Source organism: Cricetulus griseus (assembly GCF_003668045.3).
Source record: "Cricetulus griseus strain 17A/GY chromosome 1 unlocalized genomic scaffold, alternate assembly CriGri-PICRH-1.0 chr1_1, whole genome shotgun sequence".
Lineage (NCBI taxonomy): Eukaryota > Metazoa > Chordata > Mammalia > Rodentia > Cricetidae > Cricetulus > Cricetulus griseus.
The window spans coordinates 134,364,919-134,425,866 of record NW_023276807.1 but is presented as its reverse complement, the minus strand read 5'-3'; the positions used below and the strand labels follow the sequence as shown (position 1 = coordinate 134,425,866).

Below are 60,948 nucleotides of genomic sequence, written 5' to 3'. Positions count from 1 at the left end.
TGGTGGTAAGTACTCTGACCCAATGAGCTATCCCACTGCTGGCCCCTATTTTGTATCTTCAGAGAGCCTAGCTATATGTAGTGAGTTCCAGGTCAACCTGACCTCCACAAAAGACCCTAGCTCAGAAACAAAAACAAAAGGGTAAAAGTACCCTCCCTATTGTTACACAAAGCACATTACAAATTCTCACTATTTTCTACTAAGCTTCATTTTTGGATCAAAAACTACCACAACAAATCCTTTAATCAGAGATTTATTTTTTTTTGTTTCCACATTACAGTTTGCTGTAATTCACAAACTTCCATCTCAGAGAGTTTGGTGACAATGAACTCACCCAGCGTTAGGGCTGCAAGTCCGGCACTCTCCCCTGGCAGAGCAGCCACTGCTCAGTGACTGAGCTCACAGGGTGTTGGGGCTGTGAGTCCGGCACTCTCCCCCAGCAGAGCCACTGTTCATGTGAATGACACTAGCTGTCGCACATCTCATGAGCTGTTTGGGCGGTGACAGCTGCAGCTTTTCACTGAGTCTTCAGTTACTGAACTGAATATGTTTTCCCTTGATACCTTATAGTCATCAGCAAGCTATTTGCTTACATAATGTGTTACAGCCAATATGCTATGTTAAATGCCTGACTTAACGTTCAAGACATCAGATGCACAGTTGGCTCTGATAGCACACAAAACCGCAACACAAGTTTCAGTGTAAGAGATTTACTTCTCTCTCAAAGTAAAAAGTATCCCACAGTTCAGATTTACATAAGTAGTGCCTTCTTTTAAATAAATTAAAAACAAAATGCTATCCTGACTGTAAAATTATAAATATTTCTAGTCCATTTTACAGAATGTTAAAACATTTACAAATGCATTATTTCCCAGTAAATAAACACCATGGCACTGAAGCCAGCTTAAAAAAAAAAAGTCATATATCTAGGATTATGTCTTTAACATTACAAAAATTAAACCAAATAAGGAAAAAAAGTAAAGGAGAAAGAAGAAATTTTACAAAATGGCAACTACTATGATCTAAAAGATGCTGAAATGCCTTCACTCCATTCAGTAACTACGCCATTTCTGGAATGAACATCTGTGGATAATGAAGTTAGGAGAGTGCCTCTCAGTGTTCAGGTCGAAACCACAATATATACAGAAATACTTTCCCAACTGGCCAGGAAAGACAGAACTCAAAACACAGTGACTGTTTAAAAAACACACAACAAGGTTTAGCCAGAATATTCAAGATCAGAAGACTTCGATGGACTAAAGTCTTCAGTGGTAACCTAAGTTACAAGTCCACAGGGAACACTTATTTTACCATGTTAAGAAAGGAAACATGATTTCACGGTTCAATACAGACTGGCTAAAATGAGAAACTGTGGGTGATCTAAGCAGCCAATGTCCCTACAAAAGCATGAAGACATGATTAGAAGAAAGGAGTTTTAGTCCTGTGGCCTCTTCAATTGCTCAGCACATGAAATATCCCATCTAGCTTGAGAAGCACTGGACGGCACTGACTCCCCTTCAGTGGGGAGGAAGATGTCTCTATGTCCCAAGTGACTCATTCATCATATCTATAGGATCTCCAGATCTACGTGCCGAACTTCAGGATTTCGTTTCTGGAAAGAAGAATATCTCCACATTATAACAGCAAAACACCCCCCCCCACACACACACCCTTAAATTCTTTCTGATTGCTAGAGCAACTAAAGACATTTGCTATACTAGTAAGTGGAATCTATGCATAAGAAAAATGAACAGGAAATAATCCCACCTCCCTGAGTCTGTTCATGTGTTAATACAAAGATGCTTTACAAATCTCATATATGCCAATCATGGAAGCACTAGAAACCATAATGCCCCTTTTCATAGTGAAAAGGAAAATTACTGCAAAAAATACCAATCAGAACTAATAAATTTATAACTATCAGAACTAATAAATTTAACTCTTCTTGATATAGTTTAGTAGTCCATAGAGTTTAGGGCAAGCACTGTGCTAAAAAGAAGTGGAGATAAGTTTCTTATCAAAATGTAATTGATAGTGAAGCATCCCAGCTTCAGAATGGTGACTTTAGTTATATAGACTTTCACTGAGATGCATATAGATTCTGGGTCTGTGCAAGTGCTTGTCTGAGTGGCTTACATTAAACCATGAGATTTTTGTTGTTGTTGGGATTTTGTTTTTTTTTTTAAATCATTTATTCTTTTTTAAAGATTTATTTATTTATTTAATGTGGGCTGGTATTTTGCCTATATATACACTATGTGAGGGTGTCAGATCCCCTAAAACTTTAGTTAGATAGCTGTGAGCTACCATGTGGGTACTGGGAATTGAACCCGGGTCTTCTGGAAGAGCAGCCAGTGATCTCAACCTCTGAGACATCTCTTGTTTGTTTGAGACAGGGTCTCTCTACATAGCTCTGGCTCTCCTAGAACTTACTATGTAGACAAGGCTGGTCTCAAACTTACAGAGATCTGCCTTCCTCTGCTGAGAATTCAGGTATATGCCACAATGACTATCTGAAAGTCCTTTACAATGAAGTGATTAAAATACATACATATGTACATAATACATACTTACATACATACATACGAGGCTTTCCTTGACCCTGAGGCTGGACTCAGATTAGCCAGCAGACAAGTAGAATAATACTTCATGTTCTTTAATCAAAATTATTAAGATGCATCACAGACCAAATGCAGAGGCAGATAAGGAAATCTAGCTATCTTCTATTAAGACAGCTACTAGCTTCTAATCCTTTCCACTCAAGGATTTTTGCAAAAAGGTGGAGTAACTGGAGAGACGGCTCAGTAAGTAGATAAGAAAGAGCACTTGCTGCTCTTAGAGAGGACCCAGATTCAGTTCCGAGAAGCCACCCTCACAACTGTTTGTAATTCAAGTTCTAGGGGGTCTGATGCCCTCTTCTGGCCTCTGCAGACACTACACATGTGGTACACAGACTTACACACATAAGCAAAGCACCCATACACATGAAGTAAAAATAAGAAAGTCTTTTTAAAAAATATATGAAATGAAGCAATACTACTAGTAACATGGCGGATAAAGTACAATTACTCTAAACAGAAAGCATAGCGCAGTGTAAGGACATATATAGTACTATATTCCAGTTTTCTACTTTTTGACTAAAACCTCAAGTTTTCCTTTTATTTTTCTCTAGAATTTTTTAAATGTTTTCTATTTAAAGACAAAATACCTATTACTATCTTAGATGCAAAGTAGGAAGAACAGTGATAAAAATACTGAATTTGGAGTTGAACAAGAGGTTCAAACCACTATTCCCTACTTCACTGGCTGAATTATCTAACTTCACTAACCTATCAAATCCTTGCCTGCAAATGTTTTACAAGGTAAAACAGAGTACACATGTACACATGTACATATGTGACACACTTAGTATGGTATCTACATAGAATAAGGACTCCAAAAGCAGCTGCTTTTATCAGAAGACAATTTTGACAATAGTATCTTACTTTTAGCTCCTTCTCAAGCCTGTCCACTTCAGCTCCTAGAGTATCAATAATATTTTCTCCATGTTTAAGCATAAAGGCCTCTAATTGTTCAGGAGTTTTTACTTCTTGAATTTCCTAGAAAGAAAATGAAAGTAGAAACAGAATTTTAAAATTACAGTGGTATATGCATAATTTGTAGCATCATTAAGTTTAATTAAAAATAAAAACTTTACACAAAGGCAATGAATCCCTTGTTTCTAAACAACACAGAAAGAATGCTATGCAGAGTGGGCACTACAAATTAAAGGTAAAGGCAAAGACTGTTCACCAGGTACAACCAGAATGACCTTGAATAACAATAAAAAAAGCTAACCTCTACTTCAGTCTAGTAAGTAAACAATTCAATGTAGATTAAGTCACAGAATTTTTAGAAGACAAAGAAAATGTTTTTTATGATAAAGGGATAACAGAAGGACTTTTTTTTTAAAAAAAAAAAAAACACACAATAAACAACATAGAAGACCCGGCATAGTCCTAGGGATCCCAGTTCTATAGGACTATGCCAGGGGGATAGAGAACTCAAGGTCTCTAGGTGTGGTGGGGCACATCATGATCGCCCTGAGTTGGAAGTCATCCTGGTCTACTTAGCTAGTTCCAGGCCAGCCAGCCGTACATGGTGAGACTCTGTCCTTAAGAAAAAAGAAAAAAGAAAAAGATGCAATAGAAACTTTGCTATCCTGAATGTGGGAGAGAAATGGACACACTCTGGAAGTTAATGTGGAGTTATCTATGGAAGCTAAAGTGTATATTTGGTAGTCTTCATCTACCTTAAGTTTAGCAGTCCATAGCTACTATAAGGAGACTTACATGCATGTATGAAACACCACCAGGCATCACATCTTTTTCTTTCTGAGAAAGGATCTATGGAGCCCAGGATGCCTCAAAATCATAATGCTCCTGTCTCAGCCTATTAAGTGCTGGGATTATAGTTTTGTGCTACCACACCTAGCTTGTAGCATTGTTTCTAACAGTTTAACATGGAAAACAATATAAATGTCCATTTAGTAACAGGATAGTAAATCGTGTCATACCATATTCATAGAATGCAACAGCAGAGACAGAAATGATCCCAAACCATAGAAACTAACAAGGAATCTCAGACATGCTGTTATGCAGCTGTATAGTCATACAATATAAAACCATTTATATATTATACATTTATACCAAACACTGTGGAACATTCAAAATATATCATGCTAAAAACATGCATTTTAAAACTCAGAGTGGAAATTGACAGGTATCAAATTTAGCCTATTGGTTAATTCTGGGGATGAAAAATGAGATTTAGCAAAAAATTACGCTTAAACTGTTTTTGTAATGATTTCTTCCAAGACCTTACACAAACACAGCACATGTTGGATGCCCTAGTGTGAAAATCCAAGCTGTTCTGCAGTCTACAGCTCTGTGAGCACCAACACTGGGGCAGGGATGTAGCTCAGTTGGTGGGAATCTGCATGAAGCCCTGGACTCCACCCCCAGCACACATAAACCAGGCATGGGGGCACATGCCTGCAGTCCTACCACTAGGGAGAAGGAGCAAGAGCTGCAGAAATTCAATTACCCTGCACTGAGGTACACAGTGAAGTCAAGGCCAGCCTAGACTATACCAGACCATGGTGCAAACAAACAAACAAAATGACAACAACAAAGCCAAAACACCAGGCTTTTTGCTTTTGGATTAAGAACACTTAATGTCGGGGCTGGAGAGATGGCTCAGAGGTTTAGAGCACTGGTTGTTCTTCCAGAGGTCCTGAGTTCAATTCCCAGCAATCACATGGTGGCTCACAACCATTCATAATGAGATCTGGTGCCCTCTTCAGGTGTGGAGATATACATGGAAGCAGAATAATGTTGTACACATAATAAATAAATAAAATCTTAAAAACAAAACAAAACAAAACAACAACAACAAAAAAACACTTAATGTGCCGGGAGGTAGTGGTGCACACCTTTAATCCCAGCACTCAGGAAGCAGAGGCAGGTGAATCCCTGTGAGTTCGAGACCAGCCTGTTCTACAAGAGCTAGTTCCAGGACAGCTTCCAAAGCCACAGAGAAACCCTGTCTCGAAAAAAAAACAAAAATACTTAATGTAGCAAATACTAAAAAAATCAAACGGGAAACATTTCAGTTCCTTAGTGTTTTCTATATAGGGTACTCAACTACATAGCAAATGTTAAGACATCACAAAGCCAAGTAGTAATATTTGTTCTGATTACTGTTGGCTTCTATAAATTGTCTCTTAAATTATGGCATTACCCTTTTATCTCTGAGGTTTTGTCGCAACAGTCTAGAAGTTTACTGAAACCACACAGTGCAGACCCTATGTATCTTATTTTTCTTTACATACAAAAATATACCAAAGATAAAGTTGAATCAATTAATTAAGACATAGTAAGATTAACAACAATAAAATACAACTGTAACAATATACTGTAATGTAAGTTGTGTGAACACACCTCTCCTCTACCTGCCCCAGCTCAGTTCCAGTAGAACATACAGATTGAATACGCTGGGGAAAGGGACAATACATGTCCTGGGAACCAACAAACTGCTCAGGAAGGCAATTTAAAATTTATGCTTATCAGTTTTGGATTAAGTTTCTGTTAACTTAATCCACAGAAAATAAAAGAGCAAAATGGGCAGGTATGCTATTATATTCTTAATAAAAAGCATAGATCTGGAATAAAAAATCAGATTCATGTGACTTCCTGTATATGGTTCTGAAACCTTGGGCAAGCTAATTACTCTGTTGTTTAAGTTAGCCTGTATGTTAGAATCTGTTATTTCATCACTATACGGGGTGTTGAGAGCAGATGACATAAAACATGGAACAAGTATTAACAATTTAATGATTACATTTGTTCTTTCGGCTGTCTCTTTTGATTCAACTATAAATAAAAAGTTCTTTATCAGACTTGGGAACTAAGAAGTTCATAGCTGAAGTGATTCTAAGACTATAAAGACAAAAAGTAACTTTAAAACTGTGCACTAGCCAGGCAGTGGTGGTGCACACCTTTAATCCCCACACTCGGGAGGCAGAGGCAGGAGGATCTCTGTAAGTTCGAGGCCAGCCTGATCTACAAAGTGAGTTCCAGGAAAGTTGGGGCTATTACACAGAGAAACCCTGTCTTGAAAAAAAAAACAAAACAAAACAACAAAACAAAACTCACAAACAAACAAACAAATCAAAAACTGTGGGCTACAGAAGAAAATGATGAATACATAAACTTACTTGCAGCATGTGGTCAAAATCCTGCTTTTCCAAGTATGATCGTGTAACAACTCGTCCATCAAAATCAACTTCTGCCTTAAATCTGACTTTCCCTAAGCCCATATCTGTGGCTTTAACATCATGGATTGCCCTGTGATGAAAAACAATACAGGTAAGTCTGAGTGTAACACATCTATACTCTCATGGCAGAGAATTCAGCTTCCCCAACAACACTGCAGACAACTTAACATCAAGCTCATCGCTTTCTAAGATGGACCATCTAGTTTGGTTTCTACACATGATGCCATACAAAAGTGTAATAAATACAGTTTTATAATAATTTACACACATGAGTTACTAATTCTAAAGTGCTTTTCTAAAATACCAAGTTAATCTTATAAACCTTCCCATAGCTTTGGAAGTTGTCCTGGAACACACTCTCTCTCTCTCTCTCTCTCTCTCTCTCTCTCTCTCTCTCTCTCTCTCTCTCTCTCTCTCTCTCACTCTCTCTCTCTTTCTCATTTTTTGAGACAAAGTTTCTCTGTAGCTTTAGAGCCTGTCCTGAACTCATTCTGTAGACTAGGCTGACCTCGAACACACACAGATCTGCCTGCTTCTGCCTCCTGAGTGCTGGGATTAAAGGTGTGAGCCACCACTGCCTATTTCCATCTGCTTTCTTTATAGAACACATAAGAAGTAAAGCCCGTATCCTGAAAACACAGAGTTGTGCTAGAATGCCACCTTAGGAAAGACTCTACATGCTATCACAACACTGGATTCTGATTTCTGAATGATCTCAGACTCACTGAGTCCTAATCCACACAAAGAAGCTTTATCTACTTCCCTGGGATAACACAAGAATAAAGGACTCAATGGCTACAAAGTTTCAGACACTCAAGTTAAAAATAAAATCTGTCCAGATGGGCAAGATGTTATCTCATTTATTCATTTGTTTGCATTCTGTCCTTACAAAGTGCTGTGATGTGTCTGTTTTTGTTTAATACTTAGGGAATGGCTAATTCTATTCTGATGTAGCTGTTCCTTATGTCCTTGTGCTAACTGCAGATAGAAAGCTCTTTGTGTCAAGGAGCCTGTGAGATGTTCCTGCATCAATGCCTCCTCTATCCTGTGTGATCCCCTCTCCTCAAATTCGACCCACATCTAGCCCAGAGAATACAGCGAAGTGATGAGATGCCATTTCCCTCATCAGGCAGGTTGTCTGTCGCTATTTTCTTGTTCACATTCAGTGAGTGCCCATCAGCTTACATGTTTTGACTAAGCACACTGCCATGTTGGAGAGACTCAATGTGGCAAAGGACCATCATCAAAAAACTAGCAAGCAGCTCCTTTCCCAGGACATAAGTCAATCAACACCTTGACTATTGTCTGTGAGAAAGACTGAAGCAGGGCCTGAATCCCTGACCACAGCTACTATCTGATAATAAACGTTGCTTAAACCACTAAGCTTCGGGCTAGATGTCATACTGCAATAGGTAACTAATATACTGTTCAAAAACAAGCAAAAAAAGCAACTGCACAAACTCTGATTCATAGTTTCCAATGACATAATTCACATATCTTCATTCTCGGAGACAATTCACATTTGTTTGAGTTCTTTTACTAGCTTTTAATTAGAATAATGCACAATGCACCAAAATAAACAAAAATGGACAGAAATAAAGTAGAAACAGGTAAGTCAATCACAGCCATGTGGTGGGAAATGAATTAATTAGTTAACAGAAAGAAATCTGAAAAAGTTGCAAATATTTAGAAACTGACATGCCCCTAAATACACACACACACACCCTAATAGGGAAATCAGTACGTTGAAGAGACAACTGTACTCTCGTGCCAACTACAGTATGAAGATATGAAATCAACCTTAGAATTTATAAATAGGTGAACAAAGAAATGGTAGTACATATAAACAATGGGATATTATTTTGCTATGAAAAGAAATTACTTAAATCATGAGTGAATTTGGAGGATATTATGTTAAGTACAATAAGATGGACACTGAATGATGAACATTTCATGTTATGGAAGCTAAAAATACTGATCTTGTAGAAGTATCAGGGAAGGAAGCAGACTGAGAGGGGAAGGAGAGGGAGATGGAGAGAGACTGTGGTAAATGACTACAGGGACGAGTGGGATGAAAAATGAACCTCTGTATTCCACAGCACAGTATGCACATTACTTACGAGTGGCAAAACGTAATTGTATACTTAAACAAGCAAGCAACTACTTTGGGATTTCAAATGTTCTCAATCCAAAGAGATAAATTTTTATGGCAATGAATGTATCAACTCCTGGATCTGATCATCACATGCTACAAAATTTAGTAAAGTATCATAAATACATATAATCATTATATGTTAATTAAAAATAAAAATAAAGTTTTAAACAAGCAAAATGAGAAAATGCTTTGAGAGGAGAGAAAATGCTACAGGAGAACAATGCCTGGATATAGAGAAAGCAGAGGCTGAGAGACAACTTCTATCTGTGAATGTCTGCATGAAAAAGATAACAAATGGTTAGAAAACTTACCCTCCTACCTAAAGACAATGGGAACAGAGCAAACTAAATGGAAGGCAACCAGAAGGAAGGGAACAATAATGATTAAAGAGGAAATGAAGGGGAAGGGAGATGGAAAAACAAAGTAAGTCAATCAAATAAAAATCTAGTTTGAAAACCAAACTGACAAATATTTATTATTTTTAAATAGTGTTTGTGGGGGCAGGTGGAGGCTTAAGCTAATACAATCAGAAATAAAAGATGTGGCATTACCAACCTTAAGGAAAAACATTTTAAAGGAATCATGACAAAACCCCACATATTATACATGTAAAGGAAAGGTTTCTAGAAAACACAAACTTCTAACGTAGCTCAGTAAGAAACATCACCTGAAGTCATTTGCCCGGGAGATGCAAGGCCCAGGGTTTGTAACACAAGGAAAAAAATGTGTAACAGTCTGTAACAAGTAAGGGAATTTATAAAAAACAAAACAAAACAAAACAAGAGTAACAACAACAAAAAACAAAACCTGCTTAATATAGAAAAGCTCATGTCCAGATGGCTTTACTGATAAATTTTATCAAAAAATTTTAAAAGAAATTACTACACCTGATTTTTGTCAAAGAAGCTAAAGTTATACAATGGAAAAAAGAAAGCATCTTCAACAAATGGTGCTGGCATAACTGGATGCTGGCATGTAGAAGACTGCAGATAGATCCCTATCTATCGCCATGCACAAAACTTAAGTCCAAATGGATCAAAGACTTCAACATAAGTCCAGCCACACTGAACCTCTTAAAAGAGAAAGTGGGAAATACCCTTGAATGAATTGGTATAGGAGACCACTTCCTGAACATAACACCTGTAGCACAGACACTGAGATCGACAATTAATAAATGGGACCTCCTGAAACTGAGAAGCTTCTGTAAGGCAAAGGGCACAGTCAACAAGACAAAACAATAGCCCACAGAATGGGAAAAAATCTTCACCAACCCCCACTTCTTCAGAGGGCTGATTTCCAAAATATACAATGAACTCAAGAAGCTAGTCACCAAAACACCAAATAATCCAATTAAAAGGTGGGGTACAGAACTAAATAGAGAATTTTCAGTAGAGGAATCTAAAATGGCTGATAGGCACTTAAGAAAGTGCTCAACCTCCTTAGCCATCAGGGAACTGCAACTCAAAAGAACTCTGAGATACCATCTTACTCCTACCAGAATGGCTAAAATCCAAAACACCAATGACAGTCTGTGCTGGAGTGGACATGGAGAAAGAAGAACATTCCTCCATTGCTGATAGGAGTGCAAACTTGTACGACCACTTTGGAAATTGGTATAGCGGTTTCTCAGGAAAATGGGAACATTCTACCTCAAGATGCAGCAATTAGACTCGTGGGCATATACCCAAAGAATGCACATTCATACAATAAGGACATATGTTCAACTATGTTCACAGCAGTGTTGTTTGTCATAGCCAGAACCTGGAAGCAACTTAGATGCCCCTCAACTGAAGAATGGATAGAGAAAATGTGGTGCATTTACACAATAGAGTACTACTGAGCGTGGTGGTGGTGGTGGGGGGGGAGGAGTGGAACTTTAAAATTCACAGGTAAATGGATGGAACTGGAAGAAAACATCTTGAGCGAGGTAACCCAATCACAGAAAGACAAGCACAGTATGTACTCACTCCTATATATGCATACTAGACTTAGAGCAAAGGACTGCCAGCCTACAATCCACACCACCAGAGAAACTAGGAAACAAGTAGGACCCCAAGAGAAAACATACGGTCCCCCGAAGAAGGGGGAAAGGGACAAGAAACCCTGAAGGCAAGGGAATGGGGGGATTGATATGTAAAATATAGGGATTGATATGTGAAATATATTAAAATTTTTAAAAATTAAAAAAAGAAATTACTGACAGGGCCTGGAGAGATGGCTCAGTGTTAAGAAAACTGGCTGCTCTTCCATAGGACCCAGGTTCAATTCCCAGCACCATTTGCCAACTCAGTCATCTGTAACTGCAGTGCCAGAGGAAGCCTTCTTCTCACCTCCATGGACACAAGCCACTCATGTAGTGTACAGATAAACATGTGGACAAAATATCATGGCCCCCCACACACACACATAAAAATAAAATAAAAAAAGAATGAATATCAATTCTTCACACATTCTCCATAAAACAGAAGGGAGACTTCCCAACTCACTCTATAAAGTTAATATTGTAGAAAGATAGTATGAACAGGACTCATTTCACATGAAATATTCAACTTCAAATTCTGATCTGACTAATTACTTGCAAACTTAAATGTATAGATTTTAGTATATGTCAATCACTAATGTTTTACTAATTCAGGCATACAGAAAAATTTTAAATTTCAGGAATTTCAATTATGACATTGCATGCAGTCACACTGACGTATAATCCCTCATCACAGAAGTGGAAGGTGGGGCGGGGCCTTCGCAAGTAGATTAGTGCCACCTCTGGAGAACACGGATTTCTTGCTCTTAGAATTTCATTCATTCCAGGAGCCAGGTGTCACGAAGCACACCTCCCCCATTTTCCCTGTTCTATATGTACCCCCACTTTCCACCGTGAGTTCAAGCAGCATTTAAGACTCCTGTATTACAACTGTGACCTAAATAAATCTTTTTTCTTTACAAATTACCTGCTCTCTGGTATCCTGTTATAGCAACAGAAACAATCTAAAACCAAAACAGGGAACAAACTAAATACCTTCTATTTTAAGTTTGAACAAACAATCATACTTATTAGTTTTTCATCACTGTAGCCAAACATCAAAGATAACAACTGAGGAGGGAAGACTGTGTCTTGGTACAGGGCATTGGAAGCTTCAAGGCAGACTGGATCCCTTGCTTTGGGTCTGGGGCAATCAGAGAGAGTGAGTCTGTATGCAGGAGCTAGTCACTTTGTTGCAGCCAGTAAGCAGAGAGGGACAGAAGAGACCAGGTCCAAAGGACATCCCCTGTCATGACCTACTTCCTCCAATAAGCTCCTAACAGCACATTCAGCTCTGAGCTCATGAACAGATTAACTGATGACCCAATCACTTCTCAGTAGCCCTACCTCTTAAGACCAAACCTTCAACACATGAGTTCTTGGTGGGGGGTAGGGGGTGGGGGTAGGGGGATGTTATATCTGAATTAAAGCAATGTATATATAGATAGTGGAAATTTGTTTTTTCTTGGTCATTGTTGGCATCCTGCTAGGGACTGAATCCTAGGGTCTCAGCATGCTCGGCAAATGCTCTACCATTGAGCAACAGTCCCAGCACCAAAAGTAAGGCTTCCACTTTGTTATTAAGCACACTGCTACTGAACACCACTCTGCTGATGATCACTTAGGTCTCCAATTCTTTAGTTTTATACCACTTAAAAGAAGAGGTCTGGTGGTTACAGCTCATCAGTACAGCATTTGCCTCACATGTGTAAAGTCCTAGTTTCAACAGCTGTCTCCTCCACTACCACCACCACCACCACCAACAACAACAACAAGGTAAAAAGTGTCTGGGCAGGGGAAGTTTTTTTAAAATTCAAACACTATCTTCAAAAGATACACAAATGCTATTTACTTGGGTAATCATTTCCCCGTGAATGAAAGTTCTTTTGCATTTAATACACTCAAACTGTAACTGTGACACAAATATAAAGTAGCATTGTTAAGTGGATCATCATTAAAAAGGCAGGCAGGTGCACTCAACTATGTCTGTCTTCAGTACAGCATCTATGACTTATCCATGAGGTATACAGGTTGAAAGGGAAACGTACAAGGGGTTTCCTACATAAGCTTTCTTCCCTGGACGAACAGGTCACTGTGTTGAATTTGCGTGAGACATTCACAGAGCATCACTAGACAAGGCCTACCTTACTGAGGGGTCGCTCTCCAGGAGTTCAGTAAGCCGTTGTACTTGCTCCGGTTGTATGGATCGGCCTAGGAGTGCTTCTGTGTTAGTGTAGATCAGGAAGGCTGAGACCACACCTAGTAAGGTGCCCACACCCAAGGAACCCAGGGAATCATACAATGGATTGCCTGAAAGAATTACAGAAGAAACCAAAACATTTACTATCATTCCAGTGAACCTTAGAGAGCAAACAACCAAGGTATTGAAATCCACTCCTGTTCCTTTGGTTACCTCTTTAATGGCTGCTAATATATAGTATTTTGCTTCAACCAGTCTTATTTCAATAAATATGATTATAGCCAGTTTCATATAAATACACAAGTAAAAAAATAGTATGGAATTAATAGATAATATTTATTGTCTTAAAATTATTCAATGATATGACCAAATCCCCATATATTAGAGAATTAAATGAAGAAAATCACATGTAATTTAAGAAATATTTACCTGTCACAGAGGTAAGGCCCATGCAGGTGGCTGCTATTATTACTCCTAGGACAGCTGCAGTGTCCTCCAATAGTATAACATTTGTACTGGGATCACGACTTTCCATGACTTAATCATTGCAGCAACAGACAAGAAAAGAAAACTTCTGAAATCTCAATTTGGCACTATCAGAAGCCATTTCAATAAGTACCCTTTTAAAATCAATCTGTTAATTAACAAGAATATATGAGAGACTGTATTTTTCTATTTATTTATTTATTATGTATATAGTGTTCTGCCTGCATGTATGCCTGCACACCAGGAGGTCAATTTATTTATTTATTATGTATATAATGTCCTGCCTGAATGTATGCCTGCACACCAGAAGAGGGCACCAGATCTCACTAGAGATGATTGAAAACCACCATGTGGTTGCCGGGAACTAAATTCAGGACCTCTGGAAGAGCAGGCAGTGCTCTTAACCTCTGAGCCATCCTTCCACCCCCTAAAAATCCTATTTATTACCTTAAATGTTAATAATAACTGAGTAAAACTACCTTTCCAAATGATACAGGTATATGCAGAAACAGTACAGTTCACCTAAGTCCAGATAGAAAACATCCCTATGCTCAAAAATGCTTTTTAACATAGCTGATTAGTCTTTAGAGAGCCACATACAGAAGGCAGTGAGACATGTTTTATAACATTTGTTAGTAACAAAGCAACAGCACTAAATATTTTCAGAAGAATAAAAAGAAAAAAAAATACTTGGTTCTAAACTACATACCATACTTATAAAATGATGTTCCTTTGGCCTGAGCGCTCCTTCGAAGTTCATTTATGGCAACAAGAAGTGTTGCTGAAAGAGAAACATCCTATCAGCAAAGAAGAAACTTCCTGTCTCCAAACTCCAAAGACAACATTTCAAAAGATAAAGAGAGAAACACAACATGTGAATACCAGAGTTGGCAATAAGAAAGGCTCTATGTCAACAGTCACCATCAAGATCTAATTAACCATTACAACAAAATGAATCTCCTATTTTAAACCATAACAGCTAACCACAAATACTACAGCAATGGCAGCCTTTGTCAATTGAGCAGCCAGTGTCGGGCGGCACTCACTGGGCATTGTCACTTCTAATCCTCCCAATCTTTGGAGGCCTATCAACTAAGGAATACCCCATAGAGGTACAATCACAATCCACCATCAGAAATCATATTAATTTTAAAAATGGGGTAAGACCTCTGCAATCTTAAAAAGACTGGAGTTCCGATCTCAGACTTCATGTAACAACCAGGCATCCAGCAAACACCTGTAACTCCAGCTCTGAGGGATCTTGTGCTTTCTTCTGGCCTTTGCATGCTCATAGATGTGGGAACCCACACACATACATGCACATACACTCACACTTGCACAGACCCATACATATAAATAAATGGAGGTTTTTAAGAGATGGGTGAAAGGAATACCAAGTATAGAAAATAATCTTTCAGAGATGAAGAGCACTGAATTAGGTAGTTTATGTTGATATTAGAAACTGCTACAATATATTTGAAGCTATATTTCAGAAATTATTCTTATTGTACCAAGACAGATTTTTTTCTGATTGCCACTAATAAAAAACAATTTAAAAAGTCAGTACCATTATGTTTTAGATTTCCAATGGTCTGAGCAACATAGGGTACTCATGAACACAACCTATTTCTCCTGGCCTCATCCATATAGCAACAACCACAGAACTTTTCTACCTTGAAAAACAGACAAAGCTTAGGCTCCTAACTCCACAGTACTAATACAACTTGGCAAACTATAATGAATGGGTTGTTAAATATACTAAACTGAAAATAATTTGTAACACTACATACCTCCTTCAGACACCAAAGATCCTGCTAAAATACAATATGCCTGGAAAATAAGAATTAAGACACATAATGAACCAAGTATTTCACAAAACAATTACAGCTACTCATATGTAAAATTTGTAATATACAATAAAATTGAAATATAAGTTCTAATTCAAGCTAGATACTAAGGATTTTGTTGGGAAACAACTCAAAGGAGGACAAACAAATAGAGACATAAGCCAGGTATAGTCGAGCATGCTCTTAATCCCAGCACTCAGGAGCCAGAGGCAGGCAGATCTCCAGGTCAGTCTGGTCTACAGCCAGGGATATGCAGAGAAACCCTGTCTCAATGCCCCCATCCTGAAAAAAAATTTTTAACTAGACATTAAAAGACATTAAAAAATTCCCATTTTTTAAAAGAAAGATAAAATGCCCAAAGTCAAGGACTCTGAAGCAATGCCTGTTAATCAAGTTTAGTCTATTGAACCCATTATTTATAAAGTGCCTCATTCCAACAGAGTCCTACCCAGCTGATATGTTAGACACTTTAAACACAATTAACAATGCACCTCAGCATGTTTGATTTCAGAGACTGCTACAGCCCTGTCAAGTGATGCTAATCAAATTAGATGACACTAGGACAATGAGGTTGTGGCTAAACATGTTCAGAGGCAACTTTTGTCCATTTAACTGCACAAAATGTACTATGTTTAAAAACAAAGTTAGCAACTAGCCTCAAAAATGTAAATATAGGTTGGGTAGTGGTGGCACATGCCTTTAATCCCAGAACTCAAGAGGCAGAGGCAAGTGGATCTCTGTGAGTTTGAGGCCAGCCTGGTCTATAGAGCAAGTTCCAGGACAGGCTCCAAAGAAACCCTGTTTCAAAAAAAACAAAAAACAAAAAATAAAAAACAAACAAACAAACAAAAAAGTAAATAGGGGGTAGACATGGTGGCATTTGCCTGTAATCCCAGCATAGGGAGTGGAAGGAAAGTTCAAGAACTATCTGGGTGCCAAAACAAAAAACACTTTGTCTTAATAACTAAAAATAAAAAATAAAAATAAGCGTAGTTTAACTAGCTTGTTATTACATAGAAATGTATGGGGTAATAGAATGTTAAAATAAGACTGATTAGGTACTATTCTATGACCAAAACAAAAAAAATGTTATAAGTTTACTCACATTCCAGAATGTTCTAATACCAGAATGAAGCATATAATCTCTACCCACCAGGCCACACTGTGGTATTACGCCTAGAACTATTGAAGACAAGCTGAAGAGTAAGGAGGCCAAAGGTGAACATTTCTATGATGGATGTGTTGAGTTGCTGAGATTGCTCAGTAGGTTGAGTAAGTGCCCCAGGGAGTGTGAAGTTTATAGCCAACTGTGTCTGATGCACCTGTCAACAATAATCTGCAGGCAAGGCAGATTATTGGGACTGTCAGGAGAGACGAAAAACAAAAACAAAACAAAACAAAACAAAACAAAACAAAAAAACCCAGCCCCACAGAAAGTAAACTGTTTCACGTACAGATCTTAACCATGGGGCCCTGAGTTGGAGTCTTCAGAAATATCTAAACGACATTTTTGCAAAATGCCTAGAAGCTGAGAGGAACAGTAGATGACCAGTCTGTGTCTATCAGAAGCTGAGGAGGGTAGTAGATGACCAGTCTGTGTCTTACAGTAGTTGAAGGGGGAGGTAGACTACCTGGAGCCAAAGCAGCAAAGCAGCCTACTCTCCAAGACATGCCGTGTAAGGCAAGGTATTAAAGACATACAAAGGCCAAAGCAGACCAGTGTGAGTACTTATTGTTCCCTACCCAGTGTTGGGTCTACCGAGCAGAACAACTCTGGTGTAACAACACTGATAGTGACCATCCTCCTCCCTGTTCCAAAGGGCAGGCCCCCTACCAGATGGAGGCCTCAGAAGAAACACAAAACAAACAAACAAACCTCCTTTTTACTTTGCTTTAACATTAAATGCAGTTCCAGCTTATGACAAGTGACTGGAAATTTTAATTACTGATATAAGACCATTCCTGGTGCTAAAAGTGAATAGAGTTCTATTTTTTCTTCAATAGCATCTCTAGAAAATCTGTAGAACTGCCCAAGATTCAATCAAAGAGGATGTGCTTACTAATTTTATCTATGGAGATCCTCCTGTTTAACATCACTAAATTAGGGACTGGAGAAATAGTTCAGCAATTAAGAGCACTGGCTGCTCTACCAGAGGACCTGGGTTGGATTCCCAGCACCCCAAGGCAGCTCATAGCCTTTTGTAACTCCAGTCCCAAGGGAGTCAGCATCCTCTTTTGACCCTTATCTGCATCAGTCATACAAGTGCTGCACAGACATACATGTAGGCAAAACACTCATATACAAAAAAATTTAAAGAATAGTTTAAAATCACCCCATCTGTGTATTCAGACACCATAAATACTCATATGTAAAACAAAACCATAAATAAATAACCTCTGTGACATAGCCAAGAGGCACATTATTCCTATTCTCTAATACAATACAACAAAGTCACAATACTCCATATATGAAAGTGGGGAAAAAAGAGGATCACCCATAGAAGGGATTCCATTGGTTGAGGATGAAGCAATCCCATGATTCCATGGTACCAAGAGAGTCCTGCGCCCATCATGAAAATACCAACACCACTAATCAATGAAGAAATATAGCGCATATTTGAAAAGCCATACCTGGAAGATAAAAAGATCATATAGTTTGCAAAAATGTACACTAACTTTCAAAATGTGTTTAATAAGTCAATGAGAAATAAAAAACATTCTTAGACTATTAAAATGGTATAATTTTATACATTAAACACTGTTAAGGGCGAAGTTCAAATTTTATTTTTGAAAAAAATCACAATATACAATGTGAGGAAAATGCAAGATCTTTGAAAATATATAAAAATAAAGTTAATATTACTTAATTTGTGTATTTTCTAATCTCCATTTCAGATAGTCTACTTTGATTTATCAGAACTACTTTATAATTATATTCCAGAGATGTCAGGAAAATTAATCTTTTTATAATTTATTTGTATTTTATATACATTGGTGTTTGCCTGCATGTATATCTGTGTGAGGGTGTCAGATCTTGGAGTTATAAATAGTTGTGAGTTTCCATGTAGGTTCTGGGAATTGAACCCGGGTCCTCTGGAAGAACATTCAATGCTCCCAACGCCTTGCCATCTCTCTAGCCCCAAAATTAATCTTTAAAAAAAAAAAAAAAAAAAACAAAACAGATGAAGATGTTTAACAAACAGGGCAATACTTCAATTTCCTTGGACTATAGTTTCTCATTGAATATTGTGGTTCTATGATGTGTATTACCTATAATTTCTTTGCTTAATACTGAACAATATAACATGAAACTCACTGCTGGTTCTGAACAGTTTAAGAGACAGCTGAACCAATAACTTCAGTTTTCTGAATGTTTTCATGCAGAAATTAGTATTTTTTTAAAACACTAATTATTTTTCTCATCATCTTTGGTCAGAATGAACCATTAATTTGTACTACTTTAAGTACCAATACAACACTATTAGGACACTTGGAAATTATGACATACTATGAGAAATAGAACCATTTATTCACAAAAATGTTTCCTAAGCCCAAACACTACTGCACTTTCTGGTAGATACACATTCAAACAAGGATTCTTAACTTGAAAGAGTTAATGGAATTCTCTTTGTGTGAAGATGTAGTCTAGCCATAGAGAATACTAGTTCACTGATGTGACAATGTTTTACAATTTGACTTAGAAAATTTTATTTTTTTCTAAGTTTTCTCCAAAGTAACATCAACTATACACCAATTTAAATTAATGAATAAATTAAGTTGCATTGCTTTCATTTTATGTATTTTCAAGGCTGTAGAGTCTGTTCCCCACCTTCCCTCGTTGTTTTACTTTTCAAGGCAGGATTTCTGTGTGTTGCCCTGGTTGTCTTGGAACTCATTCTGTAGACCAGGCTGGCCTTGAATTCACAGAGATCTGCCTGCCCCTACCTTTGCCTCCTGAGTTCTGGGATTAAAGGCGTGCATTACCATGCCTGGCTTGCACTACAGGTTCTTAGTGAAAACTTGAATTATGTAGATCTGCACCGCCTACTCTAGTAAATCACTAGTCCCATGTGACTATTCATATCTAAATGTCCTTAAAATAATATTATCCAAAATTTAGTTATTATACTTGGTAGTATTAAAATGAGCTATTGAAAATAAGAAGCAATCTTCAGAACATAAAATTTAAAATTTTTACCCTCTTATTTAAATTTTTTGGTGTAGAAAATCAGTAAGGAAAACATTTTTTCAAGAGACAGTAAAACACAGATGTGTAACATTTGCTCTATATGCTAGAAAAGTCTAGCATATAGAATATTAAAATGTGTTATTATTAAAACAGTAGTGCCATGCTCTCAAGTTAGAGAAGGTACAAAGCACTAAGATGGACACTTTCACAGAAATAAAGGTTTTCTGCCTTAACACTGATCAAACTGTATTAAGGAAGGTAGTTAAAATAACAATGAATATGGAGCTCAACCATTTTGGTGGCTGTTAATAGATGTAACAAAAATAAATATCCACATCAGGTAACTGACATACTCAAAGTAATATATTCTAAAAAACATACTGACTTTACAAATATCTAATTTTGAAATGTTATCAAAAATTTTTCAGGCACAATAAAAGCATTAAAGTAAGAAAGAGTTAAGTATGAAGTACACATTTTGAAAAAGTTAGTATCAAAACTTTAGCCAATTAAGTTTAAACTGAAATATACTTCCTTGAAACAAAATAAAATAGAACTCTAAGATAAATGTTTTGTTATTATCAAATATAGAGAAGTTCTCCAGGCTATATTACAAAGCATAAAAATGATTTCAACTCCATTTTCAAATTATGCCTTGACTTTACTTTGACCCCTACACTTCAGACAATAGAAAGGAAATGACCAAATCTTGAACAGTCTGATGCTATATAAGGTTTGACTCCTGAAACTCATTGGTTCTTATTTCAACGACTGATGGAAAATTCAAATCAGAGGTAGTGTCCTTACGGGTGAGAAGGGTCTGGTGTTTGAATAGACTTGCTGATGCCCAGTGCTAGCAAACCCTATGGAGAAGAACAAACAGTAAGTAGTCATTACCAAGATGGAGAATACATGAGTAAGACAACTTGGAAAATGTAGAGAATAATAATAAAGAAATCATATATGCACATCAATGGCCAAGCAATCAGTTTAGAAAAATAAATCCTAGTACAGAAAAATAAAGATAAACTCAAGGGGATTCAAAACAACATTGTTTATGAGGATAAAAACTTGAAAGATAGCTGGATCCAGGGGCACATGCTTAAACTTCTAGCACTTGAAGCAAGAGAATCAATTTTGAGTCATCTCAGGCTGCAAACTGAGACCCATCTCAAAAACAAAAACAAAAACAAAAAACAGAGCCATACCAAACTACACCAAGACAATAACTACAAAGGAATCTAAAATCTCATCAATAGGGAAATTCAGTGCAAATGATCAACCATAATAAATGACTTATATAGCACTTTATAAAGCAAGCCAGGTTTCTGTATTGACATGGGAAAAGCCCCCAGAAGAGACGAGGTCTTGAATATATGCCTTCTGAGCTTCTACATTTCAAAACTCTGTCACAAACAACACAGGCACAACTCTACTGGCATTGTAATATAGATCACTATCTTATCTGCATCACATTCTCCCCCACTCCACTTCTCTCTCCTTTGAGGTCCTAGGGATCAAACCTTGGCCGCACATAGAATTAGCAAGCGCTCACAACTGAGCTGTGCCCCAGCCCTGCTTTAGATCTTTTCAAAACTCTCAGCAAGTTTATAGCTTTCAGTGTAAAAGTTTTGTGCACCTTTTGCTAGATATACTCTTAATGTTTTGTGATACTACTATAAATGGAAATTTTTAAATGTCATTCTGTTTTTCCTGGAGTGAAATGCACTGATTTGTATCCATTTGTCCTCTATATCTACTCGTTTTTGCTATTAAGCCAATTTTACATTCTGAGAGCAACATTTACTTTACTATACTATGATTTTATATATTGCTTGATCTCATTTGGTTATATTTTAAAGAATTTCTGGGGCTGGAGAGATGGCTCTGTGGTTAAAAGCACTAGCTGTTCTTCCAGAGGACCCAGGTTCAATTCCTAGCTCCCACATGGCAGCTTACAACTGTCTGTTACTTTTCAGTTCCAGAGGAATCTGATACCTTCACACCAATGCACATAAAATAAAGTTAAATAAATTAAAAAAAAATTTCTGCTGGGTGGTGGTGGTGCTTGCCTTTAATCCCTGCACTCAAGAGGCAGAGGCAGGTGGACCTCTATGAGTTCGAGGCCAGTCAGGTCTATAGAGTGAATTCCAAAACAAAAGCTACACCAAGAAACCCTGTCTCAAAAAAAGAAAAGAAAAGAAAAGAAAAAAGAAGAAAAAAAAAGGATTTCTATGTATGTCCCTGAAGGACACTGATGGGTGTGTATGTTTTCTTCATGCAATGGCCCTATAAGTTTTGGTATCAGGGCTATGCTATGTCTATAGAGTTGAAAGTCATTGCTCTCCCTATCTCTCAGTCTGTGCATTAACACTGTTACAAGGTGTAAGCCAAATCAACCCTTTCCTCCCCAACTTGTTTTTGATCATGGTGTTTCTTCATAGCAACAATAACCTTAAGTAGGACAATGTTTTAGAGAATAGACACTAAGAATTATCTCTAACTATTAATCTTGTTTCATAATTCTTTGTCCCAGTGTCTTTAAGCTCACTAGGCTCTTAGACACTGTTTTCACATGTTCATTTCTTCTCTGCCCATGCAACTGACAGGTTATTAAGTATTTACTGATGACTACGTAGGTGAAGTGTTTCCCATCCAAGCATGAGCACTGGAGTTAGGATCCCCAGAACCTAAATGCTGGGTTGGTAATGATGGCCATTCTGTAATCCTGGCCCTTGGAAGGCAGACAGGAGATCTCTGGAGTAAGATGGCTAGCTAAATTCTGTGTTCAAATAAGAGACTGGCCTTAATATATAAGATGGAGAGCAACTGAGGAAAACATCTGTCAACCTCCGGCCTCCTCACATGAGCCCTCACACATATCTCATACACGAACCACAAAAAACAAACAATCAATCAAGCAAACCTAAGGCAAAGATTGCTAGCACTAGTAGCCACTACCTACCTTCTCCCTTTACTTTTACAGAGGGTTTTTAATCTACCTGACAGTGAGAGGCATCCTTCGGTTTAGTTTGTAAATACTATGGTTCTGCTTGTTCTTCATTTTATTATTCCTTTGAACTTTAACTTAAATGTTCTTTTTGGCTGGGCAGTTCTGGGTACAAAGTCAGGGCCTCTCACTTGCCAATCACATACTTTATTACTGAGCTAAAGCAGCAGGCTTAAATATCCATTCTTATATCTTTCACTAAAAATTCTCTCATATTTGTTCCAACATAAATCAAGTATAAATAAATACTGAAAGGATACCATATTCTTTAAAATGAGACACAAATACATAAATAAAATTTATACTTTTTTTTTTTTCACAAAGGCTTGGGTTTTTAGTACTCACAATTTGAGCCAAAGAGACTTTAAAGAAAATAGCCTTGAATCTTCATTTGCAAAGTCAAGGTAAATAATTCAAACTACCAGTCTAATGTATGTTAAAAAAATTACACAGCACTCTATCTTTATTCAAAAAATGTATTGGCTCTCACAGTAATGAAGACTTCATATTTAGTCAGTCATGGTGGCACATGCCTTTAATCCCAGCACTCTGGAGGCAAATGCAGGCAAATCTCGAGTTTTGGGCCAGGCCTGGTCTACATAGTGAGTTCCATGACAGCCATGGCTACATTTAGAAACTCACTTTAAGAATCTCTTCTACAGGAGCTGGAGAGTCAGCTCAGTTGTTAAGAGCACTTGTTCTTGAAAAGGACCCAGGCTCAATTTCCAGCACCCACATCGAGGCTCTCCACTTCCTCAGGCACCATGTATACATGTGGTGCACAGATGTACATGGAAGCACAACTGTCATACACATAAAATAATAAAAATAAATCTAAAATAAACAAAAGAATCACTTCTATAAAAGTCTGTGGCCAAACACATAATAAATGATAAATTTATACTTCCTATGTCATTGTTGGTAGTTCTGAAAGCATAAAAATGTACTTAAAAATATTATGATCACATTTCTTTTTGGAGCGAGGTTATCATATAGGCTGGCCTTCTACTTACTATGTAGTTAAAGATGACACTATAGAAAATTTACTTACATATTTATGTCATATTTTAAAGATTATGGTATAATTCCTGATCTACCCCACCTCCATATGCTGGAGTAAGAGGCATAGACCCCACAGCCAGCCTACCATCATTATTTCTGTATGCTGCTGTGTCCTTCATTATTAATCAAGTTAGTTTCAGAATCACTTAAGGAAACTTAAAGTTTCTTTCTTTTTTTGAGACAGGGTCTCCCTATGTAGCTCTGGCTGTCCTGGAACTCACTCTATAGATAAGGCTGTCATCAAATTCATAGTTCCGCCTGCCTTTGCCTCCTGAGTGCTGGGAATAAAGGGGTGAATGCCACTAAGCTTGGCAGAAGTTAATTTTTCAATGTTCAAGTTTCTTATATAAAATAGATAGTATTATCAAGTAACCTACAAATATCCTCTCACATTTTAAAGCATGTCTCTATTACTTCTCATACCTAGTGGAATATAAATAGTACACACATTATTGTTAAATTCTGTTGTTAAGAATAGTAATGGGGCAAGGGGGGGGGGCTGAAGAAATGGTTCAGCCATGAAGAGCACTGGCTGCTCTTGCAGAGGATCTAGCTTTCATTCTCAGCATGCACATGGTAGCTCTGCAACTCCAGTCCCTGGGTCTGATACCCTCTTGTGGCATTAGACATCCATATGGTGCACAGACATACATGCAGACATAACATCCACACACATAAAATACACAAATTTTAAAAGTAGAAAGAAGGGGGAAAAAAGAATAGTGGTAAGGGCAAAAGTGTGTATAGTACAGAGGAGCCCCCACCCCCATCCCATCTGGCTGGCTGAGTGACTGGAACTCATTAGACTAGGCTGGGTTCACACTCACAGAGCTCCACCTGACCCTCCCTTGAGTGCCAGGACTAAGGATATGCCTCCATGACTATCTCTTTCCCATATTTTTAATCCACAGCTGGTTTTGAGGATATGGAAGCACAGATGCAGAACCCACATATACAAAAGCCACTGTTTTTAAATGCTCAAATAAAAAAGCTGCATTTCCCCAAAAGCCAACTGCAGAGTACTTTTAACAGATCACTTTCTGACTAAAGCCTGTTTAGTTTTAGATTAATGAAGCATTTTCTCCTCACCTGGTTGCAAGTGTCAGATAATGAGTGTATAGCTTCTGAGAACATGCTTGCTGAACCCGTGTAAATCCAAGCCAGGAATTTAAAGAAGCAGTTTAAGCCATTACTAGAGAAAAAGAAACAATTTAACATGTTTGAATTAAAGCTTTCCATCAAAAGTTTATTTAACTGACTTTATACTAGATTCTATTAAAAGTAAATTAAAAAGAACTTTCTACAGTTCAGGTATAAATATAAAAGTACACATTATGATACCATTAAGAGTATAAGAGCCGATACTATATGTTAAAGACTTTGTCTTCCTAATACTATGTATGTTTTTCCCAAGGTAACCTTAAGTATCACTATTGTTTTAATTATCATCTGGAGACTAATAATTCACAACTCTAAATCTCTAGCCTAGCTCTCCCCTCTGAGCTTGAGACAGATACACAGTAACAATAATACTTATCAAGTACATATTACGTATTAGGTGATATGCTGATTAGTTTATATGCTATATACTTTCCTCACAGGGAAGGCTATAATTATTATCTCTACTCTACTGGCAGATAGAACTAATCCTGTTGACCATCTATCTCCTCATGGACTCCCTTATAGACACTTTAAACTAAAAACCAAAGATCATTTTCTCTCTTCTTGTCCTGCCCCCATTTCTGGTACCCTGTCAGAGCAACATTTACCCATTGTCTAAGCAGAAACCTGGACACCTTCTTGACAAAAGTTCTAAGTATTCTAACTAGATAGCATCATCTTTAGTCCTTACTGAAAATTCTTTCCTCTAGTCTAGGGCCCACTAATCCTCCAAGGATTGTGTATTATATATTTCCAAATCCTCTTATAATTTCTGATATATATTTTTAAGATGTTGAAAAAAGCCACTGATTTACAAAATTAATACTTTTATATAGCTTGTCTTAATTAGAGTTTCTATTGCTGCAATAAAACACCATGACCAAAATGGGGAGAAAAGGTTTTATTCTGCTTACACTTCCACATGGCTATTTATCACCAAAGGAAGTCAGAATAGGAACTCAAACAGGGCAGGAACCTGGAGGCAGGAGCTGATGCAGAAGCCATGGAGGGTTACAGCTTACTGGCTTGCTTCCCCTGCTTACTCAGCCTGGTTTCTTATAGAACCCAGATCACCATCCCAGAGATGGCGCCACCCATCATGGGCTGGGCCCTCCCCCAGTGATCACTAATTGAGAAAATGCCTTACAGCTGGATGTCATAGAGGCATTTCCTCAACTTAGGCTCCTTCCTTTCTGATGACTCTAACTTGTGTCAAGTTGACACACAAAACCAGCTAGTACATAGCCTAAAATTAACTAGCAAAATGGATAAAAGGTAAACAAAATAGGAATCAAAAAGCCAGAGGGAAAAAAAGTAGACAATTATGAAAACATTGTTTCTTCCAAAGTTATATGAGAGAAAATACAAACACAGATATATACTTCTTAGCTGTGACCTGAGCTGGCCTGGGCAACACTGGCCAATGTAACTCAAAAAAAAAAAAAAAAAAAAAGACTCTGATAAACTCCATTTAGTATTTTTAGGGAGAAACTTAGATCCACATCAAAAATACACAAACCCCAGAACAAATGTTTATACGCTTCCCTACCACTTCACCGGCCATGACATAGCTCAACTTCCTCCTAAAATAAAAGCTATATGTCAGCTCCTTGCATCTAGCCACATTCAAGGACACACATATTAAAAGGTATATATTTCTAATTTAAAAGCTCTGTTTTCAAAAACTCACATGCAGATAGCAACCATCACCACTTTTCCCGGTCCTTTAAGAAACACTGACATAGCTCTGGATCGTGGCTGTAAGACAAGAACAGAGATTTCCAAAGTCTCTCAGGGACGCACAGCAGGAAGTGGCTCTGACACAGCACAAGATTTATCCTCTTCCAAAACCTATAAACGAGGTTTACTTTTAAATTCTTTTCATCCAAACTTTCTCTTTAAAGGGGGTGTAGTACTATCCTTGCAGAGAACACAAGTTTGGTTCCCAGCACCTATGTTTGGTGGATCACAACAGCCTGTGACTCCAGCTCCAGGTGATCCAGCCTGTGACAGCTCTTCTGTCTTTGAGGGCACCCACATCACATGCACATACCTGGCATACACATATATGCAATTAAATAAAATACATTTTAAAGTATATAGCATTTGTTCCTAGAATTCCCGGCCTGCCAAGTTTTAGAAAAGATCTGAAATGGCCACAGAGAAACTAGCACTAAAAGGATAAAATGTTTTGATCTGAAATTCACATGCTCTAAAATTTTCCCTTTCTCTTCTCTCTCTCTCTCTCTCTCTCTCTCTCTCTCTCTCTCTCTCTCTCTCTCTCTCTCTCTCTCTCTCTCTTTTCGAGACAGGGTTTCTCTGTGACTTTGGAGTCTGTCCTGGAACTAGCTCTCGTCTTGAACTCACAGAGATTTGCCTCTGCCTCCCAAGTGCTGGGATTAAAGGCGTATGCCACCAATGCCCAGCTAAAATTTTCCATTTCTTAACCAACTTCTTCACTTTAAAGAAGGAACAGTGAAAGGTAACAAGTTTGCTGTTCTGGTTTAACTGACTGTTCTCTCAACACCTTCAGTGAAAATTGTTTAACTGCCTAACAGACCAACAAGTAGAGAAACATTCAGGAGAAATATCTTCCTGAGAAATCTTACTCTACTGTTACTATAATACACACTTCCTTGTTGTTTCTTCTCACTCTGTTTTCTTCCCCCAGGAATGTGATCAAAGTCTAGCCCGTTCCTTCCCATACCAACAAAGCATCCCCTTTTCTACACAAAGCTTTCTTGATCACCCACAGAATCAATCCACTATAAATGTATTACTGTACATTAAACTTATATTTATCTTAATGTCATTTATTCACTATGCTTATTGTGCAGCTACTGTATATCGGCACAATTCTAGGTGCTAGGATCCTTCACTTTAGTAGCTGAAGCAGAAAAAAAAATCTGTAAAGAAATGCCTAGCATCCGATAGTGAGGAGTATCACAAAGAAAACTGAGATACAGTGGTAGTGGGTGTGTGTGTGTGTGTTATTTTAGCTATAATAGTCAGGGAAAGAGGCTTAATGACAAGGAAGCAATCATGAAAAATCTAGAAGCATGTTTGAGGAAGTTTGTAGCAAGTCCAAAGACACTGAAATAGAAATGAGCTTAGTTGAAATCAAGGACAAAGTAGTACAAACATGTAGGGCCACTGTGCTGAAGCTCAGGAAGCAAGAGAAATGGCAGGAGTTGAGGAAGAAGGAAAGGGAATAGACAGAAAGGGAGGGAGGTAGTAAGTGAGTGCACATAGGGCCATAAGTCACAGAATTTTGTAGACTATATTTTGAATTCAACACTAACGGCAAAAAGAAACCACTGGACAATTTTAAGCAGAGATAACACAGTCTAACATAGAGAAAATGCAATAAGGGGAGAAATTAACTAAAAGGGTATCGAGGTAAGAGATGCTAATAATTTAGGTTAGGCTAAGGCTTCAATAAAGGACATGGTAATCTATTTAGGAATCTATTTTGGAGAAAATGACAGTGAGCCCTACTAATGAATTTAAAGTATAAAAGCGCCCATAAAGAATCTAATGGGGGTGGTGGTGGCAGGATGGCTTAGTGGTTAAGAGCACTGACTCTCTTTCAGAGGACCCCAAGTTCAAGTCCCAATACCCACATGGCAGCTCACAACTGTCTGTAACTCTAGTTCCAGGGGACCTGACGCCTATGGCAAAACACTAATGTACATAAAAAAGGAAGGAAAGAGAGAGGGAGGGAGGGAGGGAGGGAGGAGGGAGGGAGGGAGGGAGGGAGGGAGGGAGGGAGGGAGGGAGGGAGGGAGGGAGGATCTAATGGGAGCTGAGATGACTCAATGTTAAAAATCTTACTATGTATGCTGGCTAGTTTTATGTCTACTTGATACAAACTATCTGAGAGGAGGAAGCCTCAATTAAGAAAATGTCAAAAAAAAGAAAAAAATTGGGAGCTGGAGAGATAGCTTAGCGGTTAAGAGCACTGACTGTTCTTCCAGAGGTCCTGAGTTCAATTCCCAGCAACCACATGGTGGCTCACAACCACCTTGAATGAGATCTGGTGCCCTCTGCTGGCATGCAGGCAGAAGACTGTATACATAATAAATAAATAAAATCTTAAAAAGAAAGAAAGAAAGAAAGAAAAAAAGAGTAAGAAAATGTCTCCATAAGATTAGGCTGTAGGCAAGCCTGAATGGCATTTTCTTAATTAGCGATTGATGGGTTGAAGGGCAGCCCACTGTAGGTGGTGCCATCCCTGGGCTGGTGGTCCTGGATTCTATGTAAAATCAGGATGCTAGGCGGTGGTGGCACACACCTTTGATCCCAGCACTTGGGAGGCAGAGGTAGGTGGATTTCTGAATTAGAGGCCAGTCTAGTCTACAGAGTGAATTCCAAGTCAAGACAGCCAGGGCTACACAGAGAAGCCCTGTCTCAAAACACCCCCACCCCCCCAAAAAAAGGAAGGAAGGAAGAAAAGAAAGAAAAAAAGAAAAGCAGGCTAAGCAAGCCAGGAAGCAGCAGCCCTCCATGGCCTCTGAATCAGCTCCTGCCTCCAGGTTCCTGCCCTGTTCCTGGTTCCTGCCCTGTTCCTGCTCTAACTTCCTTCAATGATAGATGATGGAAGTTTAAACCAAATAAACCCTTTCCTCCCCAACTTACTTTTTTGGTTATGGTGTTCTGTTGATGACTAACACTGACTAAGACACTATCCTGATGGGGGAAGTGCTTCTGTGTATGTGTTTGTCTCACTTGATGATAAATAAAGTTCTGTTTGGCCAATGAGGTAGCAAGTTAGATGGGACTAGGAGTCAAAGAGGATTCTGGGAAATGTAGTAGAGAAGTGGTGATCCAGGCAGGAAATGACATAGCAGGGAGACTCATATTTAAGCAAGGACAACCAGGAAGTACCCCTTTTCCCCTTTGCATCCTCCAGCAGCGCCATGTGAGCCATCGGCAAGAGAGGGCGCAAACGGAAGGCATCCTCTATAAGATAAGTCTTATAAAATATATAGACATAATAATTAAGACTGAGCTAGCAGATGAAAATCCTAGTCTTTGGCAAGCAGTATTTGTACCTAATGTAAATCTGTGTATTATTTTGTTCATCCACACAGCGGGCAGAACTCAGGCAGTTGGCGGAAACTGCCCACGTGGCAGCAGGACTCAGGCGGCTTTTGGCAGAAAGATTTATCATAACACTATACAAGCATGAAGACTGAATTTGGACCTCTAACATCCATGTTCATACAGTGTGCATCTGTAATACAAACATTGGGAAGCAGAGACAAAAAGGGATCCTGAGGGCTTCCTGGAAAATTAGTCTGGCATAATCAGTGAACTCTGGGTTCATTGGGAGACCCCCATCTTTTAAAGAGCGGAATGACAAAACAATAAGTATTGAAGCTGTATCTCCATATCAATTTTTTACAGATTTGGAATTTTCACAATTAAGCAGGTTTTACATTATTACAAGTATTGACAGCAAGTTAGATGACTGAGTTCCCCAGGCGGTAGAAGGAAGGACAGACTCCTGAGCACTGTCCTCTGACCTCCATAGAAGCATATGCACAGCATATGCACCCATGCATACTATATATACATATATTCACTTTTTAAAAATACCAAAGACATGCTGGGCAGTGGTGGTGCACACCTTTAATCCCAGCACTTGGGAGGCAGACGTAGGTGGATCTCTGTGAATTTGAGACCAGCCAGGTCTACAAGAGCTAGTTCCACGACAGCTTCCAAAGCCACAGAGAAACCCTGTCTCGAAAATCCAAAAAAGAAAAAAAACCACAGACATCAGAGCAGAAAGCTGCATACACTTCTCAAAGCAGCACTGGTACACTGCAAAGCAATACTGTGGCTGTGGACTAACTTATTCAAGGTACTTCCAAGATTCTGAAGGATTATCCTAAGAAATTCACAAAGTCAGGATCCTGAGGAAAGGCATAAGAAAGCAGAACCAATTAAAGGGAAAATGAATTAAAGGGGCATTGCAAAATTAAATTATCAGAGAGTGAGCTACTGCTCTGATGAGAGAATGTTTTTGGTAAACCAAGGTCATCGTGACTTTATCTGCTGTTATTAGAGTTCTCGTGAGACAAAAGTAGTATAACAGGAAAAGTGTCTGCATCCAAAGCAAAAAAAAAAAAAAAGCAAGCAGGACTGACCATTTGAACAGATATAAGAGGCAAATGTCACCAACCTAAGTTATTCTACACTGTAAGGAGGTAACAGTCACCTTGCAACACCAGGAGAAATTCTAGTTCCCAAGACATGAGAGGATTGAACCTTCAGACCTCATCTTCAGTGCCACATTCAGAAAGGCTCAGAGGGAAACAAGAATCAAAATGAATGGGATGCCTTCATGTGCAAAAGTAGAGAGCTAGCAGCCTCAATGTGACTCAGAACTAGGAGTAGGAGTGAAGACAAAGGCAATTAAGGAGCTTTTATATACATCCATATGTCTGTGTATATATGTTTTATGTATGTATCTATGTATATGCATATGCATGAGAGAGACAAGATATGAAAGACAGAAAATCCTTCTAAAAAGTAAGCAAACAAGCTCCTTTATCTATATATGCTTAAGAATCCTAGGATACTCATGTCACAATTTTAATTTCCAGAAAACTAAACAAATGAATAGATGATAGTTCAGTTAATTAAAGGGTGCTCAAGAAAAATGTTGAATTATGATCAAAGGCTTGCTAGAATTTCTTGGATTATGATCACAGACATTTCACAATGTATTGATTTGTCAAATAACATGTATGTATAATTAAGAAGACATCCTTACCTTTGTGTTGCCCAAGAAATCACCATATTCTCTTAATATTCTTTGGTTTCTAAACAGCCCTACAGGAATCAGAAGATAAATCTAGGTCATATACAGTCTTACTAACCAGTCTATATTAACACAACTATTCTTTTAAAGACTGTGTTACATGGTTGAGGGTGTAGCTCAGTCAGTAGAGTGAGAACCATGTATGCCAGAGTTAGCACACACCTGTAATCCTAGCATCCATGGTATGGAAACAGGAGAATCGGGAGTTTTAAGTCATTCTCGGCAACATAACAAATTTGAGGCTAGCTTGGGTTATGTGAGACCCTGACGATCCCTCTCATCTGAAGGAATGTATCCTAGAGGTTTCTTCCCATGGATATGGAAAAATAGGATTGCACTGGTATTTATGAAGAACAAGATGCACAAGTATATGCATACCTTCCCATTTACATTATGTTAAAATGTGTGTGTACAAGCTGCTGGAGAGATGGCAGAGCAGTTAAAAGAGCTTGCTGCTTAATCGTGAGAATCACTTGGATCCCAGCACTCTCACCCATGTCGGGTAGTTCATAATGCCTATAACTCCAACAAAAGGATGTGGATACCTTCTTCAGGACTCTGAGGGCACCTGCACACATGTATGCATACACTCACAAAGACATGCACACATACAAATACATAAAGTAAATCTTTTAAAAGTGTGACTGTAAAATTTAAAATGTGTTGGAAACATTCTGAAAGGAATATCTATTAGTAACAGTTATCTCTAGGAAGGAAAATAAAAGCATTACAGAAAAAGAAAGAAAACACCACTCTATATTTCTGTATTTGTTTGGGAGTGTTGGGAAACCAAACTGCACCCCCCCCAAGTCAGGGTTTCTCTGTGTAGCTTTGTAGACCAGGCTAGCCTCAATCTCACGGAGATCCACCTGCCTCTGCCTCCCGAATGCTGGGATTAAAGCCATGCACCACCACCGCCCAACAAAATTGTATTTTTTTGAGTCGTAAATACATACAATACTTTTGGCATCAATAAATACATTTGTATAATTCAAAGCATGCAAAAACAAATCTTACAGTGCCTCAAACCGGAACTCTAACCACTGAACTCAGGTCTCTTAGAGTTTTGCTTGTGTCTGTAGTTGAAGGACACTTTCTTATGCATGCTGGACTTCAATAAATATTTGCTGAATGAATGAATGCGGTGGCTGAATCAAAACTTTCTATAACAAATCACTAACTACCACTTTCATAATGGTAATCTTGAAATCAGATCTAAAGTGTTTCTAGTATTATTCCCCAGAAACTACAAAAAGTGTTTTTTCACTTCCTCTTATCAGCTTAGAAAGTTATCAAGAAAAAAACAGATTCTGGTTTTTAAAATAATTCCCACAGTGAAAACTGGTACTTGCTGGAGCGATAGAATCAAGCCACAAAGTGCAAGCACTAGAGACTTCCTGGTTATCAGGGGCACAGTTCTCAGCTATATGTTAGTCTGCAACACTGCCAGCCTTAAATTAAAAATACTTACGTTCTCTGTATTCTATTTCTGCTTCTTTACGCAATTTTTTCTCCCTGGCAAGAGCTTCAAGGCTTCCCCAAACTTCCAAAGCTCTGTGTATACATACACACACAAAATCACCACCAAGTAGCACTTTAAATTACTTATTGTAATTGTACTTAAATGTACAAGTACTGTAATTATGTAAGAAGCTTATTTTAAAAAAGCATAAGGTTTTCTCAGACCCCCCCCCCCAAAAAAAGCACTTAACCCTGGGTCACATCTAAGGAATTCAAATAAGGAATAAATAAAATTCGCTCATCTGCGAATGTGCTTATAATTGAGGACACATTTACTTAACTAGTACATATAAGAACAGGTTGTGGATAAAAAAGAAAGCATCATTTTAGAAACATGTCACTTGGAAGATTCTGTTTAAACATTTTTATAACCCAGCATTTTTATAAGTCCAGCATGCACTCTGCTGTAAAGGAATTATGCTCTTACTTTGCTTCCACATCCGACCTCAAGAACACAGTAAAGGACTCAGTATCATCGTGGGGACTTCGTCGTCTGATTTTTCGAAGTTGTTCTAAATCACTGGAGAAATAAATGTGTTGAAATTATTCAGATGATGCCTATAACTTATAGGTTAAGGTTAAGTAGCCAACTACAGTGACCCCTATCTTGAAAGAAGGGCTCTGTACAGCTTCTAAACATCAGTGTAAAAATGGCATTTTTAATACAAAAAAGTAGTCTGTAGACAGAAAAAAAAAGATAATTACTGAAGAAAGAACACCATACTACATAGATTCCACTCCCATACATATAACCCTGAATGCACAGGGTCTCATCAGAAACTTGGCAGTTATACCTGATCACTACTTGGTTGGGAGTTGCAACTTCCTCATTGATACTTGTACTATGGGCATTTTAAAATATGTAAAAATTAGAATATACATGAGTATTGTTCTTCTATTTAAGAATTTAAATTAATTCTTAAATTAATTTAAGCAAGTTGGCTCAGCAGGTAAAGGCCTTTGCTGGCAAGTCTAATGGCCTAAGTTGGGTCCCTTAGACACACATTGTAGGAAAGAATCAGCTCCAACAAGTTTTCCTGATCTCCACAGATGCACACAGCATATGCACCCACGCACATACACAAGCACAATTAAATTTCCACAAGTTAGAAATGTCTAAGTCATATTTGTAATCACTTTTCTTTCTCTTCAATTCTGAAAGGTTTATATCCCTATCAAGTCACTATTAAAGTTATTTTATATTTAATCACTGGTTGTCTTGTAGAAATTTTATGATAGCAATGAACAATTATCTTCATCCTAATTTTGAAAATTAATAAAAAAGGTAAAGGGCCATATTATTTGCACAGAGTACTACATTTAAAGAAATTACTGTACCTGGATTTAAGACAGAATTCATTTATTGCTCTTACTCCAGTGATGAAATTATTCTTAGTGTATTTTGATCCATACTCCCTTTTCTTAAGGACTGCTTTGACTAAACCAAAAACAAAAAAATACGTAAGTACACACATTGAAAGCCCTACTGGAATGGAAAGTGAATACTTGTTGAATTCCACAGACATTTGTGATTTCTCCTGATGTATAAGATGGTATTGAGGAAAAAGAAATGTCTCCCCCAGTATAGAAAACTAGGATGGATCATAAATCTAGTGTTTATCTCTATAACTCATCTCTAATTGATACTAAAATACCAACCTTTTATCTAGTAGACACCTTGTATCAGTACTGTTCTATCTAAAGCATTAAAGTAGTTTTGGGTCTATGTGCAAATGAAGTTTCAACAAAAATTAAAGAAAAATTCAGTGTTTTACAAACTGTGGAGTGAAACCAGCATTCATGACAAGTCAAAGCAGAAAGTAGTAAGGGATACTGAATACAGAATAGGAACTTTTATAAAAAAAAAACCTTAAGGTCACTCGATAATTTCACACAAGGCTGAAGAGAACTAAGAAATTACAAGTCAAAAATTATAAGATGTTTACAAATTATAGGAAAATATTGCCTTCTATGAAACTACTAACTGTATCAAACTGCCAGACATAAAAATATGATACTAATTTGGTACAGATTATAGTTTGTGAGTTAAAAAACTACATAACACCTTTCAATATTAATAAAGCATATAAGCAGAGTGGTGGGAGCACATGCCTTTAGTCCCAGCAGAGGGAGGCAAAGGCAAACAGATCTCTGTGAGTTTGAGGCCAGCCTGGTCTACAAAGCAAGTTCCAGAACAGCCAGGACTGTTACACAGAGAAACCCTGTCTTGAAAAACAAACAAAAAACCCCAAAACAACATAAAAAAATAAAGAATATAGAATAAGATTTTCTGTCCCATAACATAAATAACCAAACATTTGAACAAGATTAAGACAACAAAAGTTTATGTTCTGTGTTAACTGTCACCTAGTCTCTCCGTATCAGACACTGCTCTCTCTCAATCCTTGTTTTCTATTTTACTTCCAAATTGAAAGTGCAAAATTAAGTCTAAAATGACTCACTTATGTGGGGAAAAAAAATCCTCTGAAAACAATAATACATCACCACTAAAGTGAACAATACATCTTACTAAAAACATTTCAAGAATGAAGTGCTAAAAGCCAAAAGTATATGAAGTATATGAAGGCATTCCAATTACTTTATGCCTGCATCTCAAGTCTCTAGAACTAAAAATCTGGGTATGAGCTATCCTAGAACTGAAAGGAAAATTACATCTCTCCTTAAAAGGATTCATTCTTTAAAAAAAAAAAAAAAAATCCTTCAAAATAGCTAGTAATTCCTGTTGGTCTATCCCAGTCCAGATTGTGGATGATGGTTGCAGTGGTCACTGCTAACCTAGTACTAACTTGTGTGTGTGTGTGTGTGTGTGTGTGTATGTGTGTATGTGTCTCTGTGTGTGTGTGTGTCTTTGTGTGTGTCTGTGTATGTTTGAGAGAGAGAGAGAGAGAGAGAGAGTGTGTGTGTCTCTGTGTGTGTCTGTGTATGTTTGAGAGAGAGTGTGTGTGTGTGTGTCTCTGTGTGTGTCTGTGTATGTTTGAGAGACAGAGAGAGAGAGAGAGAGAGAGAGAGAGAGAGAGAGAGAGAGTGTCTGTGTGTGTCTGTGTGTGTCTGTGTATGTTTGAGAGAGAGAGAGACAGAGACAGAGACAGAGAGAGAGACAGTGTGTGTGTGTGTTGGGACCCTGCCCCAGGCTTTGATTGCTATCGCAGTACAAAATTGTGTGTGTTTGTTTGAGAGAGAGAGAATGTGTATGCATGTGTATTTTGAGACCCTTTCCCAGCATCTGACAGTCTGCAATCACAGGCAAGTCACACGAACACAGTCCAAATGTTGATTCCTCTTGATTACTTAACTATCGAATTTATAATCTTCAAAGCCACCCTGATGAGGGAGTTTTATTTTTTCACCATCTTATAAAAGTAAGCTGAATGTCAGAGGGTTAAGTCACCTTCTATTAGACAGCTAGGAATTGTGAGAGCCAAAACTGAGCCTATTTCGTCCGACACCAGTGTTCCACATCGCACAGACCTACTGACTTCATGAATTAACAGTCAAACTCCACCTGAATTTAAACAAACTATAACTGAAGGTACTGGCCTCTTGTTCTCTAATAACATTGCTTTTCTAAAAATAATAAAGTTTGGTTCTTTAGACTTTTAAGCTATTTGTTAACAAATGCAAGATAAACTTCAGCATAAAGTAGAATATAAATGGAATAAAAACTGATGGCCAAACTATTTAAAATAAAAGCAAAACGTAACTACGTTCTTAGAATAATGTTAAAGACCTCCACATAAATTTGTATATTTATATATACCCACATACTAAAACAGCAAATAAAATATATTTACCTCTTACTTGGAGAGGATCTTGTTTAAGTGGGGCTTTGAGTTCTGCGCCTATATTTTCTGCTGTAAAGTTTATTAAAACAAGTTTACTTTGAAGTTTTCCAACAAAACTGTAAATAATTAGTTAATCTAATCAAGCAATATATAACACTGATGATAATGTCACAAACTATTTTAATTCATTCTATAAAACATGAGTGTTAAATTTCATAAAAGCCATTTATCCCTGCACTAATAAACTACAGGAGAAAAGGCATGGACTCATTTTAAGGATTAAGACAAAGCATTTAATAAAACTAAGCATCCACACACACACCAAAGCCTTTCAGAAAACTGACAAAAGGACTTGTTTTAAAGGGTAAAACAAACCCATGACATACTCTTTCTTACAGTGAAAGTGCAGGTACATTTAAAACGGGAAAACAAAGGTACAAGGAATCCTTCTACTGCTTTAGAGACAACATTTAGTAAAAAAAAAAAATGTCTATTAAGTCATATTAGGTAAGTGCAGCTCCATCACACCCCCAAAAGCCACTAATAAAGGTAAAAGATAAAAATAAACTGGAATGTACCTCTCACAAATATTCATAAATATAAATTCAAATACCAGTGCCTTACAATGCCCTTTGTAGAAACACAGACTACTGTTATATTAAAGATAGATCTCCTTTCTTTTTATGAAGCAGGGTCTCACTACAGAGCCCAGAATGGGCTCAAATCCACAATGCTCTTGCCTCAGCCTCTTGAGTGAGGAAATTACAAGAGCTCACCATCAGCCCAACAAGAAAATTTGTAAGCAGGATATAAACAACATAAAGGGAAAAATCAGTAAATTAAAACTCAGAAAATCTACTCAACAAAAGATAGTATTGGGGGGGGGGGAGGCGGACAGGGCTGGAGAAATGGCTCAGCAATTATGAGGACTAGCTGCTCTTCAGAGTGGGTGGCTCACAACTGCCCATAGCTCCAGTGTGTGCCGTAGTATCACTCTGAAAACCACCAAACCATACAAATACACTTCTTCTGGCCCCCACAAGTACCTGTACATTTACACACACAAATAAAACAGTAAATCTTTTCCAAAGGAGGAAGGAAAAGTCTCAATTTGGGAGAAATTATTTCCAACAAATAGAGTTACAAGGATTAGTATCAAGACTACTTTAAAACTTCCTCCAGTCGGGCGGTGGTGGCGCACACCTTTAATCCCAGCACTTGGGAGGCAGAGGCAGGCAAATCTCTGAGTTCGAGACCAACCTGGTCTACAAGAGCTAGTTCCAGGACAGCCTCCAAAGCCACAAAGAATCCCTGTCTTGAAAAACAACAACAACAAAAAAGAAACAAACAAAATTTCCTCCAGATCAATAAGAAAAAGCTCATTAAAATAAACATTAGAACAAATATGCATAGAAAAACAATTATGCACTACCATTATAAATATATGAAAAGGCGATTATTTCATTAAGTGAATCCAAATGAAACCAAATAATTCCATTTTACAACCGTTGTGCTAGAGAAAATGAAAAACAACAACACCCAATTTGGTAAAGGTGTGGAAGGATGGGAATATGGATGCTGGTGGGAACAGGCACATGTACCTATCAAACTATGACCCAGTAATTCTTTCAGGTCAATAGAGCAAAAAAATCCTTGTACAAGGGCAGCAGAGGAATGGAATGTGGTATTCACAGTAACTCTCCGTTCTGTTTTAAAAACTGCAAAAAACAAAAAGCCCACCAGCAAAAGAACAAACTTACATTCATTGGTCATTTTGTATGCAATGGTGACAAACATAATATATGGCTATCTTTCTTTAGGTTCCCACTGTGAGCCCAACATTACTGCTGTATCAACTTCTTTAATTCACATAACAAACAGTTCAACAGTATATGCTATATTATCACTTTGAAAATCACCAAACCATACAATACACCAATAATCAGGATAAATCTAACAAAAAACAAAACAAAACTTAATGAAAACACAAACAAAACCCCAAAGAATACACAGAAAGCTGCCACAATGAAGTTCAAAAACAGACTGAACTAAGTAATTTAGAATGCTAAACTATTCCCTTCACTTCCCTGAGTCCTCTGCAAGGGCAGCACTGAGTACTTCCTCATCTAGCCTTTTTTTAATTTAAATTAATTTAATTTAAATTAGAAACAATCTTATCAGCTAGCTTTTAAACCCAAGGTACAAAAGCAAAAAATGCAAGATAATGACTTGGAAACACATGGCAAATGCAAATCAGAGATGGATGTTATCAAGGAGAAGTTCTTAGGCTGATTAGTAAATTCCAACATTCTAATTTTATTTTCTAACTTTAATATTACAATGTATAAATATATAAAACATATATTTAATATATGTATTTAAAGACTATATCTTTAAATTATGTAGTTAAAAGATAAATATAAATGCATAAATATAAAATACATTTTGCAATGAAAACCTCATTCACCCTTAAAACATTTTTCTTTATTTTAACTTATGACTTTATTCAATAAGAGAATTCCAAATTTTAATCATAGATCAATTGTAGACAATATCTACTCAACATTCAACTGGTGCTATGCATTATCCAATGTACTTATGTGGCCTACTATATTAGTTCCCACAAAATCACTTTGGCATAGGTATTATTACAAAGAAACTGAAACAGAGAGAGGTTATAATGTTCTCCAATGTCACACAACTACAATTTCCTTTTTATGAGCAAACAGGCAAAGGGGTCATGTAACTGCACAGCTGATATTTAGACACAGAAAGTCAGGATCAAAACCTAGATGAGCTGTTAATCGTTTTCCTACACTACCTTTATGTTTACAACAATACCTGATTCAGAAGTAGGCATCTGTGTATTTTACAAGGGGCTCACAATGAACACCGCATAATCAGTGACATGAAAGCCATGCGAACCTCTTGTGGAAAAATGAGGATGGGGCAATGGAAGAGGCAAGCATAGAGACAGAATACCATGTGGGTTTTCAGCAGAAGCTGAGGGAGAACAGAATCAAAGAAGGGAAGCTGCTGGTACAGTTAGAAGATAAATCACAAGAACAACTCCAGAAGCAGATGACAGAGAGAGAGGACCAGAATACAAAGGAAGTCTGTGTTTCCCACCTCTTAGCAACATGCACATGTTTAAATGATATGCCACAGCATTAAATACAACCATTTGATTGTGGTGTTTCTTCCCAGTTGCTGTCCTTTTTTCTTGGCTTTTATTTTGCATTTCATATTTCCTGCCATCTGTTAGAGTTGATCAATTTTCTGTATGTTCCTCCCATCCCACCTTCCAACTTCTGATTTGGAATTTATAAACTTGTATTTCTATTCTCTATTGTAGTACACATAGAACAAACATTTCCTGTAAATATTTTAGCCATCAGCAAAGTCAGTTGGTATCTCCACTATCCTCTACAACAAGAAAAAATCTTATATACCACTCTCAATTAAAGTTTTAATACTAAATACCAAAAGAACATGTGCTATTTCTATTACTAATGCTTAACTTTATCAATACAATTTGTCCATTTCTTGCTCTTCACTATCTTTCCTATCATATCCTGATTTCCCTAAGTTTGTTTTGCAACTTAGGGAAATGTCTAATTTAACAATGTTCTTTAGTTCTGAGTGGGCTGGTTTGTAACATCCACTTTTATGCATAATAGTGAGCTTATTTCCACCTTTAAATCAGCATGAAATTGCAGAATAATGTTCAGTTTTCTTCTTGTGATTTCAAAGGTATCAGTCCCAATGAGCCTTGATTTTCTGCATACTGTTGACATAAAATATTTTATTTCAAATGAGCAACAACTAGACGCCGGCCTCCTGGTTTCCCTGTTGGGCAGCTCTTAGGTTGAACTGTTGCTTGGTATGGTTTTCCACTCTGGTTTCTCTAAACGTCTCAATGGATTCTCTTTCTTATCCTGCTAAATGGTACTCCAAATGTACTTGTTGCAGGATACACGACCACACTATGAAAACTGAGTTTGTGTTTGTGATAATTAAAATAAAATCAACCTTGGTTCAGGGGGCAGAGCCAGCAACTTGTTAACCAGAAACATCCATAGAGTCCAGAGGAGCCAGGAATATGGAGAGAGATTCACAGGAAGGAAAGGGCGGAACTTGCATCTCCTGCTGGATCTCTGGCCGAAAAGGAAGGTCAGCTGATTTTTCACCCCAGTATCTGACACCCGAATCTTTGTTGATAAACAGAACGAAAGAGACTTAGTTAAAATCTACATATTGTGGCCACTTAAGAACCAGAGCTGTTGCCGGGCATTGGTGGCACATGCTTTTAATCCCAGCATTCAGGAGGCAGAGGTAGGCAGATCTCTGTGAGTTCGAGGCCAGCCTGGTCTACAGAGCAAGTGCCAGTATAGGCCCCAAAGCTACACAGAGAAACCCTGTCTCAAAAAACCAAAAAAAAAAAAAAAAAAAAAAGCCAGAGCTGTGGGACCAGAAGTCCCTCCAGGTGGCAGCCTGAGTGGCAGCCAGGGCATTGACTTCAGAGCTGTGGGGCAGCAGATGGTAATTAAAATATCGCTAGATTGATGTGCACCCGCTACGGTAACAGAAAAACATCATTCGGAGCCTAACATGGAAGCAAAGTATACCCACATAAGGCTTGAGAAAGCTGGGGGAAAAAAGTTTCAAACTAGGAGCTGGACATGGCTTCCTGGTATAAATGCAGTCGCTCAGGCAGTCAGGGTGCTTGTGGTATAAAGAGGCTTGGATCCTTTAAGAGGCCCTGCTGTGCAGTCAAGCACTTGAGCAGCCAGAGTGCTACTTGGCTAGGTAGAAAGCCTGCTACAGAGTGGGCCCAGAAACTTCGCAAAGCTGGAGCTGCTAAACGCCACTCGAACTCGCGGCTGAGGTTCGCGGCTGAGGTTCGGTTCTCATGGAAGGGCAAATAGCAGCTGCAGCCCAGACCAGTAGTGTAAGACTGCTGAACCAACCAGGGGGTAGAGCCAGCTGCCAGCACCACGTGCTAAGTGGAGCTGCACTGCAGATGGCCTGGCCCCATTAAAGCTACAGGCATGCAAAAAGTCAGGTCCAAACCGAAGGGGGGCAGGCAAGGAGGGACCCTCTGTGCTTAGGTGCTGATGAAAAAAGAGAAAATGGGTATAGACTGTCATAGGAAAAAATAGATTAAAAGAATAAGCCATGTGAGGATGGGGAATACATAGGGCACCTGCATGGTGCTTTGTTGACTTTGAATTTTTTGAATGCTGATGAACGAGGGCAAACACTGCTTAGAGACATTGGATTGTAGGAAAACAAAACTGCTAAATTAAACCAGCTTATATATTTTAAAGATGCCTTAAATTCAGAGTGTAAGTCAGGAAATGTGTTGTACTAGGGAAGAGAGTATGCTTTTTTCCCACAGGAAATGAAAAGCTATGAATTTTTTTAAAGATCAGATTTGACTGGGGGGAGACCTGAAAACTGTGGCTGCAGACATGAAGAAAGAAACCAAGAAAAACCACAAGATATATGCTGACCCCTCTACATGGGAACAGTTCTGAGACTGGATGAGACATGATAAATCTGTTGACTAAAGAGTCCTCATGGCTTATTATTACATGCCATCCTTTCATATGGCATGGATGAAGATTTATATTATGGCTTGGTTATGCAAACCAAATAGACTAATAAAGTTGACAGATGTCTTTTACCTGCTCAAACAGAAAACAGAAAATCTTTAACTGACTTGTGCATGCCATACATTACACACTTGTGTTAATGCAGATACGTATATTCCCTTTATACAAAGAAGTTTGTGTGTTTTCAGAAAAAAAAAAAAAAAAAAAAAGACCAGACACCAATGAAGACAAGTAGCCCAGGTGATCCAGCCTCTCAGAATGCCTCTGCTGCAGTTTCCTTAAATGCTACATCCAGAACAACTTCAAAGCTGCTAGCTGAGATGGTCCAGCCTCATAGACTACTCCAGCCAGGACTTCATATATACTCTACACTTTCATATTACTCAGAGACTGAACAAAAAATAACAGTTAGTGCTCCCAGGATTTGATCATTATCCCAATTGTCTCAGGGTCCCCTAGAGATGCTGCTGCTCCCAGACAATAGGAAGTAATTTTAAGAACACAATGCCCCACAAGAGGTGGGGTGGGTAGTTTTTAGCATTCAGTGGTTATGTTTGTCATTGTTTAGGGGGGTTGGTTGCAAGTTGTAACAGGTCATGGTCAGGGAAGAAACTAAGCAAAGAGGGTAAGATTCGGGATCTCTTTCTGAAAAGAAAAAAGGGGGGATATAGGAAGGATAGGATAAAAGGGTACATTATTGAATCTACTTTTAAACTAAAAAGCAACTTTTAGTCTCATTTACATTGGTATGGATTTTTGTATACTGATGCAAATTCATGGTTATTTTTGTTTTAACAAAAAATGTGTGTGTGTGTGTGTGTGTGTGTGTGTGTGTGTGTGTGTGTGTGTTTCTGCTCTTGTTTCAGGATTGTACGTATGCAACTCATTTAAAAAATGTAAATTTCTAGTCCTCAAAAGCTAATAAACTATTTAGAATAATTAAGGATGTGGGTTAGTATTTAGTCATCTATAACAATCAAACTTGTAGTCATGTTAGTCCTGTTTTCAAGGCAAAACACAGACATATTTTACATAGATAGGTGGTCTCCAAACGCTTCACAGACCTGCAGAATATGTCATTTAAAATGTTTTAATAACATAAGGCTTTTCATGTCTGTGAAGTATGTTACTCCTGGCAGCACCAATCTACTTCAAAGTAGATGATGGGAATCAAAGAACCTCCATATGGAGTTTGCTTTCAATGTGGCAAAGTTAGCCACTGGGCAAGAAACTGTCCTTGCCTCAACTGCTGACAGTATGCAGTCCAGATTGGACAAGCAGGATACAAAAGAAAGTGACTGCCTTCAAAATTCCTGCTTCACAGAAAAGTCTGTTAGATATTCTAGGCCCTTAGGCTGAAGATGGATGCCCCAATGTTGCAGAGGAACCTTGGGTGACTGTCCAGATAGCCAGCTGTCTCTGTCATTTCTATAGTTTTGGAATTTGTTTGCTCTGTACTTCCTGTTTACTCAGGTAACAATCCTTCTCAGGTCTCTGATGGGGACTGAACACTAGATAGTTAAACTGTTTTCTTTGTTACCAAATTCAGAAAAGTAACTTACAAAAAAGAGATGTAAAGTGTATAAGGTTTGGAGACATAAAAGCTTAAGTTCTCTAAGAAAATGTTTTTAGATATAAAAAGATACTTTTAGGCTGGTAATACAAGTTATGATAGAAAGTGGTTTAGGTATAAAACTATAGATAATAGAGTATTTTCTTCAAATTTGCAAATACAAATGAACTGGACATTGTGAATATAATTCATACCTGATAATTCTTCTTATTGCATATAGTTCTACTGTGTTAGAGTTAAAACCTTTCCATTTTATTTAGACAAAAGGGGGAAATGTTATAGGATAATCTTTTTATACACTGTGAGGATGTGTCTCTGCCTAAAGTACCTTCTGATTGGTTTAGTAAAGAGCTGAATGGCCAATAGTTAGGCAGGAGAGTAGAGGTGGGACTTCCAGGAAGAGAAAGTCAGAAAGAATCTGAGACATGCAGAATTAAGTCAGTAAGATGAAGAGGGAGTCTGTACAGTATGAAGAAGAGGTAATGAGCTAACTGGCAGAATGCAGATTAATATAAACAGGTTAATTGAAGTTATAAGAGTTGGTTGGGAAGAAGTCAAAGCTAAGGCCAAGCATTTATAATTAATAAGAAGTTTCCATGTCATTATTTGGGAACTGGTGGTCCAAAGAAAGACCAACTACATGTACTGGATTTTTCTGGCGTTAGTTTTTTGTTTTTTTGTTTTTTTTTTTTTTTGAGACAGACTCATCATGTAGCCCTGGATGTCCTGGAACTTACTATGCAGACCAGGCTGCACTTGAACTCACAGAGATCCTACCTCTGTCTCCTATGTACTGTGATTAACATATGTGCCAAAATTTCCAACTGGTTCAGAGTATATTTGTAATTGAGGAATCTTGTTTTCTCTCAAATTCTGAAGACTATTCTCAAAGAAAAAAAAAGTATGCGTGGGATACCTGTGTGTGGTATATGTGCACATTTTATTTTTTTAAAGATTTTATTTATTTATTATGTATAATACATTCTGCTTCCATGTATATCTACACACTAGAAGAGGGCACCAGATCTCATAACGAATGGTTGTGAGCCATCATGTGGTTGCTGGGAGTTGAACTCAGGACTTCTGGAAGAGCAGTTGGTGGCGTTCTTAACCTCTGAGCCATCTCTCCAGCCCCATATGTGCACATTTTAATCTGACAGTAGGCACAAGAATAGACATGCACCATGTGGAAATCTGAAGACAACTTCCACCCTCTTGTTGTTTGCTACTACCTGCACCAGGCCTACTACATGCTCCAGGCAAGCTGGCCTGTGAGCTGGGATTCTCCCATCTCCACCTCCCATTTTACTGTAAGCATGCTAGGATCACAGATGCTCTACTGCATCTATCTTTATGTGGGTTCTGGGGATGTGCACTCCAGTCCTCACACTTGATGGGAAGCACTTTATCCACGGATTAATTTCCTCAGCCCTCCATTATCTCTATAAATGGCAGTATTTTTCTGTCTTCTCTCTCTTAAATGCCTATGAAATATAAGCTAGAGTTTCATTCTGTTTTGTTTTGTTTTGAGACAGCATCTGATCTGGTACAGTATAGGCTGGTCTCAGACTATAACAATTTTGCCTAAACTATAATCTGTGAAAAGCTTCAGAAACACCACTTTACCCCCACAATGATCATTTAATCAAAGCACATAAAATAAGTTGCTCTCAGATGGAAACTTGTGAATGTTCTCATTATGAACTGTCTAGATGTTACTATATATACTATATATATATATATATATATATATATAGTTATGAAGCACAAACAAGGTTAGTAAATGGCTCAAACACATGCATGAATACTTATTTTACATACCATAACCATCTTAATAAACTCATATTACTTGCTGGTATAGAATCTTCATAATTTCCACAAATAATCAGATACTCTATCCATGAATACCTCTAGACGTTTGTTTTAAGCTCAAAGTCTGGCTGTTTGCCATACATCTGCTGTCATTGGTAAAATTAAAACTAATTTTACTAAAATTCAAACCATCTGAATGCTCCTTAAAAATTTAAGGATGTCTTAGCAAGCCTCTGCTCCTTAATGAGCTGCTCCTGACTTCACCATGTGATTTGAATAATTCAAAAGTCAATCTCAAACTCTTAAGTATATAAATTATCTTTCAATCAAGCAATTACTTGTTATCTATCTGATAGCTAACAAGGTCTAATTTGGCCTAGGCAAATCTTGAAAAAGAGCCCAAAATAAAACTGTCAAAAAACAATGTATTTATACCATAAGACAATTAAACTCAAATTTTTATTACAGTCCTCAAAGGGGGAGGGGGGAGACAACTAATGGATGCCATTTTAAAGATTCTGTACAGTGGAACCAACATTCAATATTTTTTTCTGAGTTTATGTTTACCTACAAAAACCACTATATAATATATTTTACCCTTAATTATGTCATCTCATCAACCGTTTTTTCCTTTACTGTGTTCCATATAGTCCAACAATGGTTGTCTGTCCACCACCAGAAGGTTCAAGAATCCACAGCTGTTCAGTCCATGAGGCAGGATGTCTCAGCAGGTCTTCAGTATATGCCAGAATTCCGAAGAAGTATGCTCTAATACCAGTGAAGGGATGGATTTCTTCCTTCTTCCATGTCCTTTACAAAGGCCGCCAGCAGAAGGTGTGGCCCACATTAAAGGTGGATCTTCCCACCTCAAAAGGTGACCTTCCAACTGCTGGGCAGTGGTGGCACATGCCTTTAATTCCGGCACTTGGAAGGCAGATACCCAAGTTAGAGCCAGCCTTGTCTACAGAGTGAGTTCCAGGATAGCCAGGGCTCTACAGAGAAACCCTGTCTCAAAAAAACAATACATACATACATACATACATACATACATACATACATACATACATACACACACACACACACACAAGGTGCATCTTCCCACATCAAAGATCCTGATTAGAAGTGGATCTCCCCACTTTTCATAATTTAATTATGAAAAACAAACAAACAACCCCTCACAGGCATGCACAGCTATTTGGGTTTTAGTTAATTTCAGATATAGTCAAGTTGACAAACAAGAATAGCAATAACAATAAAGGACTTAAAAATAAAAAAAAAACAACTATTTAGATGAACCAAAACTTGCACAACAAACTTCATGCCATAATCACAGAGACCAAATTTTGTGATAAAACAATAAAATATAAAGTCCTAGCAAGTTTAAAAAAGGAAACACCATTAGGAATGAAAAAAGAAAAAAATAACCATATATGTAACCGAGTAAACAAAGCTTACAAACTTTATACAAATAAACGAGAGAGTGCGCAAGAGAGAGAGCGAGAGAGAGCGAGAGAGAGAGAGAGAGAGAGAGAGAGAGAGAGAGAGAGCAGTTGTGTGGAAGTCAAGATAACTTCAAAAATTGGTCCTCACCTTCCACCCTGGAACATTCTTGTTTGCTGCACCCTCCTACACACACCCACACCAGTCCAGACAGTTTTACATTCTTTCAATCTAGAGGGAATCTTAGAAAGCTTCTAGCAAATTTACACATACCTGCTTCCTTAGGTGGTGAGACTTTTTCGGCTCTTGGAGCTTGTGATCCCTGCCCTCCATTGTGGACATCTGTAGAGTACAACCTGACTCTATTTAGAGTACAAACATGTGGGTGACTATTGGGAACCATGTATGTGAAGCTTCCAAATGTCATTAAATTCTTCCATCCTAACAAGAAAAAAAAAAAATCACTTTAACTTCAAAACAACTCTTAAGCATACAGTTAACAACCAAATGCTTGACTTGAGGCATTTCCTTTGTAATGTAAGAATCAAATATTACAACTTTTTCCTAACTTATAGTGATAGGAAACTTATAGGAAACACTTATATTCAATTATCCCAAAAGGTGGTATGTTGTACATAGCAGATACTCTCTTATTTTGTATGCTGGCTGCATTAAAAAAAAAAAAAAAAGCTGGCATAATGTACACAATAGCAGACTCTTCGTGAGGGATGGTCATGAGCGCTTCCTGCTCAAAATTATCCCATGTCTTCTTTCAGGGAGCTGGAGATTTAGTCCTCTCATGTCATAATCAATAAATGCAACCTATTAGTAGTGGCCCTGTTGTTTCTGATTTTTAACCAGAAAATTAGGTCACTATTTGGTAACTGCCCCAGTACATGAGAATTGTAACTGAGAGAAGAGCAGGAGCACTGGAGCTGTTGCGTCTTGGTTGACAGTGGCTTTAAAGGGACACCACAATTGCCTCAAGTGACAGAAAAATGAACCTCTACTCTCCTGACCTTTGCTTTTATGTATTACTGTGTATACTCAAAATTCCAGCTATTTAGATAAAATTTGTAATTTCTAAGGTTTTATGTGGAACCAACCATGTCATCAGAGATAATCCAGTGAGCACTGAAGAGCTGACACGGATGGAGGACACAGCTCAGAAACAAGACTTTACCTTCCATCCTCAGCGCAATGGGGGTGGAGGGGTACAATGTCTAACTGCTGAAAACTGAATTTCCAAAACAATGGTTTTGATGGGAACTCCTTGATGTCAATTTATTCTTTTGTCTAATTGGCAAATTGATATGATTCCAATGTAGTTTTGGTTATAAGAATCTATTTCTGCTGGCCGTTGGTGGTGCATGCCTTTAATCCCAGCACTCGGGAGGCAAAGGCAGGTGGATCTCTGTGAGTTGAGACCAGCCTGGTCTACAAGAGCTAGCTCCAGGACAGCCTCCAAAGCCACAGAGAAACCCTGTCTCGAAAAACCAGGAAAAAAAAAAAAAAGAATCTATTTCTAAAAGCCAAGTAAGGAAAGTAACAATAGAGGATTCCTGCACATTGAGACATGTAACCTACCAAACACATCTTCTTCACTGTGGCCACTGGTATTTTACAGACAGAATAGGAAGTCTAAGGAAATAGTAAGGGGAATTAAGGGCATGAGAGCAGGGAATGGTGGCACATGCCATTTATCCCAACACTTGGCGAGGCAGCGACAGGTAGATCTCTGAGTTAAAGGCCATCTCAAATATGTTAAAACAACAAATTGTCTAAGCTTATTTAGGACCAAATGTTTGTAACCTCCAGTTCTAGTGCACTTCTTATCCCTAAATCTTAACAGTGAATCTCAGAGAGAGACAGAAACAGAGAGACTCAGAGAGACAGGGGCCCCAGTAGACTAGGTGGCGCAATAGAGAAAAGTACTAAGAACCAACCCAAGTGTTGTCTTCTGACCTCCACAAGTGTGCCACATGTGTGCTCTTATGCCTCCACATACACATCAGACACAGCCACACAACAACAACAATAAGTAATTCTCTAAAAAACTTCTTGCCCAGTTGTCACAAACATGATTTTTCATTTCTATGTGAACAGACCCATATTGTGCCTGAGATCTCTTTTAAGCATTTATACAATGCTTATGACTATACAATGTCATTTTTTCCAATTTGCATTCTTTAAATACTGAATAAACTAAGTTGTTTGTCTGAATTTCTGCCCTGGTAGTTTTCCAGTCCGGGCTTTACTGATTGAATTCACATGGTGGTGTTTAACCTATCCTATGTCCTACAAGTCAGCGCACGTGACAGCTTTTTCTGAATTCAGCTGCATGTGTAGAACGCCTTAGAAGTAGTGATGAAGCGTTTTTGTGCTGAGATTTTAGCTCAGTGGTAGAGCACTGGGCCCTGACCAGCACAGAAAAAAATTCACCCAGTATCTAGTAGTCCTTTTATTTATGACAATGCCTACTGCTATTCAATGCTAGATCCATTTATTCATTAGGTGGCCTTAAAATTGTAGCATTCCCATTTTATTACTTCCCACTCAGTTAGAATATCTTTACACAAAGAAAATCCCCACTCTGTGGTTACTCAGTAATACAGTTTAAGTCAGACTCAGTGCTTAATTCTTCCCTTTTATGCACCAATTCCCAAATTAGTAAATGCACTGCCTAACATGTTACAGAGGCAGCATGGTTTTAGCTTGCACATTTCATTCAATTCCAGATTTTAATATGAATTGCTGCATGTTTAAGTCACTGACCTAAGTAATGCTCAAATGGTCTTATTTCTGGCCAGTAGAGGTCTCTTCAAATCCTTCTAAAACTATATTGTTAACTTGGACAGCTCCCTTGCTAGTTGTTTGGAAACATCCTTAATTTTTAATTTCAATAAAATATCAGGTATTAATTAACAGCTTTCTGTATATTTCTGGCAATAATACACTACTGAAAACTTCTTATAGGGCAAAACTACACAGGTTCACATCTGACTCAATAAAATCAATATAAAACCTAACACGGAAGCAGAAAATATAATCACCATTATGGGATGAATTGCTGAATACATTAATTCCAGCTGGCAGAAATATAGTAAAACTTATTTCCCAATCTTAATACCCTTTCTTTAAGGTGATATCTAAAATTAGTTACATATGGAACACCAGTCTTTAGTCTGGCACTTACTGTTCTGTTCTACCTGAATAGGGTTTTCTCGTTGCTGCATACCTAAGGGCTGTTTTCTTCTAAGATGTAGAACTTCTGGGATCTTACAGGTGTAGTCGCAACAATCAGGGGCCTAGTTACAAGTTTTGCTTTTCTTACTGTTCCAGCTTCTTGGGCCCCTATTAGCCACTGCTACTATTCACTGCTTGCTCTGTCTCCAGTCTAGTTTGTCATCTACTACTTACTTACTTTGGCTTTCACTTTGAGACTAAGAATAATAATAAAATAAAAAAAAAAAAACCTAACCTATTTTCTTCCCTGCAAACTGACAATTCAGTCTATTATGTATGTAACACCTGCAATAAAAACCAACAAAAGGACATCCTGTAGTCTAGGTTAATTTCTAGCTAATTTTAGGGCTTGAGTCAAGATTGTAGCCTGTCTTCTACATATCAGTCTCCTTACCTAAGAGACTATTGCAGTAGTTTCTTCCTTCCAAATTATAAAGCAATGACATGTTAAAAAACTAACAATTGCATGGCTGGAGAGATGTCTCATTGGTTAAGAATATTAGCTTTTCTTACAAAGGATCTGGGATCGATTCTTAGTACCTACATGGTAGCTCACAACCAACTGTAGCTCCAGACCCAGAGGATTCAACACCCTTCTCTGGCATCCTCAGGAATGAGGTACACATGCAGTAATTACACAGACATACATATAAGCTTAAAAAAAAAAAAAAGACACATAAAAATAACTTTTTAAAAATTAAGCAGTTGGGCTGACTGACATTTAATCAATGAAGTGCTTCCCTTCCAAGCTTGGTAACCTGACTTCAATCATCAGTACATACATAAAAAGCTGGACATCAACTGGAGAGATAGATCTAAACAGATCCCGAGGACCCACTGCCAGTCTACTCACTCGGTGAGCTCCAGGCCATGAGACATTGTTTCTAAAATAAACAAGCAAGCAAACAAACAAACAACAAAACTAAGGTGGATGGTAATCGAAGAATGACAACCAAGGCTGTCCTCTGGTCTCCACAACTGTACACGTGCATCTAAGTGAACACACACACACACACACACACACACACACACACACACACACACAGCCAAACTCCTGAGGGTTTTGTGTTTTTGTTTTGTTTTGTTTCTGAGACAGAGCTTCTCTGTGTAACAGCAGCTGTCCTCAAACTCACAGAGATCTGCCTGCCTCTGCCTCCCAATTGCTGGGACTAAAGGTGTGTGCTACCACACCTGGCTCTTTAGAAATTTAATTAAAAATTCCCATCTTACAATGTTGCATGAAAAGGGGAGACTAACTCAATATGATTTCAGTCATTAAAAATGTACTTGATAGCCAGGCATGGTGGTATACACCTTTAATCCCAGCACTTGTAAAGGCAGAGTCAGGAGGATCTCTGTGAGTTCCAGCCGGGTCTACATAGTGAGTTCCAGGACAGCCAGAGCTATGCAGAGATCCCATCTCAAACAAACAAACAAACAAAACCAGTGTAAAACAAAAAGAAATAAAAGCACAAGTATCAATAACCTACCTGGAGCTTCATTAAGATCTTAACGAAGACTAAATAGATAGCGTGGTGGTTAAGAGAACTTCTAGAGGACCCATGTTCAATTCCCAGTATTCAGATGGCAGCTAACAATCTTTTACAATTCCAATTCCAGTGGATGCAATACCCTCTTGGGACTTCCATGAGCATTGAACACATGTAATGCACAGACAAACATGCAGGCAAAACACTCAGAAACATAAGAACTTTAAAATAGTCAATTTACTAACTATTATTAACATCTTATTAACAGGACTGTCACAATTTGTGACAGTCTGTGCAATAGTAACACCCAGTAGTCCCAGTTTACTTGTATCCTTTCTGGTAGCCAACATGGCAGGAAAGCCCTGCTTACTCATTTAGCAAGCAAAGGCGTGAGCAAGACAAGAGTAGCCCAGCCCAGGAGAATATGACTGATAGGGCTTTAACGCATGGTACAAAAAAAGCCACCCCCACCCCACCCCTGCCTTTTTCTTTTCTTTTTTAAGAAGGCAAGAAGGGTACACACTGACAACTCCCTGCACAACATCTTGGATTGTATCTCTACTATCATGCTTAATGATTTCAGCATTTGTAAGAAAAAGCAGAAACAGTCTGCAGTACCAAGACTAGGGACAGAGACAGAAAGATCAAAAGTTCCAGGTCAGCCTATGCCAAATGTTGAGACCTTGTTTCAAAAAGATGAGGTGGGGATAAAAATCAATAAAATCATATCTAACATAATATAAATACTGTAACTATAAATAAATTTCCAATTTATTAGTATAGTAATGAACTGAAATACATCGCTCAATATGTATTTATTTACATAAATCATTAAGTGCAATTGTTAGATCATAGGGCACAAATCTCTTAAAGTTCCTTTTATTGAGAGAACAACTACCTCCTAAAATAATATTCAGTTCTGCTGCAAATCAGTACAAGAGAGTTCCTGCATCTTCCATAAAGGTATATCATATCTTCAGTAAGAAAATCTTAAGGGGCTGAAGAAATGGCTCAGTAGCTAACTACTGCAAATGCCAGTAATTCAAGCTCTAAGTGATTCAATGCTCTCTGCTGGCTTCCATGTGCACACAAGCACACATACCCACACATAGGTGTGCATATACTTACACACACACTAAAATATTTAGACGAAGAGAAAACTTAGTCAATGCAAGACAGGCAGTGAGCAGTAAAACCCTTTAAATATTCATAACTATACTTTTTAATGTCTGCCAAACATTTCTGCACTTCTACATGCTATTTAGCCTTCATTCATTCCCTTTGCTCATTTTTGTATTATTATATACAGCAGTCTGTAAAACTTCCTTATAAATTAGAAATACTAACTATACTATCCAATAGATTTACTAAGTATGGTCAGTCCAAACTGATGGGCTTTAAGTGTGAAATATAAACTGGATTCTGAAGAAAACACAAAACAGGAAACAGCTCGATTTTTTTTAAATTATATGTCAGAATATTTTAATACACTAGGTAAAGTATATTAATCTATTTTTACTTTTTAAAATGTGGCTAACAGAAGCTGGAGGGATGGCTCGGAGGTTAAGAGCACTGGCTGCTCTTCCAGAGGACCCAGGCTCAATTCCCAGCACCCGCATAGCAGCTCACAAATGTCTGTAATTCCAGTTCCTGGGGATCCTGCACCCTCACACAGACATATGTGTAGGCAAAACATCAATGCACATAAAATAAAAATAAATAATTTTTTTTAAAAATGTGGCAACCAAACAATGCAAAACTACATTATGTGGCTCAACTCTTGAATACAGTCTTTTTTTCTTTGCCTTCAGATGTTTCTCAACTTTTAAGTATTTACATCAGTCAGTGGTTTCCTCCTCTATTCTTTTTTGTTGTTTTGTTTAGTTTTTTGAGACAGGGTTTCTCTGTGTAGCCATGGTTATCCTGGAACTCATTCTGTAGATCCAGGCTGGACTCAAACACAGAGATCCGCCTGCCCCTGCTGGGACTACACAACTGCACCACCATGCCTGGCCTCTCTGTTTGTCCTTTAGAAGCCTTAACTAGACAGGTAAGCATTCTAGAAGTAGAAGTTAAGCTTTAATTCTTCTGAAAGAAAATCATCTCTTTTGGCTCCCAGCTCTGCCCTCCTAAAACAAAATAAAACAAACCCAAAAGATGAGATTCAAATAGTTTTCTGGTAATATGCATCCAACTGAAATAGCACACTTTCTTCAAATGATCATTAAATTTAACCATAGTTATGACTGCTCTCTCAAATACTGTAACAAAACTTCCACAAAGGTAACATTTTTAATCTAAAAGGGTTTTAAGTGTGAAAACATTCAAATTGTTTGTAGTAGTAAACATCCTGCCTAAAGAACTTTGACAAGTCACCTTTACATGGTGAGAGAGGTAATTATTATCTGTGTTGCACAGATGAGGCAGAGCATAACATTTTTGGCCTGGTGACAGCAACACAAGAACTACAAAGTACACTACTTCAACTCGTTTGACCAACACTGAAAGGGCAGTTTGGACCACATTTAACAGCCACTATATGAATCTCAGTGTAACATCCCCAATTTTACTTGGGGTTTCAGAACAGAGTATATACGCAGACGACTAATTCTGTTCTAAAGACAATTGGGCATATGCCAATATGGGAAAACTGTACAGTTTTCTGCCACTAACAAAACCCTAAAAAAAGAGTTATTGTGATAAATTCATTTGCAATCTTGGGAGCCAGCTTTTATATTTACTACAAGTAAGATATGAATATACTCTGTCTTATTTGTACAGCACAGGCATCTGTTACCGCTTTTTACCACTCGAAAGCCTGAATGGCGACAGCTTTTGACTTCCAAAGTTTTTAAAGCCTGAATGTTTGAGAAACGTTTCTGTAAACACTCTTTGCAACAACAGCACGGGAGTATCTCACTCAACCTAAGAGGCAGGTAAAACTGCGGCGGCGAACTTAAGGGACCCTCCAAGTTGCTGGAATCCTCCATTTCCCACGGCCTGTTTGGGTCATCGTGGGTCACGGCGATACGCGCTAAGCCCTCTGGTCTGCTCCGCCTCGGGGTGTCCCCACGCCCGCTGGCCCCCGCGGGGCCTCTGCAGACGATGCTCTCGGGGACACCTGTGGGGACCGTGCGTGACCGGCAGGCTCTGGACTGGGGAAGTGCAAGCTGGTCAACTGCCGAGGCCAGGAGCGGCCTCCGCCGGTCACTCACCCTGGCTGCAGCCGCGGGCCACTGCCCGGCCGCCACCGAGCCTGCACAGCGTCGCCCAGCTGCACCTGTGCGCCGCGACGGCGGCGGCCAAGCCCGGAAACATCCTGGCGGGGCAGAGGCCCCTACTCGGACACCGCCCCCTGCCTCCGCGCCGCCGGCCGCGCCAACTGACTCCATAGACCGGACCCCAGCGGACACGACTGTGTGCGCCGCCGGCGGCGGCTTCCGCGACCCGGAAGTCCTGACGCTGCGGCGCCACGGCGGAAGTGACGGAATGCGCCGAGCTGGGGGGGGGGGCGGAGCGGCCAGCGGCGGAGACCAGGTCCTTTTCAACCTGTGATTGGCGTCTGGGAATCCGTGTCCGGTGGTTTGAAGGATTAAACAGTCTTCCGAAGCACTGTCCGAGGCGGGGTGGGACGTGGGAGGAGAAGGCAGGGTGTAAGCTTCTGTCCCCCCGTGCACTTTGAACCCTCGGCACCGCGCTGGCCAACACCGCGATCGCCTTGCCTCTCACTCAACCTTAGAGGCGTCTGTAAAAAAAAGCTATTACATGTTCATGATACTATGTGTACACGAACATGGAGCAATTTTGAAACAACCTGGTCCCAGAGAGAAAGATAATACTATTCGCCTATTGCAACTATTCCCGTATCAGGTTCATTCGGGTCTTGGCTGAAGCCTGAGAGACCGTCTTTATTATTCTCCAAGTCGTTGTCCTCTTTGCTTTTCTTCAAACTACCCACTACTGAAACCGGGCGTGATGGTGTACGCCTTTAATTCCAGCAGCCGGGAGACAGAGGCGAGCGATCTCTGTGAATTTGGAGCCAGGGTTTCTTATTATAACAGCCTTGGCTGTCCTGGAACTCGCTTTGTAGACCAGGCTTGTGCTGACAACTCTTATGTCAGATAGACAAAAGTGGACGTGGAAAATGATGAAGTGTCTTTCATGAGTCTCATACAGCATAATTCTTCCCATCGACGTTCCACCATTTGTCAGACACTCTTAGGCTCGAGCTGGCTGTCCTTGGTTTCATCCTGTTTAGATCTGGCACAATGATTTTGGTTATGCATGAGACAAACCTGGCTGGCTATCTGGAAAATGGACTTAGATGATTCATTACAAAATAATGCAAATGGTTCCACACTGAGGCTAAGCCTGCACATTTAGTTTTGAGCATAGATCGATCTGCTGGAATGTGTTCTTTTCCCCTTCAGGATTAGTGGGGAAGAACCTTAGCCACCTAAACATTTTTTTAAAATGTTCACACATAAAGGGACTATCAGACCACAAGCAAGGGCATTGGTCTCGATCTGCAGACAATTTTTCGTGTATAGGAGACTCTCTCCTGCATATGCAAAACTTGTTCATACTGTTTCAAACCTCACTGGTTAACCTCCACCTCCATTCTTCAGAGATGTTGAGACATTTGTGTCCATTCACGAATATGGTACAACATGAAACCAAACTCAGCCCTCTCTCACTCCAAAGGTGTGTTGTTCTGTGTTATATGCATGTGTGTACTGCATGAAGAGGCTAGAGGTTGGTAGCAGGTGTCTTCCTCTATCTCTGCCCTTTCTTAAAATCATTATTTGTGGGTGCACTGCATAGGTGAGCTCATGAGTACACATAGGTGAGCAGCGTGCCTTTGGAAGACAGATTACTTGTGCGAGTCAGTTCCCTTTCCACCATGTGGGTTCCAGGGATTGAACTCAGGTCATTTCATTCATCAGGTGTGACAAGTGCCCTTATCTGCCGAACCATCTTGCCAACACCTCTGATGTATTTTTAAATTTTATTGTGTGTGCATGCACATGTGTGTTAATGATGGGGGGAGCATTGCCATTTCACACATGGGGAGGTCAGAGGACAGCTTTGTAGAGTCTGTTATCTTCTACCTTTATGTGGGACCTGGGTATCAAACCCAGGTCATCAGCTGTACTGGCAGGTTTTATGTGTCAACTTGACACAAGCTAGAGTCATCAGAGGAAGGAGTCTCAGAGAGGAAGGAAATGCCTCCATGAGATCCTGCTGTAAGGCATTTTTCTCATTTAGTGGTCAATGGGGGAGAACCCACACCATTGTGGGCGGTGCCATCCCTGAGCTGCTGGTCCTGGGTTCTATAAGAAAGTATACTGAGCAAGCCAGGGAAAGCAAACCAGTAAGGCATCCACATCAGCTCCTGCTTCTGGGATCCTGCCCTGTTTGAGTTCCTGTCCTAACTTCCTTCAGTGATGAACAGCAATGCTGAAGTATAAGCCAAATAAACCCTATTCTCCCCAGCCTGCTCTTTGGTCATGGTGTTTCAGTGCAGCAACAGAAACCCTAAGACACAAGCCTTATCCAGCAAGCAGTTTTACCCATTGCACCATCTCCAGAACCAAGAATGGGTTATTCTTATGCATTCTGACTCCCAACATTGCTGAGGGTTCGTGTGGGGGATTTCACAGATGTTCCATTTCATAGACAGGATCTCAAAGCGGCATTTGCTGAGATGGGACACCGATTTCTTCTGATCAGATGATAGGGAGCTTAAGAAATTTGAGGTTATTTTAAATGAGGACTAAAATCAAAGTTTCTCTGTTTAGCTTTGGAGCCTATCCTGGCACTCGCTCTGGAGACCAGGCTGGCCTCAAACTCACAGAGATCCGCCTGCCTCTGCCTCCTCAGTGCTGGGATTAAAGGCGAGCGCCACCAACGCCCAGCTGAAATGAAAATCTTAATGACTAAGGGAAGTGACAACTAAAGAAGCTAAAGTAAGGGACAAATGTAGAAAACAGTTGACATCTTGCTTGTGCCTCCCAAAAGTCTCAGTCAAGCAGGTAGAGGTTTGTCTCCCCTGATGCACTGTGAACATCTTCAGCCCAGGATTTTCCCTCATCTTCTTATCCTGTGTGTTCTCTGTACATTATAGCATGGGGCATTGATATATGTAGTGAAGAAAGGAATGGAAATTAAAAACTACACACTTTTAATTCTCCTTTAATGTCTAGCCTTTCACTGAAAAGGATGAAGATGAAATTGCTCCAACTTCTATCCTAGATAGTGACCTTTCAATGCCCCTCCTCATTTTCTGGTCAGCTTCCTTTCTCAATATAAATAAATCTCCTAGGATCCATCGAGCTCCCCACCCATTTTTTTCCTCTTCTTCCCTCTCTCCTCTTTCTTTGGTTCATTAGGGCTGGCTTTAAACAGCAGGAACTCCTGACGTCAGCTTCCGGTCTGCTGGGATGATTTCAACAACATAAACACATTGCTTACTGTTTGTTTTCCTTTTTCCTAACTCCTTAAACATTCCTTTTCTTGTCTCTGGGAAACTTATTGAAAATACTTGTCTGAACGAATTTTTAGCTTGTTGGTTTCCAAAAAATAGTTGAAATTATGCCAATTTTAGTATTAATCTTAGCCATGGCTTGTCTACTTCTGGACATAAGGAGTTCTGGGGAAATAGAAGTGAGAAGAAAATCCTGTTTCTGCTTTGATTTCTGGTTAGGAAGAAGCAGATATTGCAGAAAGTAGGCCAGAGCATGGCCTGTTTTTGCCTCTGGAAGATGACCTCGGCTGTGCCCGAGAAACAGTAAACAATCCTGACCCATGAGTCTGGCTTCGTTCCAAAAAAGGAACAAATTTACTGAAGCATTACATCGCAACATCACATCCTCTGCAAAATTTTAGGAGACCACAAGCCTTCCCAAAGAAATGAGGTGCAGGGAAGAAGCTAATCAACAGGAACAAAAGGAAATGTTTACATTAGGAGCTAAATGTTCTTTTTAAAACTTACAAATATGAAGTATCAATGAATTATTACTAAGCCCAAGTGTCTTTGACAAGTGAATTGCAGTCAGAGGTCAGAGTACAAAAAAGAATTATTAACTTGAACCAGAGTGTCAGTTTCATGTTGCTTGTTCTGAGCATGGACTCACACTCTTACTCCTTTTCCATGAAAATAAGAGGTCCCCCTGCCAGTAGCTAACTTATCTCGACCTTAGCCGAGAAATACCAGTACATAATGGAAGCTATACTTCAGTTGGGATTCACACCCGTATTCCCTTTCTATGAAAAAAAACAAAATTCCAGTTGTTAACTTACCTGCCCCCTAGCCAAGAAATCCCAGTCCACAATGCAGGCTGTACTTCCAGTTAAGGGGCTGGGCTATTACTTGTTAAGCTAAGAAGCTTGTAGTCCATCACACCCCACCCTCATTTAGAGGGTAGGAGACAGTGGAGGAAGGAGATTGAGCCTAGCAGCCTGGGGCCAGCACAGCAGTCCAAGAAACAGATGGTGTCACACTCCAACTGTGAGATTTTGCTGTGGTCATCCCAGCTGACTAATTTTCTAAAGGAAATGTGTCTATAGCAAAACAGTCTTTAGCTGGCCAATTTAACTCACACACACATCCAAATTCCAAGAATGTTCAATCACAATTTCATATTTATGTTACAGTTTAACCACAAGGTCCACAAGCACTCGATGCTGACTTTAAGTTTTTGTCCTTAAATTCCATTCAGAGCCATGAGGTCCTGGGCTCTGGAGAACAACAAGTGATGATGTCATAGTCAGCAGAGACTCTCCAAAGAGCTTTTTCATATAGGATGTGATTAAGAATAACGTGTGTATATATAATATATATAGAACATCAATTAGCTTGTCTATTGTTAAAATATTTTGATTATGTTAGAGTAAATGAAACATTAAAATTAATTTTATTGGTGTTTATTATGTTTTGTGGTGCTGGGAATGGACCCCAAGACGTTTTTTACATAATAACACAAAGCACATACTACCACTGATCTACACCCCAAGTTCCTTTTTATTGTTTTTAACGTGGCTAGCAGAAAACCTAAAATTACCTACACACACATGCACACCACCTCTAAGTCTAGGTCATCTTGAAATATCCTTTCCTCAAGTGCCAGCTACAATTCTTTTAAGTCATCTTCAAAAAAAAAGCAGTCTTTCCCGGCTAGTGTGTGTGTGTGTGTGTGTGTGTGTGTGTGTGTGTGTGTGTGGTGACGGCAGCGGTAGCAGGGTGGCGGTGGTAATGTGCACCTGCATGTGGAGGCTCCAAGAGGACAGAAGATGCCCTTCCCTGCTCTATCACTCTCTGCTCTAACCTTGAGTCAGGGTCTCTCACTGTTTTTAATATTATTATTATTATTACATATACAGTGTTCAGCTTGCATGTATGCCTGCAGGCCAGAAGAGGGCACCAAATCTCATTACAGATGATTGTGAGTCACCATGTGGTTGCTGGGAATTGAACTCAGGACCTTTGGAAGAGCAGGCAGTGCTCTTAACTGCTGAGCCATCTCTCCAGCCTGTCTCTCACTGTTCTTAAAGCGACTTATGGCCCCTGACTCCCACAGTGCTAGAGTTACAGGTACACATGGCCAAGCCCAGCTTTTTATGTTGAGTTCTGGGGATTTGAACTCAGTTCCTAATGTTTCCACAGCAAG

The 60,948-nt window shown here is 38.7% G+C and overlaps 1 protein-coding gene across 3 annotated transcripts; it reads right to left on the bottom strand.

Annotated features, from left to right (window-relative positions):
• Positions 1 to 237: 237 nt before the first annotated feature.
• On the bottom strand, positions 238 to 55,740 carry Slc30a9 (solute carrier family 30 member 9). Of its 3 annotated transcripts, XM_027390818.2 has the most exons (18): positions 55,495 to 55,739; positions 47,817 to 47,984; positions 37,110 to 37,169; positions 34,636 to 34,735; positions 33,725 to 33,817; positions 33,248 to 33,330; positions 31,729 to 31,787; positions 26,638 to 26,705; positions 24,876 to 24,978; positions 20,522 to 20,577; positions 18,021 to 18,156; positions 15,469 to 15,508; positions 14,388 to 14,459; positions 13,622 to 13,729; positions 13,137 to 13,302; positions 6,758 to 6,887; positions 3,486 to 3,599; positions 238 to 1,612 (listed from the first exon to the last, which is right to left on the bottom strand). In XM_027390818.2, the coding sequence occupies exons 1-18, from the start codon at positions 55,595 to 55,597 to the stop codon at positions 1,568 to 1,570; spliced, it is 1,704 nt and encodes a 567-aa protein (XP_027246619.1). In that variant the 5' UTR covers positions 55,598 to 55,739; the 3' UTR covers positions 238 to 1,567. The 3 variants fall into 3 exon arrangements, with proteins under 3 accessions (XP_027246619.1, XP_035308338.1, XP_035308337.1); XM_035452447.1 differs by lacking the exon at positions 13,622 to 13,729 and having other exon boundaries at positions 55,495 to 55,740; XM_035452446.1 differs by lacking the exon at positions 37,110 to 37,169 and having other exon boundaries at positions 55,495 to 55,740.
• Positions 55,741 to 60,948: the final 5,208 nt, after the last annotated feature.

What these genes read in the sequence shown, in the direction of transcription:
- Slc30a9 (XM_027390818.2), bottom strand. Translation starts at nt 55,597, where the DNA reads ATGTTTCCGGGCTTGGCCGCCGCCGTCGCGGCGCACAGGTGCAGCTGG. An exon ending in GAGAGCGACCCCTCAGTAAG is followed by an intron (nt 6,888 to 13,136) that starts GTAGGCCTTGTC and finishes TTTTCATCACAG; the next exon opens with GGCAATCCATGATGTTAAAG. An exon ending in ATTTTGACCACATGCTGCAA is followed by an intron (nt 3,600 to 6,757) that starts GTAAGTTTATGT and finishes TTTTCTTTCTAG; the next exon opens with GAAATTCAAGAAGTAAAAAC.